At 51.3% G+C, this 68,749-nt stretch overlaps 3 protein-coding genes across 11 annotated transcripts in view; 1 reads left to right on the top strand and 2 right to left on the bottom strand.

The window, feature by feature from the left end:
• Positions 1-26,541: 26,541 nt before the first annotated feature.
• On the top strand, positions 26,542-42,617 carry ROBO3 (roundabout guidance receptor 3). Of its 3 annotated transcripts, XM_041771434.1 has the most exons (28): positions 26,542-26,751; positions 29,809-30,135; positions 30,411-30,568; positions 31,037-31,157; positions 31,254-31,392; positions 31,673-31,800; positions 32,081-32,205; positions 33,410-33,581; positions 33,895-34,103; positions 34,323-34,404; positions 34,546-34,711; positions 34,920-35,086; positions 35,633-35,754; positions 35,937-36,162; positions 36,375-36,496; positions 36,730-36,901; positions 37,010-37,195; positions 37,975-37,998; positions 38,075-38,117; positions 38,313-38,452; positions 38,772-38,966; positions 39,120-39,258; positions 39,429-39,641; positions 40,015-40,166; positions 40,306-40,413; positions 40,630-40,794; positions 41,284-41,468; positions 41,760-42,617. In XM_041771434.1, the coding sequence occupies exons 1-28, from the start codon at positions 26,592-26,594 to the stop codon at positions 41,769-41,771; spliced, it is 4,158 nt and encodes a 1,385-aa protein (XP_041627368.1). In that variant the 5' UTR covers positions 26,542-26,591; the 3' UTR covers positions 41,772-42,617. The 3 variants fall into 3 exon arrangements, with proteins under 3 accessions (XP_041627368.1, XP_041627367.1, XP_041627369.1); XM_041771433.1 differs by lacking the exons at positions 26,542-26,751; positions 29,809-30,135; positions 30,411-30,568; ... (11 more) ...; positions 36,375-36,496; positions 38,772-38,966 and having other exon boundaries at positions 36,678-36,901; positions 41,284-41,480; XM_041771435.1 differs by lacking the exons at positions 26,542-26,751; positions 29,809-30,135; positions 30,411-30,568; ... (13 more) ...; positions 37,010-37,195; positions 38,772-38,966 and having other exon boundaries at positions 37,343-37,998; positions 41,284-41,480.
• Positions 42,618-43,839: 1,222 nt separating this feature from the next.
• On the bottom strand, positions 43,840-57,614 carry ROBO4 (roundabout guidance receptor 4). Of its 2 annotated transcripts, none has more exons than XM_041772158.1 (18): positions 57,448-57,614; positions 56,831-57,160; positions 56,461-56,618; positions 56,159-56,279; positions 55,775-55,902; positions 55,446-55,674; positions 55,075-55,187; positions 54,218-54,386; positions 53,869-54,051; positions 53,714-53,756; positions 51,225-51,361; positions 50,857-51,111; positions 47,104-47,211; positions 46,795-46,948; positions 46,476-46,697; positions 45,977-46,335; positions 44,768-44,974; positions 43,840-44,632 (listed from the first exon to the last, which is right to left on the bottom strand). In XM_041772158.1, the coding sequence occupies exons 1-18, from the start codon at positions 57,515-57,517 to the stop codon at positions 44,622-44,624; spliced, it is 2,997 nt and encodes a 998-aa protein (XP_041628092.1). In that variant the 5' UTR covers positions 57,518-57,614; the 3' UTR covers positions 43,840-44,621. The 2 variants fall into 2 exon arrangements, with proteins under 2 accessions (XP_041628092.1, XP_041628093.1); XM_041772159.1 differs by having other exon boundaries at positions 46,795-46,933.
• An 11,067-nt stretch (positions 57,615-68,681) lies between these two features.
• The window catches only part of HEPACAM (hepatic and glial cell adhesion molecule), a 14,622-nt gene continuing 14,554 nt past the window's right edge, over positions 68,682-68,749 (bottom strand). For all 6 annotated transcript variants that reach the window (XM_041769981.1, XM_041769982.1, XM_041769984.1 and 3 more), the window contains exon 7: positions 68,682-68,749. This exon is cut by the window's right edge and continues 1,407 nt beyond it. The gene's annotated coding sequence lies outside the window, so the exon portion shown is untranslated.

Genomic DNA, 68,749 nt, shown 5'->3' with positions numbered 1-68,749 from the left:
GGTCAGTTACAACATGTAGGCAGCGGATATCTTTATGATCAGTTCTCCTTTAACACCTTTTTTATTTTATTTTTTCATTCATGAGAGACAGAGAGAGAGAGAAAGAGAGAGACAGAGAGAGAGAGAGAAAGAGAGAAAGAGAGAGAGAGAGAGAGAGGCAGAGACACAGGCAGGAGAAGCAGGCCCCATGCAGGGAGCCTGACATGGGACTCGATCCCAGGTCTCCAGGATCAGGCCCTGGGCTGAAGGCAGTGCTAAACCACTGAGCCACCTAGGCTGCCTTCCTTTAGTACCTTTTAGGAAATTGAAGCAACTGAGTCCCTCCAGACTTAGGACTCAGGATTCTCTCCCACCATGTGATTTTCTTCCTTGAGGGGCAGTGAGATTTAGGGGAATATCTAGAAACCGGGGTCTTCTCCAGTTAGAGAACTACATATTCCTTTAGAGCTCATTGTGGTCTCCTCATGCTAATGGCCCTTCCCAACGGATAACATTTGTTACCCTCAGCAAGACCAAAATTGAGTACATAAGGAATCTTTTAGTTCAGAGACTCAAGTGAACCTGTCCAGGGTTGGTGTCCAAGCATCCAACTATGAACATGTGCAGGTTCTCAAGGGCATTGCAAGATGCTAAGTCATGCCTACAAACCAAATGGAAAATGGCAAACATATGACTTGCTGGTTTCAAGAAAAGAAAAACACAGTTGGCTCTCAATAAAATATGCCCAACCTCACTCATCATGTGCAAAATACAAATGAAAACTACAACAAGCTGTCATTTTTACCTGCCAGGTTGGCAGAGAAAATAATTTGGAAAACACATTGTGGTATGAGATCTGGGGAAACCTCATCTGGCATCATATGTTGCTGGTGAGATTCAAAATCTGTATAACCTCTGGGAAGGCTGGCAGTATTTCACAAATATGTATTTGCATTTGACTCAGCAAGTTCACTTTTAGGAATTTATTCTAAAGATGTATCCACATGTTAGTGTAAAGAAGTCTGTTGTAAAGATGTGCCACAATATTTCCCAACTCTTTCTGTTGAGAGATGAGTTTCTTTCCCCATCTCCTTAAATCTGGGATGGCCCTGGGATGGTGGCTTGCTAACAATAAAACGTAGCAGAAGTGATGCTGTTCCAGAGTCTAACCTCAAGAGGCTTGTAACTTCCACTCTCATGCTCCTGGAATTCTGCCCTTGGACCAGTTGGTGGTTAGAGGCTGGAAAAACACCAAAGAGGCTGTTAGCAAAGCCTGGAGGAATGATGGACAAACAGTTGCTAGAGGCTGGGAATGCACTGAGAAAATAGTTATCAGAAGCTGAAGAGAGGGCAACTTGTGTTATGTAGTGATGCAATAATTGGCAAAATGTTGCCTGTGAAAACTTGAAAGATAGAAAATATACCTAATAGCCTTTTTTAAAAAAAATTGTATTTATTTATTCATGAGAGACACACAGAGAGAGGCAGAGACATAGGCAGAGGGAGAAGCAGGCTGATGTGGGACTCGATTCCAGGACCCCAGGATCCCGACCCGAGCCAAAGGCAGATGCTCAACCACTGAGCCACCCAGGCGCCCCTAAATTATGATTAAGGAGATTTTTAAAATATGATTAAGGATATTTCCAGGTAGGATGTTGAAAGAGTCTTTTGGCTTCTTCTAACTACATGATAATGGGCAGGAAGAAAAAGATGAGCAAAAGAAGAAACTTGGAAGAAGAATCTAGAGGATATCTAGAAGCCTGTAGATTCGCTAGTTTGGAAAGTAGAACTCTTAACCCAGTTCTCCCAGCTGGTAAACATTTCTAAAAGCTCAAAGAGTCCAAGGCCAAAAACCAAATCAAGGGTATGGCTGTAAGGACCCTTGCTCAGACCCCCGAGTGATTTAAGGTAATGCCTAAAGGACTGTCTCAACTGGAGCTTCTGAGAACCTTAAGACTATCTCCAAGCCTCAAATTATTGCCCAGAAGACTGTACATATAACACAGAACACCAAGAAGTTCCCCTTTTCTGATAACATTATGTTCATGGGATCACTTGAATATCAGAGGGGAACAAATAAACCCTAAAATGACTCAAGGGTCTACTTTATCAGTGAAGCTTTTAGGAGGCCAGTTGTCTGAAGAATGCCAGAGCATCCACACCAAGTTTGGGGACAAATGTCTTGCTTTTCCTACCACTCTGAGACACAGTACTGGTAGGCCTCTTTAGACCCTGGTGACACCATGTACCACATTTAGGAATACCGCTCTGATCTATGTATAGAGTAACAAGTTTTCAGGGGGGCCCAGAGCGAGAATAGACTCTGCAGCAGGTTCTGATTGCAGTTTAAGTGGCCTTGCTGCTTGGGCCTCGTAGATTCAGGGGTCCTGGTTTTATTTGTAGTGGATGTCTATGCCATACAGTAAGCTCCGTTAGGAAACCTGCAGTATAGACCTTTAAGGCTTCTGCTGTACATTCATTCTTTTTAATGTTCCCAGAAGCAGATCTTAACCAATGCTGGATGGAGAATTGGTAAATAAATATCCTGGGGCACCTGGGGTGGCTCAGTGGTTGAGTATCTGCCTTTGGCTCAGGTTGTCATACAGGAGTCCTGGGATTGGGTCCTGCATTGGGCTCCCCACAGGGAGCCTGCTTTTCCCTCTGCCTATGTCTCTGCCTCTCTTTCTCTGTGTCTCTCATGAATAAATACATAAAATATTTTTAAAAATTAATTTCAAAGACCAAATGTTGGTCTGAATGAGTCTGGACATTTGCCTTGATCAATAGTATCTCAGTAAAAAGTAGGGTTTGGTTTTGTTTTTAGCCTAGTTTCCTGGTATGAGAGTCAAGATGATAGGACATTCTGGAAGTGTTATGGATGGGAACACAATTTCATTTATTGGTGGCCACTAATGGCCTATAACCAGGGCATAACCTTCCAGGTAAACATTTAACTTTGGAGCATTCGTAGAAAATGATTCACTAACTTCTGAAGTTAATCTTCCCTCACATGAACACTATCCCATTAGGTTGGTAGCCTTTAAGTCCATATACTCAGATACAGGTGTGAATAAATTCACATAGATCATTTCACTGTGCCATGGTTTACATAAGACCTTCCTAGTACCAACGAGGCTGTTACCTTTGCATCTCAAATTAGTTCCTGCTAACCAAGCAACTAAAGCAAATTCCTTTGTGAAAAAAAGTTTCCAAGCATGACCTGGTAATTGCTTTAATGGATTTTCAATGAAGGGTGAAGTACCATGCTATGTGCCCTGAAGGCGTTCCATAAATATGTTTTGAGTGACTCCGTTAACCCACATAGAAAAAAAACCCACAACAAATATGTACTATTTAAATAATATTCATTTCATAGTCTCTATCTTTACCACCCATATCTATAAACATTGAAGGTGAACAAGGGAGCTGCCACAGTGGCAGAGAATTGACCAATAAAGTACTCTGGGCTGGGGAGTTTTGCTTAGTTTGAGATTATCCATGTGTACCTGGGACCTGCCCACTCACTCCCAAACAAGGGAGAAGGCCTATAGTTGGTCAACTGAGAGAAGCAATGACCTCTGCAGGCTAACAGGATAATATCCACCTATGTTAGAGAACCTGATACTGGCATATACAATTTCCTCTCTTCTGTGGAAGGAACAGATCTGCTCTGACCTTGGCTTTGGGGTGCACACCACTATATCCTCAGTATCTGTTGTACCCCCACCTGAGATGAGAAAGGTATATAAAACAGAAATCTTCACCTTCCCTTCTCCCAAAACTTTCACTGAGCCCTCCTGTAAGAGATACATGCATATATTCTTCTTGTTGTACGTGTGTAACTCTTGCTTTAGTTATTGTAAGATTTAGGTTTTGTGGAATGTTGAGTATCATCCGAGGGGCACGAGCATTCCGGGGAGTAATAGAGACCATCCAAGTGTCCACTAGATTGCAAGCTGGAATTTAGTAAGAAGGCCCCTGAGCAGACTCTAGAGTTCGAATGAAGCTTTCCTTTTTTTTGTTTGAAAAGAGTTCAATATGAGCAACAGAACAAAGAACTCTTGGATTGTAGGAAATAGAGGAGTGCCGCCTTCCTGACAATGGCCTGGGAGAAAGAAGCCAAACAATGTGCCTAAAAGTGGCTGAGGGCTGCCGCATGTCTTTATGGTACCAAAAACCTCTGGGGTGAAGTTACATTCTTTGTATTTTTCTTAGTTAAGTAACCCATTTTCTTACATCTGCAAGAGGGTGTACCTCTTTTCCAGAAGGAAAAACTAGATCGTGTCATTGATCCTTTTCTGACTAATAAGGAAGCGCTGGAAATCATTCGAATACCTTGGCAGCAGTTACAAAAGTATTTATAAGCAATTGCTCTCCCTGCTTCAATTCTGGTCTTATAAGTCGAGAAACAGTCCTTTCTTTAGTCCTGGCTTTGATTTGAAAAAAGTAGAGTTTAGGTCAGGCTGCAAATGTAGGTTTATTCTCATTCCTGAGGAGAGGTCTGCCACCTGGTGGTAAGAGATAAAATGCCACTTGCTTTTCTCATCCAATCTCCCTCCTTTCCTCCCTCCCTCTCTCCTCCTCTCTCTCAATTCAATTTTTACAGGTTCTTCCTCAGTTTCTGACTTAAGGCTTGCTTGCTAGCCAACCGCCAAAGGCTTCTGACTGGTGACAAAGACAATGACACCTCAAAGAGAACTTTTCGGCAAATATCTGGAATTTGACCATGTTAAACCACCTTTTAATTGTTTTAGAACAGCTGGGAGAAGCGAAGAGAGAAGAGGAGGGGACTTGTAAGTGTTGGGGTTCTCCTAAAGAGAAAAAGAAAAAGCATAACTGGTTTATTCATGCACATTCATTGATTCACTACTGAGTGCCCAAAACCTATGCTAATCAGTTTGCAAACAGAAACATTTATGACAACACCCCTGCCCCTTTAGTGACAAAGAGATAAATGGATGACCAAATTAGGTTGGGAAAATTAATTAGAGTTCCTCTTGTTTCCATTCCTAAGGTGGAGGAAAGCGGAGAATTGTCACAGTCCATTAGGGGGAGTGCTGAGTCTCCGGGAAGGTCAGAGGCACTGGGCTAATTCTGGACGGTGCCCACAATTCCTTGGGGATTTAGCCCATCTATCCCTCACAGAGAAGAGACCCAGGCACCCTTGGGAACGTGAACTGCCAATAACTACTTCCAGTACCCTATATACCGTCCGTCCCTACATACTACTGTTCCTACATATGGTACTTCAGTACTTCAGTCCCTACTTTTGCCTTCCATCGAGGCTAGGCTCAAAGTATGGTCCCAGGCATCAGCATTGTCATCACCTGGGAAACTTTTAGAAACCCAAATTGTCATACCCTACCACAAACCTACTGGATCAGAAGTTGGGACTATTTTAACAAGCCCTCTGGGTCATTTTGATGAAAGTGCAAGTCTGAGAACCACTAGTCTAATAAACCATAGGGGTGTGGACCAGTGAGACTGGTGAGAGTGGAAGGGGAGGGAAGGAGCAATGAATCCTACAAGCCACACAGTGTGAGCACCACAGCGTTAGAGGAGGGGGAGGGACAGCTGCAAGGAGGGACTTGACAGAGTCCTTGCAGAGGTTGTTGGCACCTATGTTGCGGACACTAACCCCCAACTTTACTCTAGGTCAGACTGGCTATGGTACCATGATCTTCATACTAGAAACATGGACTCAACCTTCCATTCATGCTACTCTGGGGAGGGAGCCCAACAGTGTCCAGGCCAGGTAGGATAAACCAGGCCTGCTCCCACCTGTACTCATGCACAGCTCCAACTCTCTCCCGGATCCACGGAAGGCCCATTGTACCCCCCTGGCAGTGTTGTGCGGTGGTAAGCCCCCTCCAACAACAGCCCCCCCGCCCCCCATGAGTGTTTGGGATGCTTGGAACGAATACGAACTCCCCCCAGGCCCTGGTGGCACTCTGCAGGCTGCTCCCGGTGTCGAATGGAGAGAATACTACTTGCTAAAGGAAATGCTGCTTAAATGTAGAGTATTGCGGTGCGAATAGTAGGGCAGGCATTAGGCCTTAGGGAATAATGTGTGTGTGTGTGTGTGTGTTGCTATATTTTCCCACTTTCCTTCCATCACCGCCCCCCCTCCTGTCTGCCTGTGCCTCCCGACCTGGCATTTCTAGCACAAACTGGGCACTTGATAGTTCTTTTTTTTTTAATTTTTATTTATTTATGATAGTCACACACAGAGAGAGAGAGAGGCAGAGACATAGGAAGAGAGAGAAGCAGGCTCCATGCACCAGGAGGGGAGCCTGATGTGGGATTCGATCCCGGCTCTCCAGGATCGCACCCTGGGCCAAAGGCAGGCGCCAAACTGCTGCGCCACCCAGGGATCCCGGGCACTTGTTAAAGAAGAGTGAAAGCACAGCGAAGCACGCTTCTGCTATTTCCCATATTTTCCTCTAGCTGCGGCCCGAAGTGCCAGCTGAGAGCCAGGGCCTCGGACTTTGCCTGTCTCTTCTGGAAAACAAAACTAAACAAAACACCCCCCCCCCCCCCCAAGCATCCTTTTTTAAAGTAGTAAGCGCACTGGGGCGTGTCCCTGACCTCGTCCCTCCTGCCCACCCGTGCGCGCACAAAGGGCAGAGCGCGGTGCGATCGGGGCGCAGGCTCCGCCGTCCCCGGTCCCCTCGGCCCCGGGTGCGTCTAACTCAGCTGCAGACTCGACGACCGGGCCTGGGAGGGGGGCGCGGAGCCCTCCCCCACCCCACCCCCACCCCGGCTGGGTGACTGTCAGGCCGCATCTGCTCCAAATTTATAGCTGCTCCTGGGCCGCCGCCGTCCTCTCCACGGCCTCTTTACCAGGCGCAGCCCCAGCTGAGACCCCTCCCGCGGGGAGGGGGCCGGGGACACGCCCGCGCCGGCCCGGGGCTGGGGGCGGGGAGCAGGTGCGAGGCGGGGGCGGGGGCGGCGGCCGCGCGGTCACCCTCCAGCGCCGCGGAGACCCGGCGTCGCCCGGACCTGCACACAAAGGCGCGGGGCCCGGGGAGCGGCTGCTGGAAGCGGCGGGAGCAGGCGCGGCGGACGCGCCAGGCCCGCAAAGGGGACCCCGGCCCGGGCGCGGCGGGGAGCGACCTTCCGGGTGGCGGAGCCGGGCTCCCGGGCGGGGGCGGGGAGGAGCCAGGGAACAATGAGAGGCCGGCGGGCTGGGAGGACCCGAGGCCGCCCGGGCGCGCGCTCCCGGCGGGCGCCCCCCGCCCCCCGCCCTCCCGCCGCAGCCTCGGGGTCCGCTGATTGCCTATTGTCCGTCTCCCCCGCGCCCGCCTGGCGCCCCGCGTGCCCGGCCCCGCGCCCCGTGCGCTCCGCTCCCGTAATTCATCCTCGCAGCCCGCCTCTGCGCCTCTAAATGAGCAGTTAGCGCCGCAGACACGTGCCGGGGGAAGGGTCTCTACCTCCGCGGAGGGAGGGTGGGGGTGGAGGCGGTGGGGCGACCCGGAGGGACCGCGCGCACACACACGCGCGCACACGAGCTCCTAGCCTGGGTCCAACACTGCCCCTCGCACCTGCCCTTGGATAAGGGGACTTGCACTCGCTCCCCACCCCCACCCCAAATGCTCGGTCACCCCACCTTGACAGCTCTCTTCTCTAACCCCAACCGCTCCGAGGAGATTCCTGCCTTTTCTTTCTTTCTTTCTTTTTTTTCCAGGGCAGTGGATGCCTTTGTCTGGGTTCTGGAACGCGGAGGTAAAAGGTGGGAGGTCTGGCCAGGGGTTGTGTGGACCTTTAAGGTGGGGATAAAAGGGCGGGATGCGGGAAGCGTGGAAGGGCGCACGCAGGCGGGGGTTCTGGAAGGCTGCTAGCTCGTGACAGCTTCTAACTTCCAGCTCCACACGCCCTAATCTTGTGTCTTCTGTCCCCAGAACTGTCCTAGGGTTTATGGCTTTCTCTAATGCTCCTCTCTGCACACCATCTCATGTTCCCTGGGAGATGCGCTCCTCTGGGGAAGGACCTGAAAAGGGACACAGAAAGGTTTGGGAAAATGAGGTCCACTAATAAAGGTTCTCACCACTAATGGTTTGGTTTATGGGCAGTTTAGAGGTGAATGAACCACAACCTGGCTGCCCATGAGCCCAATGGAGGCAACAGACATATTTTGGCCCAGAAAGTTTTTTTTAAAAAACGTTCGATTATGGGTAAGAGCATATTGTGGACAGTAAACATATTCAAAATTCAAGAGAATAATAGAATGAAGCCCCATGTACCCACCCTGAGCACTTATCATTCAAAGGCAATCTCCTGTCATCTATACCCCTACTCTCCACTCATGATTTAGGAGCAAATCTTGGAAATCATATTTGTTCTGTAAATATTTCAATGTAGTTCCAAAAAGTAAGGACTCATTAAATAGTGTAATGACAATAGCATTATCAACCTACAATATGTCATCATATATAATCAATACTCAAACCTCTCCAATTGTCTCAAGTATTTTTCTTCATTCGTATTGTTGTTCAAATTAGAATCCAAATGAGTCTGTACAGTGCAATGACTCTTTTAACCTGATGTTCTCTGCTTAATCTTTTTTCCCCCTTGTAATTTATGTGGTGAAACTAGGTCGTTTGTTCTGTACAATTTTCCACAGTCTGGATTTTGTTGAATGTATCCCCATGGTGTCATTGAACATGTTCTTCTGCCCCTATATTTTCTGTAAATTAGTTGCTAGATATAGAAGCTAGATCAATTAATGCCTGATTTTTTTTTTTTTTTTGCTCAGATACTTCATAGGTAATATTGTGTGTCCTAAGAGTAATGGCTGTTTGTCTGTTTTGCTGTTGTCGTTGTTGTTGTTGTTATATTAGCATCCAGCAATGATCATTGCTTGGATCCATTATTTCATTAGTGAATGCCAAATTGTGACATTCTGTTTTTTTTAAAAGATTTTTATTTATTTATTCATGAAAGAGAGAGAGAGAGAGAAAGGCAGAGACACAGGCAGAGGGAGAAGCAGGCTCCATGCAGGGAGCCCCATGTGGGATTCAATCCCATGACTCCAGGATCACACCCTGAGCTAAAGGCAGGCACTAAACCGCTGAGCCACCCAGGGATCCCCAAATTGTGACAGTCTAATTCTGTGATTCCATCTTCATGTATTAGCTAGAATACTTCTTTAAAGAAAGTTGATTACTTAGTATCTATCCTCTAAAGGTGAGCAATGATTTAAAAAATCATTATGATTTCATGGATTTTGGTACATTTGATGTGGTTCACGCCAAGTATGTTTTTGATTGCATGGTGCTTGGGTATTTTTAAATGAGATATCGTATTAAGAATACTAAGCTCGGGATCCCTGGGTGGCGCAGCGGTTTAGCGCCTGCCTTTGGCCCAGGGCACGATCCTGGAGACCCGGGATTGAATCCCATGTCCGGCTCCCGGTGCATGGAGCCTGCTTCTCCCTCTGCCTGTGTCTCTGCCTCTCTCTCTGTGACTATCATAAATAAATAAAATAAATAAATAAATAAATCTTAAAAAAAAAAAAAGAATACTAAGCTCTGGCTTCTCCTGTAGATGATGTGGCAATCCTAAACCTCTTTCCAGCATGGCTGGAGTAGTCTGTGGTTGAAGGGCACTGCCCTCTTTAGTGGGCATTTGTTCTCGCCCTGATCTGCATAAATCTATCTATCTATCTATCTATCTATCTATCTATCATCTATCTATATTGCTAGGCCCCCACAGGTATGAGTTCAAAAGCCCCATCCAAGCCATGTTTCATCTTATAGATGAGAGTACTGATGAAGTAAATTATGTGGCACTAGAAGATAATCCTTCCATGAAGGGAGAGGTGGCTGGGCTCTGCCTTCCCTCCAGTTTGAGTTGAGTCACACACCTTGGAATAAATATCTCAATACTATCTTCCCCCTGGTTCCCCAAACCATCCTTTGCAGAGGAAATTTGGGAATATTTGACCCCCCCGCCCCACCCATTTCTCCTGCCATACCCAGTCAGTCACCTAGCTTGCTAATTGGCCCCCCTGCCTCCATTCCTGTCCCCTCCAAATCATCTTCCTTGCTGGAAAAGAGGTTTTTCAAAACATGAGTCTCATCTTGTCACCTGCTGGTTTTAGACTCTGTCTGTAGCTCCTCATTACCTTTAGGTTGGATCTAATCAGCCTCCCTTGCATAGCCTAGGAGGCCCCTCTTCACCTGGGTCTTAGCACCCTGCCTCTTTACCTCCTGCTCTCCTCTGGTCAGGACCCTGTCCTCCAGCCAGATCACATCACCCACAGGGCTCTGCACACACAGTGCAGTCTACATTTTGTCCTCTGTATTCGCTATTGGCTTCTTTAGGCACCAGCTAATTCTGACTTTAGGTCCCACTTCAACCTTCTATCCCCTTAGGAAAACCTCTTTTATTTGGCAAACCTGGCAAGTCCAGCTCTGCACCTCTGCAGCATCCTGTGCTTTCTTTAAGAACATCACGTTGCCAGGGCGGCTTTTTGCTTTTTCAAGTTGGGTTTTTTTTTTTTTTTCCCCATTGGTCTCCCTCCTGGCGGGTGTGGGAACTCCCTGAAGCCACTCTGTCTCTGTCTTCCAACACCTAAAACCACAGGACACAGCAGGCAGCTCAGCAAGGGTTGGATAAGTAAATGAAATTAGACTAAAGAGATGAAGATTTGTGGATCTTTCCCAAAAGGGAAGGGACTTCATGCAAATGACACCTCCGGAGTAGACAGACGACAGACGCAGCGGTGTAGACGCTAGAGCTACCTGGAGCTGATGTAGCGTCCCGGGCGTCGCGCCCGGTGCCTGCTGCCCGGGCTGGGTCACCACCCAGGACCCGCCGGGGCTGGCCAGCCGCGGGCAGGTGTGTGCGCGCGCGCACGGGCGGATCGGTGGTGTGCACGGGGCTGGTGTGTGTGTGTGTGTGTGTGTGTGTGTGTGTGTGTGTGCCCGCGTGTGCCCCCGCGCGCTCGCCGCCCACCCCGCCTCCTCCCGCTGGGAGGATAATTAAAGCGCCAAACGGCGGAGCTGGCGGGCAGCGTTCCCGGGGGCGCATTTCATCGGGGCTGATTAATGAGGCCGGGGAGTTAATGAGGAGAAAGCTAAACGGAGGGAGCCGAGGCGCGGAAGCCGCCGCCGAGGCCCTGGAGGGGGCCCTCCGAAGGCATCTCCCGCCCTCCTCTCGGCGGAGGCCTGGCGCAGGCCGCGGGGGCCCGGGGGAGGAGCGCGCGGGGCGCTCGGGGCTGCCTCCGCGAGTGTGCCCAGCCCGGGCGAGTGGAGAAGGAGCCTGCCCTGGCCGCCGCCCACGCCGCAAAGGACCTCGGAAGATCGCCCTTTTCTTTTCACCTCGAGGAGCATCTCGGGCGACGTCGCAGACCACCTGCCCATTTCACCCCCACCCCCCCCATGAAGCAGCAGCTCCGTCCTTGCCAACCTCGTGACCTGAAGCGGAGGCCTAGTCACTGGGGCCTTAGTTGCTGCATCTGCCACCTTGGGTCCTACCCCTACCCCCCCAATCCCCCCAAAAAAAGGCTAACATTGAGACTTGGTATATGCCAGACCTATTCAAAGCGTGTGGCCTGTGTAAGCGCATTTATTGTTCCGGGCAGACCCAGGAAGGAGGCTCTGTTACTATCATCTGTATTGCATAGATAAGGACACTGAGGCAGGAGGTGTGACACAACCTACCCGAGGTCACCCAGCTACCAAGCAGTGGAGCTGGCAAGTTAGTGTGCAGGGTGGCTCGGGAAACTGTGTCCAGAAGCATCAAGTGAGGGTGCCGGCGCACAAGGCGTGTGTAAGGAGCTAATCATATCACACGCGAAAAGGACTTTGCAAACTGTAAAAACGCTAAGCAAGACTGAGAAGAAGCCACTATTATCAGTATCGATATTAATTTTTTTCCTTCCCAGTTATGAACCCAGGGTAGAGGGGAGGCAGTGAGGGATGCAGCCCCTGCACACACAGAGAGAGAGTAGGCAGTATGATGGCCTCCCCAGCAATCTGGCCTTGTGTCCTAACCTATGCTGGTAGAGGAGAGCGGAAAATGACCTCTGCCAACCCCTCAGACCTATCCTGCCATGCACATGCTTCTATGGTCAGACCAGGTGTTCCCTGTGTCCCCACCAAGTGTCCTCTGTGTCCCCACAAATGGCACAGGAGTAGTAGCCTCGATCTTAAAGGTTAGAGCATGGCACAAAGGGATGAGGCTGGACACAGAAGAACCATGTTTCCATGTGAATTTGCCATTGACCAGCTGTATGAAGCTGGGTGAGTTGCTCGAGGATTCCGAGCCTGCCAGTTGGGAGTGATAACAACCCGGCCTAGCTCATGGGGCCCATGCAGGGGGACAGGTGCAAAGCTTTGCACTGAAGAGTGCTTGTAACCTGATGTGCTTTCTATCTGGAAATGGTTGGAAGGAGAGTCCCGGTCACTTCCCCAGGGTGTGTGTGCCAGGGGTTTCTGCCCCAAGCTCCCTAGTGAATACACCTCCCTTGCCCCAGTAATCAGACTTTGGGCTCTAACAACTCCATAGTGATCTGCAGTCAAGAGATCTGATTTGAGACCAGAAGCCAATCAGCTCCAACAAAGTCTTGGTGAGTTTGAAATGAGGCAGTTTCCCCTGGATGAGTTTCTCCTGCGGAATTGGGGAAATTGAGACTGGCCGGGCCAACTAAAACCAAATCAGTCTGCCCCCTCTTGTCAGACACGTCCACCTTCCCCACCACCCACCGGCCTCTCAAGCCCCCAGCCCTCACTAGAGCTCCACAGCCCCCCCCACCCCGCCTCCCCTCACTGTGGGAGCTGGCCAGCGCTGGCAAAAGGGGGAGCATCAGTAATTTTCTCCAAAGGAGCTCCTGTCTAGAGAAACCAATATTTAACATCCCCATTTACATTGAAAGCGTGATTCTGATTATGAGATGGTAATGAGGGGATTAGCCAGAAAGAGCCCCCCTGCCTGCCGCCCCCTCCCATTCTTCTCTTCATCACCCAGCACGTGGGCTTATTCTCCAAGGAAGTGTGGGGGACGGTGTGGGTACTCCCACTGGGAGAGCATGAGAGATGCCAGAGCAGGGCAGGGGTCCTCCAAGACCCCATCTGAGGACCCCTTGTTCATGTCTGGAATCAATTAGCCTTAGAAGGGGTGATGGGTGAGATGTGAGACACCTGACTCTGAGGGTCCTTCCTTTCTTTCCTGGCCACCTACCCCCCCTCTGATTTTGTTTGGTATTTCAGACAGGTAAGCTTCTTATGTCACACTTTCCCTCTGAGGTAGAGGAGTGAAGTACAAAAGTCTGGGGGTAGGGGGTGAACTTTTGCTTTGGCTCCTGGCTTATCTGACTTAATCTGAAACCCATTCTCCTCCCCTAAATTCCCTGCCTCCCTGGAATGGCACCCCCATCCCCCTTGTCCCAGACCCTGCCTTTTAACCAGGCAGCAGTTTATCTCTGGCTCTTCTTGTGGGGCGAGGGGTGGGGGATGGAGAGAACCCAAGGGGGTCACCCATCCTGAGGCCCCGTTTGTTGGTGGACAATTGCGCTCAGACGGGATAATTCAGTGTGTGATTGTGGTCACGCCCCCCCTTTTGTGCCCCTTTCAGAGCCAATCTCCCAGGCCCAGATGGGTTAATCCATAATGCAGACGAGCAAGTAATTGGCTGTCAGCCCGGCCCCCTGCACCCCCTCCCCTATTAGTGCCACTGCCCTAATGAAGCCCAGCTTGGAGAGCCCCCTTCTCAATGAGGCGCCAGCCCCAACCAGGCCAGGCACACATGTGTCTCCGCTGCTCTGCCTGAAGCCTGGCTCCCTTCAGGGACCCCCAGCCCAGCCTCCCCGGGGTGACCCAGCTGCCAGGGCTGCAGCGGCCCGGGGGGAGGCTGTGATGGATGGGAGGGAGTTAGTTAATAGAGCCCAAAACACATGGGCCCTGTCCCCACACCGACCCTCCCCCTGCACACATACACACTTTTACAGCTTCCTCTGACAGCAGCCCTAGCCTTTGGAAATAGCCCCATAGAATATTTCCCACTCCCTTCTCCAACCTAAGCTGTGTCAAAATAGGACCTAAATGGGGGGCATGAAGCTGCTTCTTTGACACTGCCTCAAGTCATTGCTGTCCACGCTAGCCCCAACCTCTGCCAACTTAGGTCTTCTTGTGGGTTTTGGGCAGAGATATCTCAAGGCGGTATTAAAAGGTGAGCTTGACCCTCAGTCTCCAATGTCTCAGCTAATATTAGAACCTTACCAAGAGATTTCTTTTCCTTTACCCTCGGATTCCATCTCTGTTTCTTGATCCTGTATGTCTTCTGAACCACTGCCCAAACAATTGTTTAGCTAGAGCCAGAGCTAGAACTGTGGCAGATAACCACAGATAAGGGCTGTTCTCTTTGTTGGAGCTGCTGCCTCTTGTACTGGGCTTCCACGCCAGGTTTGAGCCCCTTTCTCTGGAAGGATTCAAGCCAAGACTGGATGAGATTTGTTTAAGATGCCATAGAGGGAGTTTTGGGAGAGGGTATTTGCAAAGGGACCTACCACTCTTTGATTCCCTTTATTTCCTGTTCCCACATCCTTGTCCCATCTTTTCCCCCAATGCAAAGAGTGATGGCCTTGCTGATCCTTTTTTCCAAACCAGTGGAAAAAAAGGTGAGACTGGCTGCTGCCTGGGCTTGGGTTGCTCCTGTGTGCTCACTGAAGTGACAACAGTCCTGGACACATAATCTGCCTGCCTCCTTCCTCTACTTAGCACCTTCGAAATGATAATTTTATATTTTCCACTATTAATGAACAAAATATTTTTAAATGGAGAAAAGATGGAAAAATTGTGTATATTCCCTCATACCTAACCACACATTGCTTATATTTTGGCTTATTTTTCTTTCCAATATAGGAAATCATTCAACACAATGAAAATATTTGCTAAATGTCTTCTATGTGCCAAGCATGCTGCTTATAATTTTTCTACATGGATCATAACTCCAGATCCTGGTTCTCCTCTTCTCTAGCCCTACAACAGGCAAAACTTCTCATCATGGAATATTTGAGAATTCTCACATTTAGAGATAGGAGTCTCAGGGCCTATCAAGGTTGGAGCCTATGAGGGGCTCCAAAGTCACAGTGGGCAATCCCTCTATGATTAAGATCATGGAGAGGAAAATAAGGCCTCCATGCTGATAAGTGCAGGGCTCAGGGGGTGGAGGCAAGTGACCCTGAGAAAAGTCTAGTCCCATTTCTGATTAGATGAAAGAGTAACACTGAGCAGTGAAATATCATTCAGAGGTTGCTTCTAGGAAATGTTGAATATTTATGAGCTATGCAATCAAGACCTAGGAGGTAAGGCTTTAGAAATAAACAGGCAGCAGGTTGGGGGGAGGGAAGGATGGAAGGGGAGAGAGAGACAGAGAGACATGGAGAAAGGAGAGGGCCCCATGAAAAGAAGGAAGGAAGGAAGGAAGGAAGGAAGGAAGGAAGGAAGGAAGGAAGGAAGGGAGGGAGGAAGGGCATTCTGACCATGACCATTACTGATCAGAATAGTGACTTCTCTGTTGCTCCTAAAGTCTAGTTGAATTTCTACTCATCATGTAGATGGGGAATGAGGCTGAAGTTTTCTAGGTCAAACTGTGCTTCTTTCATGGGAGCCCACAGAGATCTCCGAGTCATTTTCACTCCAAGGAATTGAGCTCCAAGATATGTCATGAAAAGGAGCCCCTTATGGTATAGAAAATCAAGGATGGGCATAGAACAGTGAAGGGAAGGACTCCAGGGCAGAGGGATCCCCACAAGTAGAGGAGATAGGTCTAGTATTCAGGGTAAATATAAACAAATCTATGAATATACACAGGCAACCAAAGAAACATGGAAAATAAAGACTTAGTAATATAAGGTGGAAAACTGTTCACATGTATATTTAACCCAAAGTATTTCCCTCTGAATGAAAATCATGAGAGGCAAGGGACCAGTCCTCTTTAATTGAAAAATGGAACATCCTCTGTTGGATGCAGGGGGTTTCAAGATCTTAATTAGTCTCTTCCTTTGTGAATTTGATGCTCTGGTACAGATTGAGAGAGATAAAGAACAGAGTCCATTTCTGACTTCCTGAAACTATGAAAGTGTCGGAAATTACAGAAATGAGCAAATACAAAGAGCAGTAGGTTTACTAATGGTAGGTACCAGGGGCTAAGGAATATAGGAACTAAAAACAAAATGGGAGAAAAAGACCTGGACGTCTTAGTGGATTATACTAACAAAGTGATGGTAGAAGTTATTCTGTTACTAGAATTATATATAAGAGTAGAATGTTGGGGGAGGAATGGAGGGAGTCTTCCACCTGCTGGGGGAGGAATGGAGGGAGTCTTCCACCTGCTGTCTTCAGTTGCAGGTCTTTCACAGAGATGTGGTACATGAAGCATACAGGTATAGGTTTAGCCTGAGTTTGAATACTGGATCCTCAATTTACTAACCAAGTAACTTTGGGCAAGTTACTTGACCACTCTGTACCTACGTCTCCCCCTCTGTAAAATGAGGATAATAACAGTAACTGTAGAGTTTTTTTTTGTTGTTGTTCGTAGAGTTTTAAGAGAATTGGGTGAGTAAAGCACTTAGAACAGCCCTGGTGATCATAAGTTTACAATAAATGTTATCTATTGTAATTCGTGTCTTCCTTAACATTAAATGAGCACTGACTATATGCTACGCATTAAGTTAAGACACCAGGGGTACAAAGATAAATAAGATATATTCTGCGGGGAACTTGGAGCTTATGGGGGATGGTAGATGTAAGCAAATCATTAAGACATTGTATGTTAAATTATACAGGAGGGGAATAAAGTACATGGTTTGTGAGGACCCTGCAGTCTATGTGGGAGGGTAGGGGAAGGCTTCATTAATCAGGTGACTAAAGCTGGATTGCCAGGATGAAAGAATACAGCAGGTGGAGAATAGAGGGGAGAGGGCTTTTTGGGGGGGGGAAGTCAGTGGGAAACACCACACCTGACAGAAATAAAGTTGCTTGGTGGTGGGGTATGGATGCCAGAGGGGTGAGGGTAAGTGGTGAGGTTGTGTAGAAGATCGTGAAAGGCAGACAGCATCTGGACTATGGCTATACTTGGGAGCCACTTGTGTGGGGTCGATCTTGTAGGATTTAAGGGGCCATTATAATTCCTAACTGAGGGAGTGACGTGGTCAGATTTGAACATTATGAACATTAGAGCTGAGTACGTAGCTCAGTACTTAGTAGGTGCTTACTAAATGGGGGATGAACAACTCTATGACAATTCCCCAAAGCAGCAGTGTGGAGAATGGATTTTGGGTGGAAGACTGGAGGTAGGAAGTTAGTTTGTAACTGTTAGAATGAAACATGGTAAGGCCTACACTGGAGCTGGGCCAGAGGGGCAGAGCTGATAATACACCTCTCAGAAACTCACTGCAGTGGCATGCTCAGCTCAGAGTTTAAGGCGAATACGGAGAGGTTAGAAGTCCAAAAGAAAGATCCTGTATACATTTGTAACCCAAGAATATTAAAAATTGGAGTAAACAAATACGGGGTGTTGAAGATCTATATGATGAAAACCTTAAAATTATTAAAGGGCATAAACATGAGGCAGTCCTATCACCTTGTTCCTTGCGGCGGGTTTTAGTTCCCAGTTAGCTGTCTTCCACCAACTCTTCCCCTGCTCTAATTCTTGATGGTTTTAATGACCACTTAGATGATCCATCCAATATCCTTGCTGCTTAGTGTCTTGACCTCTCCTACCACAATCTTGTCAGCTCTACCCTAGCCATTAGTGCCTGTGGTCATACCCTGGCCGACATTGTCATAACCAATAACTGAATGACTTCATGATCTTAATTTCAAGCATTTTCATTTCCAATCATCATCTTCTATTTTTTTTTCCTGTTCACCTCTTCTGGTATTCCAATTCCCACAAACTTTACACCCCATCAGGACAGTCCTTTGATCAATTCTTTCCATTGATCTCAACTCCTTTTCACTGTCACTTTTTTCAGTTTATCAACTCATAGCTCTACTTCCGTTTTTACTCAACCATCAGAATCAGTTTTTTTGCGCACGTTCTCAACTTCCCTACCTCTCACTTCTTTAAGCTTGTCTGGCTCACCCACAAAGATGGGAAAATCCAACTCTCTACCTCTTCTGCACTTGCAAAAGCTGGTATGGACATGGAAAAAATGCAAAACCATGTCTCACTTTTATTTTTATTTTATTCTTTGAGAGAGAGCATGCATGGGGGAGGGGCAGAAGGAGAGGGGGAGAGAGAGAGAATCTCTCCCCCAATGCAGCCCACAGCCTGGCTCAATCTCACAACCCTGAGGTCATGACCTGAGCTGAAATCAAGTCCGATGCTTAACCAACTGAGCCACTCAGGCGTAGCAGTTGTCCTACGCCATCTTCAACTTCCTAAATTCTAAATGTTAGAGTTCCCAGAGGCCCAGTTCTTGGGCCTGTCCATTTTATTCTATCTCCCTTGATGATCTCATCTACTTCTGTGGCTTTACACTCTTAATTCATGGTTGCTAACTTCAAGAAGTCCTCTCATCTGCCTAGCAATTACATTGTATTTTTTCAGGTGTTAAATCTTCTGCTCCCCCACACAACTGTTACACACTCTCCTCTCTTCTCAGACCGTCAACACTCTATCTTCATTCTTAGCTGATAACTTTGCTTCCTATTTCATGGGGAATCGAGAAACAATCAGAAGAGTACTCCCACTGGCTCCCGCCACATCTTATCACCTATTTGTATGTGTCCAGACATCCTACCCTTTGTCTGTTACTGTGGATGAGCCATGTTCCTAAGTGAACCTGTTCATCTATGGAACATGGATGGAATGTTCCATAGATGAATCATCTCTCCTATATGGAATAATCTCTCCTATATAAAGGACATTACTGCAGCAACTGTCCCCTTCTCTTCTTTGTATCATGGATTTCCTTTCTCTATTAGATAATTTCGGTCAGCACATAAACATAAGTTTGCTTCTCCCATAGGGATATAAATGTATTCTGATCCCACTTTTTTCAGCTATCTCCCTACACATCTTCCCGTTTTGGCAAAATCAAGTCATTTCTTTCCATTTACTCTTGAATCCACTCCAATCAGATTTTGCCTCTACCAGATCCACCAAAACTACTTCTCACATGGCCAACAGCAGCATCCACATTACTAAATCCAGCGGTTAATCTTTGTTTTCATCCTAGTTGATCTTATTCCACTTACCATGGATCCCTCCTCCATCACTTGGGTTCTCCTTTCTTAATTTGGGTTCCAGGACATCATGGTCTCCCAGATTCTCTCTTATCTCTCTGGCTCCTTCTTAGTTTTCTTTTTGCTTCATCTTCAACTTCCTAAATTCTAAATGTTAAAGTTCCCAGAGGCCCAGTTCTTGAGCCTGTCCATTTTATTCTATCTCCCTTGATGATCTCATCTACTTCTGTGGCTTTACATACCACTTATATGATGAAGACTCTCAAATATCTATCTCTAGTCTAGACTGCTCTTCTGAGCTTCAAGACTAGTTCATCCAACTGCCCATGTGATGACACTACCAAGGTTCTTATCATCTCAAACTTAACATGCGACAAACAGAATTTCCTAATATTATCCATTGAATCTAGGCTTCCCCGTCTCAGTAAAATCTTGTAGCTCTAATTTAAAAATATATTCAGAATCTGGCTATCACTCATCACTACTGGTACCATGCTGGTCCCGTCACCATCACCACTTGTCTGTGTTACTGCAAAAGCTTTCCAACTTAAAAAAAAAAAAAAAAAAAAAAAAAAAAAAAAAAGCTTTCCAACTGTTTTCCCTTCTCGACCCTTGCCTTATTGTCTGTCTGTTCCCATCACAGCAGCCAGAGAAATCCTATTAAAAAGAAGTCAGACTATGTCAGTCCTCTGCTCAAAAGTCTTGCTGTGTGATTTTGGGGAGTTTACTTAGGTAAAATTACTTCACTTACTATCCTTTCTTAGGCCCACTTTTCTCATCTGAAAAATGGAGATAATAGTACCTACCTCATAAGGTTCCTGTAAGAAGTACACAAGAATATGTCTTCAACATGCTCAGACCAAATCCCTTGTCTATTTTTCTCACACAGGTTGCTCCTACCTGCAGAACTGTGTCTGGAATGTAGTTGGTACCTGGTAAACATCTGCTGGGGGGCTGAAAGAATAGAACCTCTCAATAAACATTAACTGTTCTCAGCTATTATTTACCTCTACAATTTCACTTCTAAGAATTTATCCTAGAGTTATGCATGTGTGCAAAGATATATGTATGTTTATTTGCAGCATTGCTTATTTAAAAATAAAAGATACGGGGATCCCTGGGTGGCTCAGCAGTTTAACGCCTGCCTTCAGCCCGGGGGGTGGTCTTGGAGTCCTGGGATCGAGTCCCACGTTGGGCTCCCTGCATAGAGCTTGCTTCTCCCTCTGCCTGTGTCTCTGCCTCTCTCTCTCTTCTCTCTCTCTCATGAATAAATAAAATCTTTTCAAAAATAAAAATAAATAAAAATAAAAATAAAGGTACAATCCAGATTTCCATAAATGGGAGACTGATTACAAATGTATGATAAATCCATACAAAGGAATATTAGGCAGTCACCAAAGTAAAAAGGATGGAAATACATATACTGATATGAAACAATGCCCTAAAAATATTGATAAGTTAAAAAAATCAAGGTGCCAAACAGTACATACAACATGATTATATTTGTGTTTTTAAAAGGATAGAGAGATATATGCTTTTTAAAGTCTGGAAGGATATACAGGAAACCCCATCAGTAGACCCCAGACAAATGTGTCTATAGGATGAAGGACTTAAGAATGGTGAGGACTTTTGGAGCACCTGGGTGGCTCAGTTGGTTGAGTCTATCCAACTCTTTTTTTTTTTAAATTTATTTATTTATGATAGTCACACAGAGAGAGAGAGAGAGGCAGAGACACAGGCAGAGGGAGAAGCAGGCTCCATGCACCGGGAGCCTGACGTGGGATTCGATCCCGGGTCTCCAGGATCGCGCCCTGGGCCAAAGGCAGGCGCCAAACCGCTGCGCCACCCAGGGATCCCTTTTTTTTTTTTTTTTTAATGATAGGAGTCTATCCAACTCTTGATTTTGGTTCAGGTTATGATCTCAGGGTCATGATATCAAGCCTGGCATCAAGCTCCATACTTGGCACAGAGTCTGCTTGAGATTCTCTCTCTCCCTCTCCCTATGCCCCTCCCCCTGCCTGTGTGCTCTATAAATAAATAAAAAGTAAAATCTTAAAAATAAGAGAATGTGTGGGGACTATTCATCTTATACTCTCTTATTCTGCTTGGGTATTTTTGCATATGCATGTATTATGCCTATAATAACAAAACTATTTTCTTTTTTTTAAAAAAGATTTTATTAAAAAATAAATAAATAAAAAAGATTTTATTTATTTGAGAGAGAGAGAGATGGATCATGAACAGAGAAGAAGGGCAGAGGGAGAAGCAGATTCCCCACGGGGCAGGGAGCTGGATATGGGACTAGATCCCAGGACCCCGGGATCACAACCTGAGCCAAAGGCAGACGCTTAACCGACTGGGCCACCCAGACATCTCCAAAACTATTTTCAAAACTAGCAAACTAGGGCCCCCAGGAGAGCATCAGGAATAAGAGCAGGGGGAAGTGGGCAAGAAAAACAAGAAAAGAAGGCCTTTGGGTTGAATTGTATCCCCCCAAACTCATATGCACCTGCAACTTCAGAATGTGACCTGATTTGGAAATAGGATGTTAGGAAAATTAGTTAAGAAGAGATCACACTGTGTTGGTGTGGGCCCTAACCCAAGGACCACTGTCCTTATAAGACACACAGACACACACACACACACACACACACACACACACACACACACGGAAGAATGCCATGTGAAGACAGAGGCAGGGACTGGAGTGATGCAAGCCGAGGAATGCCAGCACCCATGAGAGGCAGAGGTGGGAAGAGGCGAGGAAGGATTTCCCCTAAGACTTCAGACAGTGCGTAGCCCTGCCAACACACTGGCTTCAGAATTCTAGCCTCCAGAACTGTGAGGGAATACATTTCTGCTGTGTGAGGCTAACTAGTTTGTGGTGCTTTGTAACAGCAGCCCTAGGAAATGAATATAAGGAGGGCAGGGGGTAGGCAGAGAGGCTAGTGGGCTCTGAGGGGCCAGCTGTGAGGACTAACCAGATGTATTCAGTAAACCAATATTTATGGAGTGCTTGCTCTGTACTAAGTTTTACAAAAGGAACCAGGAAAGCTCTTTCTCCCCCACCCCTTGTTCCATCTGTACTGGGGTGTGGGTATTTCTACACAGGTGCCTCCAGATTTCCGGACTTGGTAGAGTGTGTTGTAAAGTGTCTCCCCGCAGGCTCCCCCACTGGAACCCTGTGGGGAAAGGGGTACTCTTGGGCAGGGGACCCTGGCTTATTATCTCAGCAGCTACAGGGGTTGAGCCAACAAACCCTGGCTCCTGCCGGGGCAGGCTCCTGCTGTCTGCTTTCCAGCCGGGTATCTGCTCTTTGCTCTCTGAACCCCCCTCCTGTTTGGCCCTCTGGCCCCTGCCGACAGGGTCACTGCCCCCTGGCATCCTCACTCTGAAGTCAGCAACCCTGCTGGGCCATTCACCAGCATAGCCTAGTGGGGGTGGGGGACAGATGTTCGTATCTTGCCTCCCCCCCTTCCAAAACACACACATATGGTCAGAGTGAACCAGTGCCCTGGGAAGGGGTCCAGGCAGAGAGAGTAATGGGCGGCCACAGGCTCTAGGGGGATGTAAATGGACTGGGCGGTATGTCTGGGTGTGTGTGTGTGGGGGGTGGGGGTGTGCGTGTGCACGCACTGGGGAGACAGTGACAGTAATCAGTGTGAGATGGGGGTTTGTCCTCAGACTGCCCTCCTGGGCAATTACATGCCAGCAGCTCCATCCACTACCAGCTGGCATGCAGGCCTGGGACCACCAAGAAGCCTCCTGCACAGCCCCCAGCTTGGTCACTGAAAATTCCCAGCCACATTCTCTGGCCTGTGTGCTGGCACTAGGCCAAGGGAGTTGGCTGGGGGTAACTATTCTCTCCCTCAACACACACACACACACACACACACACACACACACACACACACTTCTTCCCCCTAGATGCCATAACCCTATCAGAACAAACTTTTCCCCATTCTCCCTGCCTGCTGCTACTCTCTCTTCCTTCTGCCAACTTCCAAATCTCCTTTTCTCTTCCTCACTCTTTTAAAAATGCAGACTGTATTATTGATAAGACTCTGGAAATGATGTAGTCTCCTGAGGCAGTAGAAGAGAGGGGCCCTGAACTCAACTCTGATTCTTTTCTTCAGCCTAAGGTGGAAACTTATAAATCAACAGAACGGACCCCCAGACAAGGGCTCCCCAATTTCAGCACATACACAGAGTGTTTTAGGTGCTGCACGAGCATGTACAGTCTACAGGTAAGGAAATGGAGGTAGATGTAGGGAGTGATTTACTCTACGCAAGAAGTAGAAGCCAGAGTTGTGTTGGTATTCTATGGGAGGGGAGGCACGGCTAGTGAGGAGACAAATAGGAGGCAAACTGCTTCTAGAATGGTCTATGGGAACAGCCCAGAGAGATGCTGGACTTGAAAATGTACAGGGCCAATTTCCAGGCTGCTCATCTGATTTTACTATTTTTTTTTAAAGACTTATTTATTTATTCATGAGAGGTACGGAGAGAGGCAGAAACATAGGCAGAGGGAGAAGCAGGCTCTCTGTGGGGAACTGATGTGGGTCTCAATCCCAGGACCCCAGGATCACGTCCTGAGCCATAGGCAGATGCTCAACCACTGAGCCACCCAGGTGTCCCTGCCCATCTGACTTTCAATAAAGGAAAGAAGGGGAAGCCACGGCTTCTGAAGAACCGCAAGGTGTAACCCCTGCTGGGCCTTCTCTGTCTTGTCTCTGTCCCACTGTCTCCCAGGCCCAGCGCTCTAGGAGCCCTAGGCCAGGGGAAGGGAACTTGGGAGGTGTTTATTCTCCAGAATAGCTCTAGTTGAGTACTCGTCTTCTTTTTACATTAGGTCTGAGTTGGTTTAAAGGGAGAGTATTCTAGAGAAACGGCATATCTAGAGATATTCTTCTGTTCCAAGAAGGAACAGAGAAACAGGAAGAGAGGTGGGGTAGGAAAAAGAACATACCAAGGGGTGAGGTATAGAGGAGATTCAGGCCAGGGGAGTCCCAGGAAGGAGAATGGCCCCATTATTTGTCCAGCCTCCAAACCAGGATGACTGGTATTAGGAAGCAGCCTCGCCCATGGGCTGAATTGCAGCCTCCGCTCAGGGAACCCTGAGCAAATACGCCCTGATCCTCACATAAAGGGCCAATTAACTGCGTTGTCTCTGGGAACAAATCCGCTAACAGGGTGACAAGCCCCTAGACGCTGGCAGGCCCTGTGTTTGCTGAGAGGCCGACCGGGAGCAAATCAGGGGATTAGGATGGGGCAGGAGCCACATGGTGGGATGCAGTTTACTGTCTGCCGCAGCCCTCCTAGCCAGCAGGGGCCAGGTGCCAGGACCCTGGGTTTCTGTCCTGGCTTAGCCTCTGGTGTGATGGAAGCTGGGTGACGGTCAGCGGGAGACAAAGCAGAGGGCCCCAGACCCAGAAATCTGAAGGAAATTTAAGTCCAGAGTGGTGATGTCTTGGAACGCCTTCTGGGCTGGTCATTCATTCCTGAATGCATTGATTTCTGGTGAGGGAAACCTATCCCGTGCAGGCTCTCTGACCTGAAGGCAGTGTGGCCCTGGAGCAAGGGACAGCGTCAAATCCCATCTTTTAGAATCCTGACTTGTCAGAGAGGATGTTCGCCCCTCGTGGTCTACCCGAACTTATGTCAGCCTCAAGGTCTGCTCGGATTGAAGCCCTTTGTGGGGCGTCAGACCCCAAGTTCAGCCCGGCAGACCAGGTGCTGAAAGAACAGCTCCCAGGGCGCTGCCCCCGCGGGGCTGTCTCTGCACCCCACACTCCTTCCAGCCTTACAAAGTCCAACGCAGAGCTGACTCGAGGTTGGGGGATGAGGAGTGGGTAGGGAGTTGCCTAAACACGTTAGTTAGTTTGAGGCCCCAGGGGCCCACATGTGGATTGAGGGTGGAGTTTTGGGACCAGCCATCCAGCCTTTGTGACAAAGTGTCCATCTAGTTCCCTTGAGCGCTCCCTGCCTGAATACTTCAGCTCCTGAATGTGCTAACCGTGGGCTCTATGACCACGTAGCCTCCGCCTATCTGGATCTCCTCGACCTGTTCACCTAGCCGCTCCCAGGTCAGAAGCAGCCACCCCACCGAGGTGGTCTCATCATGCAGAGCCCAATGACTGGGCTAGAACCCCACCACTCAGCCATCAACACGGTCTTACCCCCAGATAGGTAGGCCCAGGTCTTTCTCTCCCTTGAGCCCCCAGTGCTATCTCCAGCCTAGGAGAGTGAACAAGTGAGTGTAGTGTGCACACACACGCGCAGGTGGACAGGTGAGTAAGTGGCAGGGGACCCCGAAATCTTCAGGTAAAAAGAGAAAACTCAGGAGCAGGCTGGATGGAGGAGAGGGGGTCATGGTTTCTCCCCAACGCTCCCCATTGGAAGGACAACCTTTATCATTTGAAGATTTGCAGGAGTTTTGCCTCAACTCCTTCCCTTCTCTTGCACTTGCCTTTACAGAAACTAATATTGCTCTCCTTGTCTTTGTCCCGGAGTCTGCTTTCGGTCTCCTCAAGAAAGTAAAAACAATTTAATAAACCGTGTCATGGCAGGGCGACGCAAAAGTCCGCAGATAGATGCCAGAGGCATGCATATGGATGCCAATGCCGGGGTTCCTTGGGCCTTCCGCTCCCGCGGTACCCCTGCTCGGAGCTCCCGCAGGTACTGCTAGACTGGAGCGTCTGGAGCGGGACTCCCAGTCAAGGCGCAGCACCTGGTCCCATGGTCTCTCTGCTGCAAAACGGGCGACTAAAGGGGTGGACGCGCCCTGCAGTGATTCCCCACCCACCCCAGCTCCCGCTCCAAACCACCCCAGCCTCTGCACTCCGCAGCTAAGCCCCGGGACTTGGGAAGACATGCAAGCCCGGGCTTTGAGAGCTAGAGGCGCGGTCTCGGTCTTAGCCTAAGGGCGCGGAAAAGAGAGACGGGATTCCTGTTTTGAAGTCAGTCTGAAGGGCAGAGTCCGACAGAGCCTCCCATCCCTCCTCTTGGCTGCTTTGAGAAAGGAGGGAAACTCTGTCCGGACACCGGGCGCGGGGCGGGGACTGCAACTCGCGCGCTGCGCGACTCGTCTCTGGCCCTGCTAGTGGCCATCGGGGTGGGGACGGGAGGGTGGAGGGAGGCGGATTAATCCCTTAATTACGCCGTGATCGGCGTGGCACCTGCTTTCCGTCCGCCCAGCTCCCAGGGGACCCCGGCACTGGGGGGTGGAGAGAAGGACGGGGAAGGAGGAGGGCGCGCGGAGGCACGCACCGTACCCAGGCGCGCCGGCCGGAGAGCGGCACCGTGGCTGGGGCAGCGCGCAGAGGCTGCGGAGGGGCGTCCGGCTCCCGGCCCGCGGGTCCCAGACCCAGGGGCTGGGCCCCGAGCCCCCCGCCCCGGTCCCGGCTGGGTCGCGCCATGCTGCGCTACCTGCTGAAGACACTGCTGCAGATGAACTTGTTCGCGGACTCCCTGGCGGGGGACATCTCCAACTCCAGCGACCTGCTCTTCGGCTTCAACTCCTCGGTGGCGGCGCTCAACCACAGCCTGCTGCCCCCCGGCGATCCCTCTTTCAACGGTAAGACCCTGCCCCGTGGGGACGTCGGATCCAGGGATGGGGTAAGGTGGGAGGGCGGCGTGGAGGGGGAGGCCGAAGCGCTCGCGCCTCGAGATCGGGACCAAGGGGCGCCTCCCTGTGCCTCCTGGGGAGGGCGGGGACCGACCAAGGGATAACCTGGGGCTTCGAGCGCCCGAGGGGGGGTATCGGCGGAAGATCTGCCCAGCCGACCCCCACGGCCACCCCCAGCGGGGAGACCGGGCGGGTGATGGGCGAGCCCCGAGCCGAGGGAGGCGGGGCCCCCGGCCCGGGCGCGGCGGAGGGAACGCGGTCGCCGGCCGGCCCGGGCCAAGCCGCGCCACTCGTGACCCGGCCGGCCTGCAGGTTTTCCTTCGGGACCCCGCGTTTCCCAAGAACTCACTTCGGACTAGAGTGAGGAGGCTAGAGCGTGGGATGCGTTTGCGACAGGGGGCGACAGAAGCGGAGCCCGTTTTAGGGAAACTTAGAAGTTTGCCCCGCAGAGGCGGAGCTCACAGCCGGCCCACGCGGCAGAAGTGCGGCGGCGAGGTCGTTACCGCTAATTACGGTGATTAATAAATGACTGGGACAGCGCGCGGTCCCCCAGCTCCGCAGTCCCTCCCCGGTGCGCGGAGAGGCCCGATCGCGCCCCCTGCCGGCCGCGCCGGGAATCCCGCTCCCCCGGACCCCTCTGCCCGCGTCCCCTCTGCTTCCTCCCGTCCCCATCCCTTAACATCCACCCACTCGATCTAGGGACAGCACGGGCCTGGAAACTCAAAGATGACCAAAAAGGAAACCTAGGCCATGTGCACGTGTGAGGGGTAGTCCAGGTGCTGGGGAGGAGCCCCAGAGCTTCATTAGCATGATCATTAGCTATTCATTAGCTGCTGTCTGAGCATCTCCTGAGACCGGGAATGACAGGGAAGAAATTCCAGGGAAAGGGCGCCTGCAGCTGTGTCTACAGGAATTAGGGGGACCAGAAGGGTGTGGTATGTATGAGGGGGCAGGGACGGAAGAGGTGGCAAACGAGCTGGGTGTCTCCAAATTCCTGGCCCTCCTTTGGGTTCCCAGGAGATTAAGCACAGAGCCCTCCTCATCCACCGGGCAGACACACCTCTGCTCCCCCAGCGCTCAGTTTTCACCATTCACTGTCTCATTTACGCCTGAAAACGTTAAGGAGGTATTAGGGATGGCATTGATGGCCACATTTTGCAACCGAGGAGACAAATTTAGAGAATATGAAAAGTACTCCAGTGGTCACAAAGGCAACACAGAGCTTAGCAATAATGAATCCATTTCCATCACATCCTAAGGTTATGCAATGGGGGAGAAAGGGATACTGGGGCCTGATAGAATCTGATAAGGTCAGGTGGGCTAGGGAGGAAGAGGCCCTAAGTAATCAGGGAATTACCATATTTATTGAGCCTTCCCCCAAGTGCTTTACATATATTATGGTCTTGCGACAACCTTCACTGCTCCCATATTTAAAACAAACTGAGACTCAGACGAGCTCCATAATTTGCCCAAGTTCGTACAGCCAGGAAGTGTCAGATCTGAGATTCCCAGCCCTACCCGGTTCCAAGACAATCTCTGAGTTCTCAGTTGCTCTAGCGTCGGCTCTGCCTCAACTGGGACTGGGATGGGATTCAGGAGTGGAGACAGGGTGACAAGCAGAGATTTCCATTGGTATGGAAGGAAATTGAGAAAAATCACTCCCCTCCCTAAGTGGGAGGGAAACTGATCCTGTCCCAGCCAGTTAAATAAACTCTCCCCAAGACAATGTCAGCATGGGGCACCCCTTCCAGCTTTGTCTCCATAGGAGCTTCTAAGAGTAGGGATGGGGGAATGAAGCCCAATCCCACACCGAGGCCAGGAGCTAGAGGTCCCGGAGGATTTTGGAACAGATCCAGAGGGGCGCGGGCGGGGGAAGGGTAAGGCGGAGAACAGAAGCGGGGGTAGTTCTGGTTAGTGCAGGACGCCAAATTATGCGAGGCAGCAGCGGCGCCTACTGGCCGCCACCGGTTACAGACCCACTTCGGACGAAGTTGGGAGTGTCTGAGCCTAAAGGGCTCCGGGATCCCAAAGCAACTGCAGTAGATGAAGCCGGCAGGAGTCTGTAGGCCAAGTGAGAGGCAGGAACAGAACACTCAGGTGAACGCATCCGATGAAACAAAGGAAGGAGAGGAACCCTCTTCCTAGTTAGTGATTCTTAGTCTTTCTCGGCTAAGACAACCCGCAGGAAATCTGTGGACAGCTCTGCACCTCTTAGAAAAGGAGCATCACTCACATTTCCATTACCATTTTCATTAATTGCTGTGACTTCACGGGTTCTTCCAGCATGATTGTCTGCGGAGTCAGTAAGAGGGCCACCTGGCTGGCTCAGTCCACAGAGCATGAGACTCTTGATCTCTGGGTCGTGAGTTTGAGCCCAATGTTGAGCATAAAGATTATTTAATTTAAAAAATGAGATAAAAAAATAAATTAAAAACAACAACAACAACAACAACAACAACAGAAGGCTGTGTGTCCATTCATGGACTCCAGGTTGAGAACCTCTCCTGGTCCCACATTCCAGTCGGATCACTCTCACCTTACTTTTCCTAAGAGACTCCAGGCTGGCCCACGCTCTCCATTTTGCTGGCCCAGCACCATGCAGAGGCCAAGGACCAAGTGTTGGCTCTGGTGCACCGCTTCAGGCAGCAAGGACAATCTGCAAACCAGCCAGTGTGGAGACTGAATACCAAGGCCTAGAGGGGTGGTCTACTTGCCCAGACAAGGCCCAGTCACTCTCCACTTAACCTTGGCCAGAGAGAAGGCTGGTGTCTCTAGGCAGCCTAGAAAGCCGGCCTAGGAGCTCGTCCTGATTCCTCTCCGGATCTGTCAATCTGGAGGCATAACCTTTCCAGCCTAAGAAGGGGGAGAGGGCATCTGCCCAGAGAGAGAATGGACCCTACAGAGGGAAAGGGGTCAGGGCGGGCAGGTAGGGTTGTGTTTCTCTCTGGAGCCTCCCCTCTAACCTCCCGTGGTCTAAATGCTCTGTGCCAACCCCGCTACCCTCAGCGTCAAGGGTCGAGCCGGAGGACGCGATGCCGCGCATCGTGGAGCAGCCGCCAGATCTGCTGGTGTCCCGGGGCGAGCCGGCCACGCTGCCCTGCCGCGCCGAGGGCCGGCCCCGGCCCAACATCGAGTGGTACAAGAACGGGGCGCGGGTGGCCACTGCGCGCGAGGACCCGCGCGCGCACCGCCTGCTGCTGCCCAGCGGAGCCCTCTTCTTCCCCCGCATCGTGCACGGGCGCCGCGCGCGCCCCGACGAGGGTGTCTACACTTGCGTGGCCCGCAACTACCTGGGGGCAGCGGCCAGCAGAAATGCCTCGCTGGAAGTGGCGGGTGAGAGTCACGTTGTCCTCTGGTTGGAGGGCACCAGGTAACCCGATCTAGAACCAGCCCCCATCTTCTTTTGGGACGGTGACCTTTGGTGTCTAAGGTCGCAGGAGGAAGCGGGCCTGGTATTTTTGCACCTGGGGAAGACTTCGGGTCTGTGATGATACACCCCTTCCCAAAAACTTTCCTGGTGTCCTAACCCAGTTATTCGTTTAGTCTCCTGGTCATTCATCCTCATTCTCTGTGTCTTTGTCTCTGTCCCTGTTTATCTGTCTCTCCAGTCCTCCGTGATGATTTCCGGCAGTCTCCTGGAAACGTGGTGGTGGCAGTGGGCGAGCCAGCGGTGATGGAATGCGTGCCCCCCCGTGGCCACCCGGAGCCTTCCGTGTCCTGGAAGAAGGACAGTGCAAGACTCAGAGAGGAGGAGGGAAGGATCACGGTCAGGAGTGGTGCCATAGCTGGGAATCTAACCCCGCCAGAGCCATCATTAGGGGGCGGGGCCATAGGGTAGGGGGTTAGGCATGTCTCAAAGGAGGAAGGAGTGAATCTAAGGGTCTTGGAGGGTCAGGAAATAATGTCTTGGATGTGATAAGGCAGGAGATTTAAGGTCAGTGCATTAGCTCATCAGAGACTGAGAGTCAGCTCTCTAGTGAGGGAAAAGGATGGATAGGATGGAACTGGTATAAAATAGGTGGGGAGCAAGGTGCCCCGGGAACTCGTGGCAGGTGGGTTGGGCTGTGGGAACAAAATGTAGACCCGAGTCCCCACCTTGGGCAGATCACTTAAGGATTCTTTATCTGATAAGTGGGTCAACGTCACTAGGCTTCATTGGCTTCCTGGGAGGATCAAATAAATGAATATGCTTTGATGGTTACAACAGACCAAAGTTACCATTATTACCCTGCAGATTCGTGGAGGGAAGCTGATGATGTCACATACGCTCAAGAGTGATGCGGGGATGTATGTGTGCGTGGCCTCCAACATGGCAGGAGAACGGGAGAGTGGGGCAGCTGAACTTGTGGTACTGGGTAGGCACAGGGAGCTTGGGGGTTTTGGGGGTGTGCAGCCCAGGTAGTGAGAAGCCATGCAGATCCCCTGATGGTTCACTCACTCCCGCTCCATAGAGCGACCCTCATTCCTGCGTAGACCAGTCAACCAGGTGGTCCTGGCAGATGCCCCCGTGGATTTCCCATGTGAGGTGCAGGGAGATCCCCCACCCCGTCTACGATGGCGCAAGGAGGATGGGGAACTGCCCACCGGCAGGTGAGAATCCCCTTCCTCCTGCCTGTAAGGAGACCCAACCAGCTCAAGAGCATACCCTGCCCTCTAAAACTGGAAGGCAGACACCCTCTCACTTGACAACACAGGGAAATCCAGACCCTACCTAGCCTCCATCTCCTTTCACGGGTCGGTGGATACCAGCTTCTGTTGCTGTTGAGGCCTGCCTTGTTTTTATGTGTCCCAATCCTGGTGTCCATCCTGGGGGAGAGAGAAGGGGTCTGTAGCTGTGGCCAACCCAGCCTGGGGGTGGGGAGTGGAGCAGGTATGAGATCCGGAGTGACCACAGCCTTTGGATCGGCCGCGTGACTGCCGCCGACGAGGGGACCTACACCTGTGTGGCTGAGAACAGCGTGGGCCGCGCCGAAGCATCTGGCTCCCTCAGTGTTCACGGTGAGCCCCCCCCTCCGGGGACTGCCAGACCAGGAATGAGCTGAGGGCATGGAGGGTGGGTGGGGTGAAGAGGAGAACGAGGGAGAAAGGACAGAGTGGGAGGTATGGGTGGGTCGCTCGAGGCTTTTAGGAGAGAAAGGAGGAGAAAGCTGAGCAGGCTTGAACAGGAGTTGGATATCTGCTCCTCCTTAAGCCAAGCTTGGGCTTCTCTCTCCTGTTCCCTCAGTCTCCCTCCTGAGTGCCCTGACTCCCTGTCCCTTTATCGCCTCCCCCTTCCCAGTCCCGCCCCAGCTGGTGACCCAGCCGCAGGACCAGATGGCAGCTCCTGGAGAGAGCGTGGCTTTCCAATGCGAGACCAAAGGAAACCCCCCACCTGCCATCTTCTGGCAGAAGGAGGGAAGTCAGGTAGGTGGCCAGCTCCGTGGGCCTTCCCACGAGCTTCCCCTCTGGGTCTTAGCCTCCCTCCTTCTACATTCTGCAGACTTCTCTCCGAGGTCTCGTCTCGGTACCTTTGGTCCTCCCAGAAACTGCTGCAGGTTATTTGGGAGGCTTAAATAAGATAACGAGTGTAAAAGGCCTGGGACATATTGAACACTTGGAAAGGAAATGATGCTAATAGGTTTAGGTGGAAGGAAACAGTCCTGTATGGGAATTCCCTGGAGACTCCTTCTATTTTAGGCAAGACTGTCCTGAAGATGTAGCGAATCCAGTTGGACGCCTCCTCTCCCAGACACCCGGGGCTTGGGCTTTAATATGCTGCTCTGCAAAGTGTGTACTGACTGTACCAAAGCGGCTCAGGGTACAGCGAGTTGCTCATCTACTTACAAGGGACTCCCACCAGGGGGAGCGCACAGTCACCCCCTTGGCAAAAAAGTCCTGAATACCCACGTGAACAGTAATGAGGTTCCAAGAACAGTACCTCCTCCTACGGGAAGGGTGGGAATTTCACCACTAGGAAACAGGGTCAGTATAATAAAAATAAGTCTGACTGACCCTACCCCACTGGAAAACCAGTTCTCCCACTACCTCATTCCAAATCCACAGCCACAATTTTCCAATCTTCTCCAGCATCTGGGATTGCTGTATCTCAACTAGATTCTCAAATGAATAAAAATGCTGATGATAGTAAAGGATGGGAGTAGGTATGCATCAGGGGATCAGCCAGGTGCCCTTTACCTGTAACCCAAACCCCTTTCCCCACCTCCTATGTGTCTATGTAACATAAAACCAGAAAGAAGGAGGGAAATTTGAATGCACACAATGCATTAAAGGATTTTCACGATTACTCATTTAATCCTCATAACTGTCCACTAAGAGTCAAATTTGGAGGGATTTGGGCCCAAGAAGGTTAAAGAGCTTGCTCAGAGTTGCCCAACTCGTAAGTCACAAAGCTGGGAAGTGAACCCACAAATCATCTAAGAGAATGTCCATATTTTTATGAGTAGATCTAACTGGTTTACCCAAGGTCAGATAACTGGCAGTTGTGGGGACAGAGTAGGAACTAGAGCCTTAGGAATTCTCTGAATTCTGGGGTTGATGGGAACAGGGACCTTTCTCTCTGCCAAATTCCTGCTCATTCTCTACCTTTGGTTCCTTGCTCTGTCCCCAGGTTCTACTTTTCCCCAGCCAGCCGCTTCAGCCCAAGGGGCGCTTCTCTGTGTCTCCCAGAGGCCAGCTCAACATTACGGATGTGCAGAGCGGGGATGCCGGCTACTACGTGTGTCAGGCCGTTAGTGTGGCTGGGAGCGTCCTGGCTAAGGCCCTGCTGGAGGTAAAAAGAGGTAAGTGCTCATGGAGGTGCCCGGACCCATGGCCTGGAAGGACATAATGGCTTGAAGATATCTGCTTCTCTTGGATTCTATATACGATGTCTGCAAGGGGAGGAGTGTGTTCCTGAGACATGGCCTTGAAGTTTGGAACTCGGCTACAGAAGCCACTAGTAGATGGCTGGTCCCGGGCAGAGACTACAGATGGTTATCGAGGCCCCTCCAGTCTCTGGGGGAGGAGGAGTGACGGATCAGAGAAGGAAGACAAGGGGCTGGTTGCCTGGACCCAGGATCCCCTCCTGAGGTGCTGAACTTCTTCCTCTCCCAGCCTCCTCCTTGGATGGGCTGCCTCCTATCATCCTCCAGGGACCAGCTAATCAGACGCTGGCACTTGGCTCCCCTGTGTGGTTGCCATGCAGAGTGACTGGGAACCCTCAACCGAGTGTCCGATGGAAGAAGGATGGGCAGTGGCTGCAGGGGGACGACCTCCAGCTCAACCTAATGGCCAATGGTACGCTGTACATCGCCAGCGTGCAGGTGAGCCTCACCCCTGGGGCCTGAGTATCTGAGAGGGGCCACGCAGTCCACATGCCCAACTCGTGGGCATACCCGCTGGGACTGATTCCGTTTCTACTCTGTTCTCTTAGACCACCTAAAGTGTGCCAGGCCTTCCCCATCCTTCTGAATACCCACCTCCACCCCCTCCCCCTACCTTGCTCCCCTCCCAGTTTGCCAGTCCTCTACCCTCTCCTGTAGGAGATGGACCTGGGTTTCTACAGCTGTGTGGCCAAGAGTTCCATGGGGGAGGCCACATGGAGCAGCTGGCTTAGGAGGCGGGGTGAGTAGGGGTTAGTGAACTACGTCCCCATCTTCACCATCACCACTGTCACAGCTCCATGGCTTCTCCGGGAAGGAGGCAGGTTACATGGGGGCCATCCTTTTCCCGTCCGTCTACTTAAAGATTATCTCCTCACTGCAGAAGATTGGGGAGTATCACCAGAGCCCCCTACAGAACCCAGTACCCCTCCAGGGCCTCCCTCTCAGCCAGTGGTCACTGAGATCACCAAGAACAGCATTACCCTGACCTGGAAGCCCAACCCGCAGGCGGGGGCCGCAGTCACCTCTTATGTGATAGAGGCCTTCAGGTATGGAGAAAGTTTTAAATGCAAACCTGGAAAGTCAAAAGAAGGGAATCTTATGTCCTTAGGGTCTTTGCTGTGGTGGGGAGAGTTTTGTCAATTCCCTCTCCCAAGGTGAGGAGATAGTAGGGGGCCATAGAGAATGGAGGAGAGGGAGTAGACAGGTTGCGGGATCCCTGGCTCAGACAACTCTGTCACCCCATGCCTATTGCAGCCAAGCAGCTGGCAACACGTGGCGGACAGTGGCAGATGGTGTGCAGCTGGAGACACACACGGTCAGTGGTCTGCAGCCCAACACCATCTATCTGTTTCTGGTGCGAGCTGTGGGAGCCTGGGGCCTCAGTGAGCCCAGCCCCGTCTCTGAGCCCATCCGCACCCAGGGTGAGTAAGGTCAGAGTCCCTGGCTCATGGATATGACACGAAACACGGCAGAGCACCCCTCCCCCCAAACTATGGCAGCATGGCCCCTCCTTTCTGCTATTATGGGTCTCTTCTGGTAGCCCAGCCTAGAATAGGTCATGCCTCCCCTCACTGGGAGGACAAGAAAAGAGGGGAGAGAGGGAAATTCAGTCATCTCAGTAAGCCCCCCACTTCTGAGCCTATTACCCACAGATAATGTAGCTTATTAGGACTACAAGGGACCTTGGAGGTTCATCTTCATGTTAGAGATGAGGAACTGAGGTCTCTAAAGCGTATATATGTAGTTATGCAGGAAGTGGATTCATATTAGCTGGACACCCAGGCCCACCTCTGGAAGCTATTCCCCTGAGCAGCCCCCTGCTGATCCTGGGGTGGGCTCTGGGCTACTAAGTAGTACAATCTGCGGGGGGGGGGCAGCAGAGGTAGGATACAAGCACACTTAGCACACTTGTGGTCTAACTCCCTGTCACTGGTGGCCCCTGCTGAGTGGGCTTCTTGGTCCAATAGACAGCAACCCATCCAGGCCAGTGGAGGACCCATGGAGAGGCCAGCGGGGGCTGGCTGAAGTGGCTGTGCATGTACAGGAGCCCGTAGTCCTTGGGCCCCGGACCTTGCAGGTGTCCTGGACTGTGAGTGGGGCATAGGAACGAGGTTAAGGGCAGGGATGATGATAGGGGCCATAGGGACCCTCCAGGAATGGGTACGGGAGAGTGGGAGGTGAGAGGCTGGGGAGGACAGGGAGAGTGGTGGAGGGCCGGGACCTGGAGGTCCCTGTCTCTCCTTCTGGTATGTTTTGTCCTGTCTGCTATAGGTAGATGGCCCAGTTCAGCTGGTGCAAGGTTTCCGGGTGTCTTGGAGGGTAGCAGGTCCTGATGGCGGAAGCTGGACAGTACTGGACCTACAGTCCCCAAGCCAGCAAAGTACTGTGCTAAGAGGACTCCCCCCAGGGACCCAAATTCAGATCAAAGTGCAAGCCCAAGGCCAGGAGGGGCTGGGGCCTGAAAGTCCCTTTGTGATCAGGAGCATTCCGGAGGAAGGTAAGGGAAGTGATGCAATTGCTGATGAGGAAACAACGGGAAAGAGGGAGTGGGGGAGGATAGAAGTTTGCATGGGAAGAGCAAGGGGGGGTTGTGGGAGGAAGGGATGCCTGATACCTCAGTTCTCTAAGGTGATACCTGGGAGGGGGAAGGTTGGGGCAGGAGGGGTAGCTGGCAATGACTGTCTCACCATGCTCCACCGCCGGGCCCAGCCCCCAGTGGCCCCCCCCAGGGAGTGACAGTGGCCTTGGGGGGTGAAGGCAACAGCAGTGTCACGGTGTCCTGGGAACCTCCCCTCCCCTCCCAGCAAAATGGGGTGATCAAGGAATACCAGGTACAGGGGTTGAGAAGGGACCGGAGAAGGGACGGGAGGAGGGAGGTCCTAGGGGCTAGGGTCAGGGAGGAGGGAACCTAGAACTGGCTTTGGGGCTGGAGACGAGGTTGGGGGAGAGGAGAGACGTTTCAGCCTGTTCCCTCCAGGCTGAATGATGCCTGCCTCAGCCCCCTCGACCGTTCAGAGCCGGGACCCCTTTCAGCCTCTCTAAGCCCAGGTCTCGGCCTCCCCAGATCTGGTGCCTGGGCAATGAGAGCCGCTTCCACCTCAACCGGTCTGCGGCAGGCTGGGCACGCTCCGCCGTGCTCCGGGGACTGCTGCCCGGCCTTCTCTACCGGACCCGGGTCGCGGCGGCCACCAGCGCCGGCGTGGGGGTGGCCAGCGTCCCGGTGGCGGTGCAGCTGCGTGAGTCCCGAGCTGGGAGAGGGCGGGCCGGGCCGGGGCACTGGGGGTCTGGGGGCGCCTGGTCCCGGGCCCACGGCCCCGGCCCGCTCACCTCTCTGGCCCCCACAGCCTCCTCGCCGGAGTCGGAGCCCGGGCTCGGGGTGCGCCCGGGGCTGGCGGAGCGCCTGGCCAGGGTGCTGCGGGCACCTGCCTTCCTGGCGGGCAGCGGGGCCGCCTGCGGGGCGCTGCTGCTCGCGCTCTGCGCCGTCCTCTACCGGCGCCGGAGGCAGCGCAAGGAGCTCAGTCACTACACGGGTGAGCCGGGCCGCGGGGGCGCCCTGGGCGCGGGGACCCCGAGAGGAGGGCCGTGGGGTGGGGGGGCGGGGCCTGGAGATCCCGCCCCCCGGGAGGGAGGGGCCCGGGCGCGCGGAGAGCCGGACGGGGGGCGCCCCGCGGGGCCTGGGGGCGGGGTCAGAGACGGGTCGGCCCCGCCACCCCCCTCCCCCGAGGGACGCGCGGTGGGCATCCTCCCGCAGGGGGCGACGGGCCGGGGGGACTGGCGGGGGGACCTGAGTCAGGGCAGAGGGGCAGACTCGTCCCCTGAGATGCCCCGAGAGGCCAGCGGGCCTTGCAGTGCGTCTCAGTATAGAAGGGGCCCGGGGGCTCCGCGGTTTAGCGCCGCCTTCAGTCCAGGGTGTGATCCTGGAGACCTGAGATCGAGTCCCACGAAGGGGCCGGGCCAGGATCGGGGCGTTACACCGTGAGGCGGGTGTGCCTGGGAAGGCTGGAGGGTGGGGGCTGAAAAGGGGCGACTGGATTTCTTTTACTCTCCGGTAAGGGGCGTGTCTGGAGAGATTCTGAGGTCTCTTGGGTCAGGGGTTCCCCACCTGGACCACGCACAGGAATCGCTTGGGGAACTTTTAGAAAAACACTGATGCTTGAGTCCCGCTCCTAGCAACTCTGATGAACTTGGTCCAGGGTACAGGCTGAGGGGTGGAATTGGGCCTGGGGCCAAGAAGGGGACAAGAATGGGGGTATTTCTGACCTTCTCTTCATTTACCCTCCTCTTCCGCCCATGGATTCCTTTTCGGAAGCCTCCTTTGCCTACACACCGGCAGGTAAGCTATCTCCTCTCCAGTAGGGTTCAGACCCCGAGGACGGGTCCTTCTCTCAGTCTCCCCCTCATATTCGCAGTGTCCTTCCCACACTCAGAGGGCCTCTCTGGAGCCAGTTCCAGGTAATCCTCGTAATTCATCTGCCGAGGATGACTCCCCTCCATTAAGAGATCATTCTCCTTCCTCCCCAGGCCTCACTGCCCGTCTCCCACCTGCCACCCTCAAATTCCCCATTCCTGTTCTACAACTCCCAGTAGCCTTAAATGCGCTGGCCCGTTCAGGCTCTGGGTCCCCAGCGTTCCGGTGCTTTCCCTCAGGCCACCCATGGGCCTCGGCCCCGCCCCCTACCCTTGGCTAGCCGACTCGTGGCCCCACCCATCTCGAAGCCCCTCAGCCCCGGAGCCCAGGGGGAGCTGCTGCCCCAGCAATCCTGACCCAGACGACAGATATTACAATGGTGAGGAGTTCTAATTCCCTCAGGGGCTCACCTGGCCCCCCCACCACCCTTCTCTCCACCTCCTGGGGCAAACGGAAGGGAGCCGAGGATTGCCAGTCTTCCTGAGGTTGGTCAGTCCTTGGGGAGGATATGAGTTGGGGGAGCTTCTCTCATGCCTACCTTTACCCTGGCTTGGGAAGTAAGGTTTGGGGAGGAGGGGGGAAGAAGCTGGTCCGGTGGGATCTCCTTTGGCCCTCCATCCTCCTGTTGTCCGCTATTTCTCTGTCTCTGCCCTCTGCCCCTTGCCTCCCCCCCTGGCCTCCCTCTCTCTCCTCCTCAGAAGCAGGGATCTCCCTGTACCTGGCTCAGACGGCCCGGGGCACTGCCGCCCCTACCGAGGGTCCTGTCTACAGCACCATTGACCCAGCTGGGGAGGAGCTGCAGACCTTCCACGGGGGGTTCCCCTCAAATCCCTCAGGGGACCCAGGCGCCTGGAGCCAATATGCTCCTCCAGAATGGAGCCAGGGGGACAGTGGTAGGACTCTAGTCCCTAACACCCCCATTTTAGTTCTGAGCAGAGTATTCCCAAAGAATATCCTCTAGCCTTCTCCTCTGAGACTCAGCCCAACACTTCTGACATTTCTCATCTACCTCTTATCTCGGGGTGTCCCCATCCTACCCTTCTCAGGAGCCAGGGGAGGCAAAGTAAAGCTTCTGGGAAAAGCTGTGCAGATGCCCTCTCTCAACTGGCCGGAAGCCCTGCCACCACCTCCCCCTTCCTGTGAACTGAGCTGCCTAGAGGGGCCTGAGGAAGATCTGGAAGGCAGGTAAGGATGTGCCCTGCTGTAGGTGCCCTGAACGGATGGCACCACCCGAGGGTCTCCTGCAGGGGGAGGGCAGAGGTGCTGGGAGAGGAGGGGAAGAGGGCAACAGGAGGCCAAGGGGAAGGTATGGAAGCTACTCACTCATTGCTACTCTCCTTCCTCTTTGTCCCCAGCTCAGAGCCAGAAGAGTGGTGCCCACCAATGTCTGAGAGGAGCCATCTGACAGAGCCCAGCTCCACTGGAGGGTGTTTGGTCCCTCCATCCCAAGGGGAAGCCCCCTCTCCCACATCTTCCTATGGACAGCAGTCCACAGCTACTCTTACCCCCTCACCTCCTGACCCTCCCCAGCCCCCCACTGACATCCCCCATCTCCACCAGATGCCCAGGTAGGGAGGCACATTATTGGCCCTAGGTGCATATCTCTTCCATGGGGGATTGGATAGATAGATGAATGGACGGATGGATGAATCTGGGGTCCAGAGGTCTCATGGCCGTGTCAGAGTGGAAGTGTGACTTGGGAAGGAACGTGAAGGCTGACAGGGTCTCTCACTCCCTTCAGGCTGTCTCTCCATGGGAGCGGCTCTGCAAGCTTCTTGGGGCATTTCAAAGACATGGCTCTCCTCATACTTCACTAGCTTTGGAGCCTTGTGGGGGACACCCTGTGCCTTATTCATCGACGTGTCTAGCACAGTGCCTGGAACGTAGTGGGCACTTAGAGTTCGTAGAGTGAACAAATGCTGAGGCCTCATGTCATTGCAGGAGGGTGCCCTTGGGGCCAAGTTCCCCTCTCAGTGTATCCCAGCCCACTCTGAGTAGCCACGAAGGGAGGCCTGCTGGCCTGGGTGCTGGCCCCACAGCCTCCCATCACCTCAACCCCAGCCCTGTCCCTAGTACAGCCAGCAGTGCCCCAGGTGAGTCTGTGGAACACTTAACCTGTCCCTCCCTCCCCCTACTGCCCTTCCTCCCCACCAAGCTTCATCCTCAAGCCCCTTTCCTGATCCTCTCTCTTACCTGCTCTGCTCCCCATCCCCTAATCCCCTAATGCTACAGGGAGAACCCGGCAGGTGCCTGGGGAGATGACCCCTCCGCTTCAAGGGCCCCGTGCCCGAATCCGGAAGCCCAAGGCTGTTCCCTACCGGCGGGAGCACAGTCCTGCCGGTGAGGGTGCCTTGGGCCTGAGAGTTGGTGACAGTAGAGGGAACAGGAAGGAAGCCAAGGATGAGCTCTGGGGGCTGGAGGAGGGAGCAGATGAACCCAAATCTTGGGCTGTTCAGTCACAGCCTCCCCACCCCTTCAATGCTGGGGAGTAGGAGTGGGAGAAAGATAGGTATCAGGAGAAGTGAGAGACTCTGCTGAAAACAGGTCTCTCCCCAGATTTGCCCCCACCACCCTTGCCGCCACCAGAGGAAGAGACGAGCTGGGCCTTAGGGCTGAGAGCAGCAGGCAGCATGTCCTCCCTGGAACGAGAGAGGGAGCGCAGTGGGGAGAGAATGGTGCAGGCTGGGCTCCTGGGGGCCCAGCGGGGTCCCCACCTGGATGGTAAGGAGGGCCAGGGCAGGCCAGATGGCCACTGCTACACAAGAAGTTGGGAGTGGAGGCCAATAGCATAGTAGAGACCTGAAACTTTCGACCCAGCCCCCGCCCCCATCAGCTGGGTTCATGCATCTGATCAAAACCTCCACCTGTCTCTGTAGTTCTCCGTGGGAAGAATCCCCTGACGTTCCCAAGTTGTGTAATTTCCCAGGACTGAAGCCCAGATGAGAGAAGAGTGGGGCTGGGTGTTCTGACTCTCCTTGCCCGAGGCTTTCTGGGTCCCCCATGGGTTTCTGAGCCTGTGTTATGTCAAGGTCCCGTGCTGGCAAGGTCACAGGCATTCTGTCTCTCCTGAGCACCCAGGGTAGCCTGAGCCCCATGCCCATAATCTCTTCCACCAGAGCTGGGGCTGAGGTCAGGGTGGGCAGACAGTGGCCAGGCAGTGATGTCCTGCTCTCTGCCTGGGCCCTGTGGCCCTTCTCTCTTGGGCTGCAGAAGAGGCCTGGCTCCCTTACAGCCGACCGAGCTTCCTGTCCCGGGGCCAGGGGCCCAACACCTGTTCCACAGCCGGCAGCAACTCTTCGAGAGGCTCCGGCAGCTCTCGAGGCTCCCGGGGACCTGGACGGAGCCGGAGCCGGAGCCGGAGCCAGAGCCAGAGGCCAGGACAGAAATGTGGAGAGGTGCGGGCTAGGGTATGCGAGCAACGGGGAGAAGGCTGGGCAGGCGAGCCGAGGAGTGGGTGCCTGGGAACAGGAAGGGCTTTCTGAGCAGGTGTCAAAAGGAGGGGACCCAGTGAGTGAGGGGGAACAGGTGACACCTGGAGAACAGGTGACAAAGAGTGAAGACAAGGTAATACTGGGAGCCTGGGCTCCCCAGAGGAGAGTGAGGTCAGGAGAGAAGAGGCCTGTCCCCTCCCATAGCCTGTTTGCCTTGGCTTCTGGCCTTGCAAACCAGCCTCTTGCTCTCTCTAGGAACCAAGATGACCCTGGATAAGGATACCTGGAATTCCACGGGGAAGGGCTTGGCCCTGGGCCAGGAACCTTGGATGGGAGCCCTTCCCCCTGGCAAATGGGGGTGAGCAGAGAGGAGCAGGGGGGAGGGTCTCTTCCCTCCTGCAATGATGCTTAGAAGCCAGAGAGCCAGCTCTTCCCTTTCCATCTCTTTCTACCTGAACCATGTTTGTAAAAGAGACAATAAAAGGAGTCTGATCAGAGCCCTGGAGCCCGCTTGTCTGGTTTTGTGCAGGACGCGGGGAAGAAAGGAGCTTCAAGAGAGTGTAGATCAAGGTACACAGAGTAGCTTCCACTTCCTCTTGACCCTCTATTAAAAGCACTAGATGAGGACAGGAGCCAAGGGATCCCGGCCTGTCCTGCCTCCTGAGGGAGCTGAAGCCCACCCTATCCCAGTGAAAACCAGAGGGACTTTTGGGGCGCCTGGGTGCCTCAGTGGTTGAGCATCTGCCTTCGACTCAGGGTGTGATCCCAGCACCATGGGGTCGAGTCCCACATCAGGGTCCCCACAGGGAGCCTGCTTCTCCCTCTGCCTATGTCTCTGCCTCTCTCTGTGTGTCTCTCATGAATGAATAAATAAAATCTTAAAAAAAAAAAAAAAAGACAGAAGGACTTTCCAAATAACCAACAACGAGAAACCTGTCCCACCTTCAGACATCCAAGCCAGGCCCTCCCTTGGTGTCCTCAGGGTCTGTCTACCCTCCTATAAGCAAATCGGCCCCTCACAATAATCATAATTGTTTTAAAACTTAAAGAGCGGCTCTTGGGGGGGCTCAGGCTATTAAGCACCTGACTCTTGATTCTGGCTCAGGTCACGATCTCGGGGTGCTGAGACAGAGTCCCACACCGGGCTCCCTCCCTGCTCAGTGGGGCGTCCTCTTGTCTGCCTCTCCCTCTGCTCCTCCCTCATCTCTCAAATAAATTTTAAAAAATCTGCAAAAGGAATTTTTAAAATAAATAAATGAAGCAAAACTCAAAGAAAGGAGTTGATGGGGGAAACCCCAGCCAAGAAGGAAAAACAGGCTTTTTTTTTTTTAGACCCCCCCCGCCCCCGGCCCCCTCGTGCACATGGACACCTCTCAGCCAGGTAGACCCAGATGTGATTGGTTTGCTGGCATACTGTTTTTTAAAAATTTGGCCCTGGATGCCATCGCACCCACTGCTCCCTCATCCACAGCTTGTGACACTCACTGGTTTCCTGGGGCTCATTTCTTTCCCACGGCTTCAACCCCAGGTGCAGTAACTGCCCTGGGCTCTCAGGAGGGGACGTCCACTGTCACCTCCCCCAAGCCCTGGCTGCTGTGGCCCCTCCGGCGCTGCGACCTAAGTGTGCACACATCCTTTTCTCTCCATCCGTCTGGCAAATGGGCTTGGAATGTTTTCAAAAGGAATTTTACCAGGAAGCCAAAAGAAAAACAAAATCCAAAAAAGGAAAAGCAGATAGAGAGGCAGGGATCTGAGTCCAGAGCACTGATTTGTCATCCTGAAATGAAGACGCTCCGGCCGGAAGGGCCTGATGACGGCAATTCAGGCAGTGCTGTGACCCCCAGCGCCTCTGGGCCTTGGTCCCTCGGGCCAGCCCATTGTGAGTTCAAAGTGACCCCAGCTGGAGCTGCTTAGGTTTGGGGGATTATCATCCCCTGTCACCTCCTGCTTCCTAGTCGGCCCTCCCGAAAGCTGTCCTCCTGCAGCTCTGGTCCCATGCAGGAGCATGGTCCCCTCTAGACTTGCGTGGCCTGCCCCTGTCTCTCCCAGCAGGTCAGAAAGACGGGGACCCCACCTGCCCTCCCAGAGCTTTCTGGGGCTCCGGCCCTGGCCGCCCTGCTCCATTCCTCGGTTCTCTTGTTTCGTCTGAAGGGTGTTCCCTTGCCAACCATCTCAGGTGGTTCTACCTTTTCTGGAATTTAGCTACTTTGTCTATTTTAAGAAACCATCTGGTCTTAACCATCTGGGCTGGTCTCTGGGAAGGGGGGTGCTGGGCTGACTGAAAGCGGGTCTTGTCTTCCCCGGACCGGTTGCTAAGACCAGCAGACCAGGAAAATCTGGTGGATGCGTGTAATTCTTCCCTCAGTGACAGAGCAGAAATAAGTGATGCTCCCCGAGCGCCAGTGAATGCCTGACCCCCTTCTGACTCAGAGTTCTTCCCGCATCTCCGGGGCCCCCCCAGCCTGGTGCTCTGGGGAATGATCCCACAGTACTCAAGTCATCACACGTTTATGGTATCAGTTTCTTAAGCTCACAGAGTCCACGTATGAGGAGGGTGTTTAGTCCCACCTTTTCTCGGATGGATCCTGGCCCCTTGGCCTGGGTACCAAGGTGGGGGGGGGCCTGGCGCTCCAGTGCTGTCCCTCCTTCCCTCCTTTCAAGGGTGTGGCTGGGGGGAGGGGAGCCTGCCCCTGTGGGAAGGAACGTCCCCTCCTGAGAGGGGTGGCTCTGTAAAGCTCCTTCTCTGGCCTGCCTGTCCCCAGGCTGCTGTTGTCCTCTGGGAAGACCTCTGGCTCCCCCTGGTTCCCATGATCCAAAGGGGGGTGGGACGATCTGGAAATAAGGCTACTTCTCAGGCCGAAGGACCTGGTGGTGGGATGGATGGAAGGAGGAGAAAGCCAGGACGAGGAGGCAGGCCGTGATGACTTCGCTCCCTGAGGGCCCTGGGTCTGCTTTGTGCTTATTTTGTTTTGCTTTCATTTGTTTTCACAATCCTGGACAGAGAACTTCCCTGGACACCCGGCAAGGGGTCCCCCAGATGCAGAGAAGCAGAGGCCAAGGCTGAGGCTCCACAGGAGGGGTGGTCTTGATTCTCTTCTAGGCAGTCCCAGGCATACTTCATGAGGAGTCTGTAGGGGAAGTTGAAGGGGAGTGGATTACCCCGCAGGTCCATATCTCCTGCCCAACCCCAGGGCTCCCCCTTAGCTCCTCCCCAGAGTCCCTCAATCAAGGTCACCATGTTGGCTGGGCAGACAGACACTTACTGGCGGCCTTGGGCTCAGGACGGCCCAGCTGACTCCTTCTGGAAGAGCGCCGGGAATCGGGGGGCCAGGGAGGCAGCCCCCTTCCCAGCCGCTGGCTACGATTGTTCTCCATGTCCTCCAGCCAGTCTGACCTCCACTCCCACAGGGGCAGGGAGAGGGTGGAGGTCAGGAAGAGGTCATCGCGGGGGGAAGGAGGAGAGGAGGCATCTGTCAGGGAGGGTAGATTTGTGTGTAGAGCATTGGCCATCACTCTGAGGGACCAGTTTAGGGCAGGACGCTTAGGGCACACACCCAACCCGCAAGATAACGTAGCTCCAACTCTGCTCATCAATTCCGGAGGCCATTGGAACGAATCCACTGGTTTCTTTAGAGAGAATAATTTGAACATTTCCTCCTAGCCCAGCTCTGGCCTTCTATCCATAGTCTCACCCTTCACCTCTCCTCTCCCTGGGCACCCTTCTTCCCCCCTGTTACAGGTACCTCCGTCCTGGATAATCCTTGCTTTCCCATTTACCACAAGATTGCTTTTTTTGGGGGGGGGGGAAGGGTAGAGTTAGGGTTCCTAAGATGGGTATAGGGGATCTGAGAGAGGGTACGAGGCAGGGGCACAGGGAACTCCGAGCTACTATCTCTCCAACACGGAGATAGCGGTCCCACCCCGCTGGACACGTGGAGAGGTGAGCCAGCTTCTCCTCACCCCAGCCACAGTCGGGGCAAGAGGAAGGACTTGTAAGAGAGAGAACAGAAGCTCCCCTGGTGAGGAGAATCCGAAACAGTGGGTTGGAGTAAGTAGAAGAGGTGAAGCACAACCTGTCCTGGAGACCTCTGTCTGGGTTCAGGGGAGGGACCTGGAGGCAGGGCAAAGGGCCATACAACTGGCTGCCCCTGGGCTTTAGACTTGAACATTTTGTCCTGGTTCTTGCGGGTGACCTTGGGCAAGTTAGACAACCTGTTGGATTCATAGTTCCCTCATTTGGAAAAGAAAGATAAAGAATATTCCTCATAGAGTCATTCATATTGGGTGTATATAAGGCACTTAGCAGAGGGCCGGGGACCTAGTAATCATTCAGTAAAAGCTAGCTGTTTGAAGCATAACCACCAAGACAATGATTAGGAAGCCTTGCTCCTTGGTTGGGGAGGAGTTCTTACAGGAGCTGTGTCTACTCCAAGGGGCGGGGGTGAGAAGCGAGGCAGGGGCATCTCACGTACCCATGAAGACGCAGTCCATGTCCCTGGGCTCCAGACCAAAGCCAAAGCTGTCCACAGCCATCGCCAGGGCCCGCGCGAAGTGAGCATCAGCAAGGAAGGAGCCATCGGAGGAGCTGACAAGGCTGGCTCGGGCACTGGGGGCATTGTCCTCGGAGGCTGAACCCCAGCCGTTGGCCAGGGAGCCCTCGCTGGGGGTAGGGGTGGGGCAGGGCCGGGGCGGGCACAGCAAGCCCCTCACTTCGGATCCCACCCCTCCTCCGGCCCTGCCCATGTCTGCCAGCTCTGAGGCAGCCGGGATGCTGATGTAGCCGTAGGTGACAGGGGGTGAAGGAGCCCTTGGCATAGGAGAGGCACTATTCCTAGAAAGGAGGCAAAAGGGAAGACAGGTAGGTAGGCTGGCACAGCTCCCAGTTGAGGAGGGACAGGGGCTGGGTAGAGATAAGCATACTCCTGTCCTGTGCTTACCCCTAGTCCTTTGGTCATCCCTCAGGCCACTCACCTGGGGGTCTCCTCACCCTCGCTGAGCTCCAGGCACAGGGCCACCTCCTCAGGAGTCAGCACGCTGTCCTGATCCTCCTCCAAGGATGACAGTGAAGAGCTGGACAGACGACTGGACTCTGGGCTGGGCCCAGAGAGGGAAGAGGCCGGCGGGCTGGAGGGAATCAGGATGGGGGCTGCTGGCAGTGGGTGGGAGGATGGAGCTTGGGGCTCTGCAGAGTGCCTGATTGGGGTAAGAGTGATGACAGGGTGGTTAGTGCAGCCCCTGGCCACCCTCTCCCAGCCCCCCAGCCCTGCTTCCTGACCCTGTGCCCTCTTACTGGGTCTGCTGATTCTGAGTAGGGGCTCCACGCGGAGCGAGGGGTGCTGGGGGGAGAGGGCGTGAAACCATCTCATTGGAGGAGCCGAGGAGCTGCGGTCCCAGGGCCCTCCAGGCCACCAGAGCCTGGGGCACAGCTCCTGGGGAGCAAAAGCCTGGGGGTGAGAATGGTGGAACCCCCGTCAGCCCCAGACCCTGCCCTGCCCCCCAGCTTCTTGTCCCCACAGCCCACCCACCCATCTTCCTCAGGGGCTATGGACCCCTCCACCCTACCTCACCCCTTCACTTCCCTTTTTGGGCCTCCTCTCACCTGGGCTTTGGGAAAGGTTCTTGGAGCCTCTGTTCCCCAACTCCCAGGCCCAGAGCTCCATAGGCCGGCTGGCCCGGAGGGGCGGGGAGCTATTGGCTTGTTGCAGCTCTGCAAAGGCAAGAGTCAGTGGGTGGAGGGCAAGTCGGGTGGGCCTGCAGACTCCAACCACAGCTTCTATCTTCAGCCTGTCATTCAGTTAAGCTTTAGGACCCCTGAACCCCAAGAAGGGAGGGGAAAACCTCCCTCTGTCCTCTCCACCCTCACCTTCGTGCAGGCAGCTATGATAGGGAGGAAGGTAGCACTGGGCTTGGGGTCAAAACACCTGCACTCATAGCCCAGCTCAGTTACATAGTTACTGCGTGACCACAGGTAAATCCACCAGCTTTCCTGAGCTTTTGTTTTCTTTGGGAACACCCAGTCAAGTGATAGTTTTACCAGTTTTAATTTATTTATAAAAATGGATTGGAGCGTGCCTGGGTGGTTCAGCTGATTAAGCGTCCGCCTTTGGCTCAGGTCATGATCTCAGGGTCCTGGGATCCAGCCCTGAGTTGGGCTCCCTGCTCAGTGGGGAGCCTGCTTCTCCCTCTCCCTTTGCCCCTGCTTGTGGTCTCTCTCTCTCTGTCAAATAAATAAAATCTAAAAAAACAAAAACTAAAGCCAGATTGGAAAGTTCCTGGTGCCTAAAAGATGCATTGATTATTTTCTTTTCCTTACTGTATACACTCCAATCTTCCATTTCTCACATGACAAATATCTGACATGGTTCTGGATAACCTTGCCCTGAAAAACCCGAGTATCTCTCACTTGGGAAGAAGGGTTAGACTGTCAAGTTGAGCCGAGTGGGTAAGATAACCCCACACCACGCTGGGTGTAACAGGAGAGAGTCAGCTGAGAAGAAGAGGCCCTCTAGAATAGGAGGATGTGTTGGTCTCACTCAGGGAGGCAATGCCCGGCCCACAGATATTAGATGACATTGATTGAATGAATGAGCAAATGGATGGATAATAGCAGAGATGTAGACGTAATTATGAGATGAGAAGAATCACAAGAGGGTGGCCACCATCTGGCTCACATGGCTGCTTAAGAGACAACGTTCTGAGTGAACTCTGACAATGGAGAACCTGAGACAACTGAAGCAACAGACCCAGCTGTGAGCAGTGACCCAAGAGCATGCTTCTTGCTCAGGCCAAAACCCAAATTGATCTAAGTTTAAACCAGAAGGGGATCAGGAAGGTAATAGAAGGAAGAGATTTCCCTAAGACCAGGAACCAGGAAAATATCAAGTAAAGGAAAAAAGAAGCAGCCTTCATTTTAGTGTCACATGATTAGAAACCGAGTTAGGAAAGGGCAAACCAGAGACCAGAGAGGACCGTTGAGTCTGATCTCAAGGATTTGGAGGCCACCACGGGCAGGTTCAGAGCAGGGATGAGATCAAGGCTACTGCATTCACCAGGACTATCTCGGCCCTGGCTATCCATGTACAGTGGCCAGAACTTCTGAGCTACCGGGATGAAAACCCACACAATGGCTAGACTTCCTCCACCAAAATTTCCTTTTGTTCGTAGGCTGCTTTGTTTTTTAATTTATTTCCTTTATTTGTTGTATGACCTAGGGAGACCTGGAGGCCAACTTCAGGTGCTCCAGCTCTGCTATCAGCAGCTTTGTCTCATCTAGTGCCCGGCTTCCTGAGTAAGCTCAGAAATGGGGACATATGTTGGTCGGTTGGTTTGTGTGGACAAGGAAGAGGAAAGGCCAGTCCTAGAAAAGGCCACGTTTGTCCCAGCCCGTTTTATTTCCTCTGAGGGACTCTAGTAACAAAAGCCTCCTTTCAACACACTTAAAATTACTTGGATTTTAGTTTCAGTGTTATTTGAGCAAATGGCACAATAAAAATGTTATCAAGGTTAGGTCAAATCTCACTGGACTTATCTGAATGGCAATAAATATTTGTTTGAATTAATTAAGTAATTAGGATATTCAATGTATGTATCTGGCAGAGGGGAACTAAGAACAATAAGAAAAAAGAATAAGCAGCTTAAGGGGAGTAGGGGGCACTGAAAGAGCTTGCCAATGACAGAAGACAAAGAATCCTCAGTCTTTTGGACCAAGTGACAGCAGTAGAGCCAACTCTATGGCTCTGGACAAGACCATAGCACGATCTTGCTGCTGCTGAGGGCTCTGGACTGGAGGTGGGCCATCGAGTGTCACTTGTGCAGGGGAGCCACTGTGGTTGGCCAGTGGGGCTTGGGCGAGGAGACACAGGGGAGAGTGGGGACCTAAGCCTTCTCTCAGAAGTGGAACCTGTCTTAAGAATTGACAGTAGATGGGCAGCCCCAGTGGCCCAGTGGTTTAGCGCCACCTTCAGCCCAGGGTGTGATCCTGGAGACCCAGGATCGAGTCCCATGTCAGGCTCCCTGCATGGAGCCTGCTTCTCCCTCTGCCTGTGTCTCTGCCTCTCTCTCTCTCTGTGTGTGTGTGTGTCTCTCATGAATAAATAAGTAAAATCTTAAAAAAAAAAAAAAAAGAATTGACTGTAAACTACTCACTCCCCCCCCCCCCAGTAGTATTAATGTTCTAAGATGGGCTTTACATCATACCCAAGTCAAAGTAGTTCTCCATGTGAAGACTTGTTTTTAAATGGGATGTTTTCAACACCTTTTTAGCTGCTCTTTCATTACCACCGAGGATTCCAAATGTTATAGTTCCGAGGCGAAGCTGGAAATAATGCCAGCTTGGCTAATATTTAGGGTCATAAAATTCTGGATATTGGACAAGCTCTTAATTACTCTGAATCCATCTTTGTCCTAATGAAAGCTGGATTATATCCACTTTAAAAAAAAAAAGAATTGGCTGTAGGACGTTTGTAAGGCTTACTAATCAGCACAGAAGGCTCATGAAGACAGCAGGTGGAGTGCAGGCCAGTGTTCAGAAACAAGAGAAAATAGTCGGTGGTAGAGTAAAGTCTCTCAGGGGAGCTCCCAGAGGGTGGCCTTTGGAAGCAGACCACTCTGACTTCAAATCTGAGTTCGGCCGCTTACTGACTTGGGGGAATTTTGAACAAGTTACTCATTTCTGATCTTCTCTCCCCATCTGCAAAATTAGAGAAAGAATACCTATCTAATAGGTAGGAGAGGGGTATTTTTAAATGAAATAATAAATAAGCAAGGCACCTAACATATAGTAGTTGCTAAAGAAACAGACTTTATAGTTGTTTCTCTTGGGGAAGGCAAAGCAGGTAGTAGGAAGTTAGGAGAGAAATCTGGGCAGAAAGGAATTACTCATTTTCCTCTGGGAAATGGGAACTGGTAGTCAGTGCCTGGGGAGGCCCGTGCATAGTGCACCCGGAGATGAGGCTGCGCCCTAGCACTGGTCACATGCTGCCGGGTTCTAGAGTTACTCATACGCTGATCAGGCGCTCTCACTAGACTCTGAGCCCTCAGATGGCAAGAGCTGTCCCTCATGTCCCCCTGGCTGGCATACAATGGTGCTTATGAAATGTTGGCCAAATTCAACTGAATACGGAAATCGGGCCTGCTAGTGGTGTGGCAAGTAGCAGTAACAGCACGTCAGGAAAAGCAGAGGCCAGCACTCCCCTCTCTGAGTGCTTTGCTGATAGTGGGGAGTCCCTGTGTCTCCCCGGACAGGGAACTGGAAGCCAAGTCATCAGGCTTCCAAGTCCCAGGCCACGTCCTGCCACACTTCCAGTCCAGTTCCATCCTGCCACCTGCTTCCACCCCACCTCCCCATCCTTACCCTGCTTCTTTTTGGCCTTCCAAGCCTCTGTGGGGGCCAGAGGAGAAGCGAGGCCCCTGCGGCTGCCGAGGCTGTCGGGACTGGGCCAGGGGCTGGAGAGCCGGGCCAGCTGGGGTGGGAGACGCCTGACAGCTGGGGTCTTGGGGCTTGGCCGGGCCGGGGGGCCGGCAGGCAGCTCAGCGATGAGGGAGCCATAAAAAGTGCTGGTGTCGGGAAGCAGGGGCACACCAGGGCTTCGGGGATCCCAGGAGATCACTGTGGCAAGAACGACAGGAAGAATTACGGTGAGTGCATCCCACCCCACAATCCCCCCACCTCCAGGATCCCAGCTTCACTGGCAGGGCCCTGGCCCCACTGGGCATGCTTACGGGAGCGGCGACAGTCTAGTGGGTCCCGGGGGTCCACTCCCAGCCTGCTGTTGAGGCTGCTGCTGCTGCTCAGGTCCCGAGAGCCGGAGGTGGAACGCCAGGTGTCTGCCAGCCAAGGGGAGTCACTGTGATCCATCCTGGGGCAATGGAGGGTGGGGGTGGGGCAGGAGAAACCGGGTGAAGCCAGAACATAATTGGCCAGGACCTCCAGCTCAGAGGGTAGCAGAAGGGTTTGAGTGGATGGTGGCAGCAGCATTATTCTCCCTGCCTGCTAGCCCTGCGCAGACTCCTCAAGATCTCTGACCCTAACTCAGTGCTCCTTTCTTATCCTGGGACCAGGGGAAGTCCAAGTGGAGTGGAACTAGGAGGTATTCAAGAGAGACAGCCCGACAGCCCTGTGCCGAGACAAAGAGAGCAGACCTGGGGGCAGACTGACCCCATCTGCCGCAGGTCGTCTAGCCTCTGGAAGCCCTGCTTCTTTATCTGTAAAAGGAGGACATAAAAGCCTTCCATATAAGGCTGATGTTGTGAGCCCAAAGGAGGAAATGTGAGCTCACTGAGCTGGTGGGGCAGGAGTTGGCTCTGCGGATGCGACTTTCTCTGCCTCTAGCCTGGCTCCCTTTGAACTCAGGCTGGCTGCCTGAGTAATCTTTCAGGAACAGGGATGGGACCAGAGCAATTCTCTGCCCCAAACCTTCAGTGCTCCTTGTTTACCAAGATAGAGCCCAGCTGCCTAGCATAGCTAACGGGGCCTCTGGTGTCTGGCTTCCAGCTCCCTAATCTTATCCTTTACGCTCACCTGTCTTGCCCCCTATGTCCCAGCCAGACCAAATGGCTTATCTTTTCCCATGAACATAGCAGGCTACTTCTTGCTGCCCCTTTTGCCCTTCTCCTTCTTACCATCAGGGTAAACGTGGACTCTCCCACCTATATTTCCCCACTCCACTCATTCCACATACCTTGTATAAGTTTCTGCACTGTTTTAAAACAAGATTTATTTACTTATTTTAGAGAGAGAGAGTATGTGAGTGGGCCAAGGGGCAGAGGGAGAGGGAGAGATGGAGACTCCTCAAGCAGAATCCCTGCTGAGCACTCAAAACCATGACCTGAACGTAAATCAAGAGTTGGCCACTTAATGGACTGAGCCACCCAGGCACCCCATGTCCCGGCACTTCTAACACTGGATTGCACTCATATGCTAGCAAGGCTTTCTCTGCCTAGATTGAGAGTCCCTGGGGCGTAGAGCCTGTGCTAAAGAAATGAATGAAGAAAATAATCAGAATGGAATACCCCTGGGGTGCCTGGGTGGCACAGTTGGTTAAGTGTTTGACTCTTGGTTTCCTCTGAGGTGTGACCCCAAGGTCGTGAGGTGGAGCCCTTCATGGGGTTCTGCACTCAGTGTGGAGTTGGCTTAAGACTCTCTCTCTCCCTCTCCTCCTTCCCCCCATCTCTCTTTCTCTCTCTCTCTATAAATAAATCTTTAAAAAGGAGAATGGAATCCCCCCTCAAAGACAAGGGATAAAGTCCCAGGGGATCCAGAGGATGTTCAGGACAGAACAAAGCCCAGGAAGCAACTAGAAAAAAAAGGCCAGTGAGCACAGAATAACTCAGGAGCATGGCCCCAGACAGCTTGGAACCTGGCTCTGGGCTGAGACACTGGCAGCAAAATGGTGACTCAAGGGTTGGATGTGTCTGGCACAGAGTCGGTGCTTGATAATCTTTTGTTGAAAGATGCAGACTTGGAATGTAAAGCATTTCAGAGGAAATCCACTGAGATAAAGATCAGGAGCAGGTGGGCAGAGAGTGGAAATGGTTATTTAGTGTAAAACTCAGCCAAGAAGACAAAAAAAGGATGTTTTCTTTCTTAGCATCTTGTCTCATAACCACAGACTCACTTTGGCAGCCCAAGACTTGAGCAGGTGTACCTGCCAGCTGACCCTGGTACTGAGACCGGGGAGAGAGGATCGCGAAGGTAGGGGCCGAGCGCCCTCTGCTGGAGCTGCGGGTGATGGTTGTGAAGGAGACACCCCTCAATAAGGGGGGTGCTCTCCTGAATGCAAAGGCCCTGCTAGGTGGACCCGGGGTTTATATAGAGAAAACTAGAAATCAGACCGCCCCTCCCATGCTAGTTATTCCCCACCTAGCAGAACGAGTCAGCAGGAGAGTGTAGTGTTAGTGAGAGGGGGATGCCAAGCACACTGGATTAGGAGCTCCTAAAGCACCCCAGCTACTAGCAAGCAGTGTGGCTTTGGGCAAAATCACGTAAGTCATGAGTCTCAGTTCACTCAACTGTCAAATGGTGTCATAGGAACATTAACAAATGAGAAATTAATTCTCACTTGGAGTTCAGGAGAGATTTGAGTGGTAGGATCCCAAAGTGCCTGGCAGTAGGAGAGACAGGATTCCATCCTCCTCTCTGTCCAGGCCCCACTGTCCCTCAGCCCCTCTGCCCCTCCCTCACCTCAAGCCCCTCCCCTTTCACCTCTCACCTGTGCTTTAGGATGGCGTCCTCACTGGTGTACCTGTACAGACCTGCGAGAGGGCAAAAGGAAGGCTGAATCCAGAGTGTCCAGCATGTGGCCAGAGATCTAAGCCCCTGTATCATTCTGCCTCGAACCCCCAGGAGTCCACTTCGGCCTCTCACCTGGGCCCAGGTGCACCCCAGCTCGGCGCCTGCGGTGGACACACACGGCGGTGCCCAGCAGCACCAGCCAGAGCAGGACACCCCCACCAGCAATCACTTCTGGCCGCCTCAGGGTGGCCCTCAGCTGTTCCAGAGTCCAGGGACCATCACTGAGCTCTTGGGTGGCTCGCTCCATGGTCCGCTCTGTGAGGGAATTTGAGCTCAGCGGGAGGGGCAGGTGGGTGATGTGGGGGTGGGGGCAGACCATGAACTGGAAGTGGGAGTGAGGTGGGAGGAGGGAGAGAGGGAGGAGGGAGGTGGGAAGGGGGGCTCAAGGGGCATGCAGGGGGCTGGTGGGCACTGCCCTCACCTAAAAGGAGGCAGACAGGGCTACTGGGAGGCCCAGTCCCGGCGCCAGTGACTGCAGCCACTTGTACGCAGTAGGAACCTGGCATTCGGGTGGCGATCTCCAGCTGGGTCTGCTCACCGGCCACGGTCCAGTTGGCTGGGGGCAGCGAGGTGTTGCCCAGGCTCCAGATCTGAGGCAGGAGTGGAGGTGAGCGCCCATTCCCCCTGCACCAGTCCAGCAGCTGAGCCCTTCGTCTCTGGGCATGCAATCATCCTGCCCTGCTTGGGGCACCTTGGGGACATTCCCCCCACCCCATGAAGCTGTACTTCCTATGCCCTTCTCCCTATGGAGTGAGAGAGATTTCTCTCTCGAGACTGACAGAAGGGGAGCAAAAGCAATCTGCTCCAAGAGATGTAAGACGATGGTTCTCAAACCTCACTGTGCTTTAGGGTCACAGGGAGGGTTTAAAAAGCCAGGCTGCAAGGCCCATCCCTGAGTTTCTGATTCATGTGCGTTTCTAACAAGTTGTCAAGGGGCAGCTGGTCCAAGAATCACATTCTGATGCCGCAGCCTTAGAGATTGGGAGTCAGACACAGCCCGGTTTGATTCTTGTTCTGTTTCCTGCACCTGTGACCTTGGCCTCACTTGCCATGTCTGTAAAGTAGGGATAATAACCCGGGACGGACTGTAAGAAAAAATGAGATCATGTAGGAAAGCACTTGGCAGCGTCTAGCAAACCCTGGCTTAGCAACAGTGAGTTTCCCTTGTTTCTCGGCCCAGGGGCTGTTTCTCAGTGTCCAGAGCAAGGGCATGCAGGGTGCCAGGGAAGAGGGATGTCCTGGCACCACTAGGAAGGGGCGTGCAGGCTGTGGGAGTACCTGGTAGCCACGGATGATGCCATTGTGGTTTTCAGCAGGTGGTGGGACCCAGCTTACAAGGACACTGCCATTGCCAGGTTTTAAGGCCACCTCCTGGGGAGGGGCACTGGGCACTGCAGGGGAGGAGGAGAGGCTTTTAGGGGTGCTGAAGGGGGGGACACTAGGAAACAGAGCTGGTCTGGGGATGTGGTCACAGATTGCACTGATAAGAACCAGAGTTTCTTACAGCTCTGCTTGCCTGGCCATGGCAGGAGGGAGTCCAGGACTAGGACCCACCGTTCCCGCGGCCTGGAGTGGGCCAGTTGAGGGGCCCCCAGACAAGAAGGCGCCAGAGAGTATATTGCTGAGCCCTGAGGGCACCTGTCCCTGACCTTGCTCAGGCAGCCTCAGGAGCAGCACGTTGCTGTCAGGGCCTTGAGCCCGGCCAGAGGATGGTCTCACTTTGAACTCGTAGTCTTGGCCCCAAAGGAGGCCTCCAAGCTCCGCGCTTTGCCAGCCAGCCAGCAGGGCCTCCGCCCATGGAGCTCCCGGGCCTCCTGAGGCCGTCTGGACCCTGAAGAGAGCTGTGTAGGACTGAGCAGGTGCTGCAGGGCCGCTCACCTAGGAAAGAGTCCAGAGGGGGGTGGGGGGTCAAGGTGTTTTAAGACCAGCTCTTCCTTGAGCTCTGGACTGGCACCCACCCCTGGGTCCAGGGCCTCACCTTCCAGCTGAGCCACACAGCAGGCTCAGGCTTGGAGCTCTTTGCAGGGTCTGGGTTCAGCAAGGTCACATTTTCCAGCTGAATGTGCACAGCCAGCAGCTCCAGAGGCTTCTTGTAGTCCTGGGGCTCTGTGGGGAGCATAGGGCTGGTCTGGGGCCTCTAGGCCAGAGGATGAGATTGAGGAGTGAGATATCCCCCAGGCTTGGAGCAACCCAAAGTGCTAGATTTCCCAGTCTAGGGCACTCCTATTTCTATTCTAGGATGGGGGGGACCTCCCTTTAAATGGGGTCCTTGTCACTCTGATTCTGATCCCAGGTTGATGCCCACATACCCTAGCCCCAGCCCAAACCAGGCCCTAACTTTTGCTGACCACCCTCGCCTTACCCTGGACAGATACCCTGGCTGCCCGGCTCTCCCGTTGTCCTGCGCTGTTGGTGGCCACGCACATATAGGTCCCTGCATCGCTCTTCTCTGCTCTTGCCATCTGCAGGGAGCCCCTGGAGACCTGTCAGGGCCAGGTGCTTTGTGAAGTCTCCCGTGTGGGGAGAGGCTCTGATTCAGGCCTCCCTGCCTTCCCTTCCTTAAACTCTGCAGGAGACATAGGGCTGGGGGGCGGGTCACTCCCTCCGGGTGTGCCTAGTTCTGCTCTGGGCCAGAGGAGGTATGGGGAAGGGGGCTACACTCACCGAGTGCCGCCCTGGCCGTAGGGCCAGGGGTTTGCCATCTTTCCACCACGAGACTGTGGGCTCTGGGTGGCCCCAGGGCGGCCCACACTCCAGAATCACCTGCTCACCCACAGTGGCCACTGTATCCTGAGGCTGGGTCTGGAAGTCCTCCCGAAGGACTACAGAGACGAGGGCGGGTCAGCAGGGACGAGTGTCCAGTGCTCCCTTCCACAAGGCCCTGCCTCAGTGCCTCCGACCACCCTCACCCCATTCGGCTTTACCCACCTCTTCATCACCTATGTTCACTCTTCAGAGCCCCCCTCCTCAGTTCTCCCAGCCCAGAGGTCCCCCCAGGTGTCCCCCACCTGGGGCCTCCCCTCCCAGGCCTTACCAGCCACAGACAGCCGAGCTCCTCGGCTGACTGCTGTGCCCAGCCTGTTGCTGGCCTCACATGTGTAGATGCCCAGGTCTGTGGATGGGGCCTGGTCGTCGTGGGCACGTCCCCGCGCAGGGGGCCGCAGCAGCAGGAGCGTCCCATCAGGAAGGAGGTGGTGGACGTCTGGGGGCACCATGCTCAGGGGTTGCCCATTCAGCAGCCAGCGGATGGTGGGGGGTGGCTGGCCCGAGGCTCGGCAGCTCATTTTGGCGGGGCCAGGGCCCTGAAGCAGCTGGTCCTGGGGGTGGACTAGGATCTGGGGTGGGGAGTCCTGAGCCGTGCCTCCTGGAAGGGAAAGAGGGACAGAGCCCAGTCTCACTACCAACAGGATCCCCCAAATCCCTGAATATCTTTTCTGCCTTTTCTTGCCTGAACATGACTTCCAATAACAGCCTAGCCGGGAGGGGAGGCTGTCTCTGGCTCCCACATACATCACCATCACCATCATCATCACCATCAACACCATCATCTCTACCGCAAAAGGGAAGCAAAGGAGCAAGAGGGCCCTTCACCCCTTGGCCAGGCCTTGGATCAAGCGAGCAGGGGCTAGGAGAGGGGAGGGCTGCACTCACCCGTGACAAGCAGAAGCAGGAGAGGCAGGGGCCCCAGGGGCCCAAGGAGGCCTGCTCCTCCAGAGCCCATGGCTGCTCTTGGGCCTCTATCCTTGTCCCAGGCACTTTGTCCTGCTGCTCTGAGCTCACAGCGGAGGGAAGGAGGGGCGGGGTGGGGTGGTGGTGGTTGTTTGTGACTGAGACTCTGCCCCAGGAGGGAAGCAGCTTTGAGGAAACCCATGCTTCCTGCCTGGCCCTCCGTGCCTTGGAGAACTGGGAGGGGACCAGCAGAGACTTGACCCTTTAGTCATGACCCCTGACTCCAGCTCCAGCCCTAAGGTTTACCTTGTGGTCCAGTCTGGGATTTTCTAAAGGTGATCTGGACACTGATGTGATTCCAAATGCAGCCCTCAGCCTCTGTTTAAACCTTGATGCTAGTTCTGGTCGCTTGGCTCTAAGCACTTTCCTGCTAGAGTGGAATGGAGACCCGCGGTGGAGTGTCAGGGCCCGGCATTAAGAAGCTGAGGGTAGAGAAAAGTGAGCCAAGGCGGCCAGGGGGAGGGAAGCAGGGACATGTTGTCATCCCACAGCCCGTCTCCCCAGGGATGGGGAGTGGGGGGGGGGGCGGGGGGGTGAGCAAGACAGAAGCTGGGGAGGCTTTAGGGGCTCTGGGACAAGCTGGGAGGTGCCCACAGTCAGCTTGGAGACAAATGAAATAAGCTGTGTGAGACCTTGGCCGAGTTCCTTCATCCTTGCAAATTGGTTTCCTTATCTGTAAAGTAGGACTAATAGTAATAATCCCCACCTTGAGGGCTGGAGTCAGAATGAGATGTGTTTGTGCCTGAAATCGCTTTGAACAGTGCCTATTGCACTATAAGTGATTGGCAAGGGTTGGCCAAGGTTGTTATTGATTTGTTTTTATGCTCATGCCATCACCCGAACTATTTGAGCATCCTCGGCAGGGATAGTCTTCAGGCTCCAGAAAGATGGTCTTTCCAAGCCCTGGAAGCTTGTGTCTACAGCAGCTTCTGAACCTGCTCACCCTGCCGCTCCTCCCCACCCCCTCCCCCAGAGAGAGGCTGCTCTCCCCTCTCAGAGCCCAGCTCCTGTTTACAGGTCTCTTCCTCCCAAATCTGGAATCTCAGCCATTTCCTGGAGCTGTTCCCGGAAGGCCAAGGCCAGGCGCTGGGGCTCAGCGGAAGAGTGTCCAGCCTTTGTTCCACATTGTGCCTGGCCAGCTCCTCTGTGGGGCCCCTAAGGCAGCTGACTCCCTCCCTCCCTCCCCCCCCCCCCTTCCCCGCCTGGCCTCAGTGCCAGCCCCAGCCGCAGTCCTAGGCCTCCCTCACTCCAAGACTGATAAAGACCATCACGGGGAGAGAACACCCTAGTCTCTGCAAGCGGGGCCCTTCCAGTGGGTGAAGAATAGACAGAGTGAGAGTAACACAGTGATAGAGCTGGAAAGGATAGGGGTTGGAGTTAGAGAGCAGAGTCCGGTCGGTATTTGAGAAGTGGAGGAGCTAAGGGCAAAATCCGAGGCAGGAGCATGGGCATATGTGTGCCCAGCAGAGGGGAGTAGAATTTATGGGGCCAAGGATCTGGGAGGCCAGAGTGACGAAGGGGGGTGTTCATGGGGACACCTAAGTCATCCAAGGACAAGACAAGGAAGGATGTTGTGGGATGGATAGACTTACTGTACCTACTGCCAACTGGGGATTTTCCCGGGTCCAGAGCCTCCAAGCCCATCTGACCCCCGACCGCCTGCTATCAGTAGTCTTTTTTTTTTTTTTTAATGATTTTATTTATTTTTTTGACAAAGAGAGAGAGAGAGTATGCACAAGCAGGGGGAGCAGTAGGCAGAGGGAGAAGCAGGCTTCCCACCAAACGGGGAGCCTAAAGTGGGAACTTGCAGCTGGCCCTGTCCTCAGCTGAGTGGGGATGGGCAGGTCCACAGTGAGGAGAGGTGCCAGTGCTGAACTGCAGGAACAGAGCCCCTGAGGGAGGCTGCAGCAGCCTAAGGAGCTGTCCCTACCCCATAGCCACATGCCTCACCTCTGGAATTGCCTTCAGCACGCCTGCCTCCCTTCCCAGACCCTGGAGAGCCAGGTGCTAAGAACTGGGCTGTTCCTGGGGGACATTAGGACTCTCCCCCTTCAGCCCAAGTGTCCAGGGCACTCAGGGATCCATGGGGTGATGGCCAAGGCGACTTCCCAACCGTAAGGTGTGTCTGGATGTCTCCTAGAGATCACAGTGCTCATTTCCAGCACTGGCCTCACAGCATCCGTATTGTCTCATTTCCACACGTTTAAGGAAAAGCCGACTGCATGAGTCATGCGGATGAGGTTAGTCAATGGGAGCTGTCTCCAGTTATTTCGAGGAAGCTCTGCTCCAGGGCCAGTGGCCAGTTTACATAGCATCTTCCCTTATCTCCCAATTTTAGAATTGTGTGTTTTTGTGAGTAATTTTTTAGTTGCTTGTAAAAGGGGAGAGAGAGAAGAGGAATTCCCCCCTCCAGGGGACAAGATTTTTCACTTCTGGCTCCTGGCTCCTGGCTCCTCTGGCTTCTTAGTCTATGTTTTCTGAAAACGCAGCCAGGGGTCCCTGCTGGGTAAGCTGGTAGGGCAAAATATATGAACTCAGGTAGGATTTGAAGTCAGTTACACTTAAGCGTAGATCCTAATTTCACCGGCAGAGATACCTTGAATAAGTCAGTCACATAACCTCTCTGACTCTACTTTCCTAATCTGTAAAATGTTTGTGTGAGGTTTATGGATCGAGGATGTGGAAGTACTTAAAAGATACTAGGTGTGGGGCAGCCCGGGTGGCTCAGCGGTTTAGTGCCACCTTTGGCCTGAGGTGTGATCCTGGAGACCCCAGATGGAGTCCCACGTAGGGCTCCCTGCATGGGGCCTGCTTCTCCCTCTGCCTGTGTCTGTGCCTCTCTCTCTCTGTGTCTCTCATGAATAAATAAGTAAAATCTTAAAAAAAAATACTAGGTGTCTATTAATTATCTCTTGAGTGCTCTGGGAATGCCATACCCCTGCCCTGACCAACACAGCCCCAGCTAGCCCCAGCTACACATAGGCCACTCTTTGGGTCTTGAGATCCCGCCCTTTTTGGCTTTCTTGTTTTGCTTTATTTTCTCCTCTTTGCTTAAGTCCGTTTGGTCCCAATCTCCAAATTCTCATTTTTGTTGCTGGACGCCAATGGCTGGAGGGAAACAGAGTCAGGAGAGGAGACAGTAATGGTCTCCTCTAAGCTGAATGGAAAAGTTGCTCTGATACTACCTCACTTGCATAGCATCTGTTCCCTAGTTCTGGTCCTATCGACGTCATGGGCGATTTCAAGGTCCATGGGGGAATCACGTTTAAAACACTCAACCCTATAGTTTCTTGACCTTTTCAACACCAATCAATATGGGTCATCCCAGATCAAGCATTGGAAGTTGTACCAAATGGAAATTTCAAGGCTGCTAGCATCAACATTTAACCGTCTGCTCACATGTCCAAGAAGAAGATCAGTTACTGTACTTTGTGTTCAACCTGTCAGTGCCTTCCAGCCAAAGACCACCCGGAGCATACTTGTTATTGAATGTAAGGAATTTATTACTCCTTGCAGCTAAGGAGCGTGCACACCATGGGGAGCCGTACGGTGTCTCAGTAAGAGACACTTAACTCAGTAAAAAAACTCACTAGGGTGTTAGAAAGAACCTATTATAGGATTTGGGCTTTCACTGGGTGATTTTGGGAGGGTTCTAGGAAGTAGAGCTTTGCTCTAAATTGGGTGCTGTCAGGAATCATGGACAATTCTATGATTCTTTGCAGAAGAGTGTCTTTGATAATTTCTGTGCTACGTAGAAGATCAAGTGGTTCTTCTTCTTCTTCTATTATGAACAGTGCTGCCCCTAATGTTCATTTCATATGTCTCCCAGTATAACTATAAGTGTTTAAGAGTTTCTCTAGGGAATAAATAAACCTAGTAGTAGAATTTCTGGGTCTTGGGCCATACTAATATTCAACTTTAGATGGTAATGATTGTTTTCCACATCAGCTGGTTGTATCAATGTCCTTGAGCCACATCTGCAGAACAGTTGGTAAACCTCTTAATTTTTGACAATCTAGCATGGAAAATAAGATTTTATTATTGTCTTAATTTGCATTTGCCTGATTGAATAATAAAGCTGAACACCTTTTCAAGTGTTTACCCATCATTTGCATTTTCTCTTTTGGGAAGTATTTGTCTCTATCTTTTGCTGATTTTTTTTTTTTTTAGTGTCTTTTTCTCAATAACTTTCAGAAGCTTTACATATTCTGGATAATAATTCTCTGTGGACTAGAGATGTTGCAAAAACAAGCTTGGCCTTATATTTGCTCTTTTTTAATGGTGTAACAGATGTTCTTAATTTTACTATCGGTATATCCACTTTATGTTTACCGTATTCTTTCTATTTTTGTAGAAAACCTCTTTTACATGAAAGCCAAAAAGATATTCTCCTGTATTTTATTCTGAAAATTCAAAAATCTCAAATTTAAGTCTTCAATCTATCATTAATTGATTATTTTATATGGCTTCTGTGTATATATATTTTTTCAGGTAGTCAACAATAATCCCAGCACTACCTATCTAGTGATCTTGTTATACGTCAAATGTCTATATAGGTGTATCTTGTTTCATTTGTTTCAAATAGGCCTGTTTGTCTATTCCTATGTGAACATCCCATTGTCCCAATTACTAGAGCTATCTAGTAAATTTTGATATCTGGTAGGGTGAGACCCCTCACTTCTTTTTCAGAAGTGTTTTGGCTCAGGGGCACCTGGATGGCTCAGTTGGTTAAGCATCTGCCTTCAGCTCAGATCATAATTCCTGGATCCTGGGATTGAGCCCCACACTGGTCTCTCTGCTCAGCAGGGGCCAGAGGGTGGGTGTCTGCTTCTCCGTCTCCCTCCCCACCCCCAGCTTATGCTGTTTCTGTCTGTTTTTCAAATAAATAAATAAATAAATAAATAAATAAATAAATAAATAATCTTTCAAAAAACTAAAACTAAAAAAATTTTAAAAAGAAGTGTCTTGGCTCTACTTGGGGCTTTAGCTCGCCAAGTGCCTTGAAAACCTCCCTGGAACTGATTGAACATGTAGGAAGAAGCAACATTTTATAACATCAAGTCTTCCTATTCATGAATGTATATACCTCTCCCTTTATTTTTTACTCTTTCTTACTGTCTTTCAACAAAGTCTTAAATTTTGCTCTGTATAGATGTTACCTATATTTTAACTTCATTTTTAGTTGACTTGTTAAGCAAAGATAGTTACAGTAATTCCTATCATCCTGTATACTTGTCCCTTTGCAATGCTTGTCACCCCTCCCACAAAAAAAGTGGAATCTTTCCCCCAACCCCTTCAAGCTCTGCTGGCCTTGTGAATCGCTTTGACCAACAGAACAGTGGAAGTGATGTGATGTGTGGAACTTCCAAGTCTAAGCTTCTAGAGGGCTTGCGGCTTCTGCTCTTGACCTTTGGAAACCCCGCTCTGAGACTGCCAGGTGAAGAAGCTCGCTTTAGCCACATACAGTAGAGATGAGCTATTCTAGCTGAGGAGTCCTAAACCTACTGGCCAACAACCAGTATCAACCATCAGACATGTGGGTGAGGCCATCTTAGGCACCTAGATCCAGTTCAAGATAGCAGATGATGTGGTCACATAAGTGACCTCACAAGCAGCAGCAAGTGAGTCACCCTGCAAGTCCAGTGCAAACTGCTGACATAAAGAATTCCAATTGGATAGAATAGCTGCTCTTTTAAGTTGCTCAGTTTGGGGTGGCTCATTACAAAGCAATAAAGAATGGAGATACCTTGATATCATGTCTTATAGTTTAAAGGTTCTTTTGAATTGTCTATGTAGGAAATCATATAATCCAAATACGGCATTTTTCGCTTTATATTTCCCATCTTTAACCCGTTTTGTTTTTTTCTTGTGTTGCCAGGACCATGGTGACTACAGAGAGTGAGTGTGGATATCTTTGTCTCCTTCATTTTATTTTATATTTATTTTATATATGTATTCATGAGAGACACAGAAAGAGAGGCAGAGACACAGGCAGAGAGAAGCAGGCTCCCTGTGGGGATCCCGATGAGGGACTCGATCCCAGGACCCCAGGATCACAACCTGAGTCGAAGGCAGATGCTCAACCACTGAGCCACCCAGGCACTCCTGTCTCCTTCATTTTAAAAGGAACTCTTTGAATGTTTCACCATTAACATTGAGAGTCGCTATCAGTTTTTGTAGATACTATTTATCAGGTCTCAAAGTGGTTTTTTTTTTTTTAAGTGTTCTTTTATTTTTAGTTTGTTTATAGCTTTTGATCATGATTAAGTATTAAATTCTAAAGGTTTTTTTTTTTTGCATCTCTTGAGGTAGTTTGTCTCTTTTAATCCATTAATGTGGTGAATACATCTTTGAATTTTCTGCTTTTTTAAAGATTTATTTATTTATTTGAGAGAGAGTACAGAAGGAGAGGGAGAGGGGAAGCCAACTCCCTGCTGAGTGCAGAGCCCTTCATGGGGCTTAATCTCAGGACCCTGGGATCATGACCATGACTAGAGCCAAAAGCAAGAGTTGGATGCTTAACCAACTGAGCCACCCAAGCACCCATGACTTTTCTATTTTTAAATTATTCTTGCATTCTTAGTATTTAGCCAAAGGACCTGAAAACTTATGTCCACACAAAAATCTGCACATAGATGTTTACAGCAGCTTTATTTGTAATTGTCAAAATTTGGAAGTAACCCAGATGTCCTTCGTAGGTAAATGGATAAACTGGTTTATCAGAGAAGCACACATCAAAACCACAATAACACACCACCTCACATCAGTTAGAATAGCTATCATCAAAAAGACAAAGGGTGGTGAGGGTATGGAGAAAAGGTAACCCCAGTGCCCTCCTGGTGGGAATGCAAATTTGTGCAGACACTATGGAAAACAGTATGAAGCTTCTTTAAAAAATTTTTTTTATTTATTTATTCATGAGAGAGAGAGAAAGAGGCAGAGACACAGGCAGAGGAAGAAGCAGGCTCCATGCAGGGAGCCTGATGTGGGACTCGATACTGAATCGAGGAATTGAAATCCATAAATCATAAAGACACCTGCAGTCTCATGTTCATTGCAGTATTATTCACAATAGCCAAGATACAGAAACAACCTGTTTCCATATTCATTCATCAATGGGTGGATGGAAAAGAAGATGCAGGATATTGTGTGTGTATGTGTATGTGTTTCATATATTTTGAAGTTAATTAATTAGATACCCAATTCAATTTTAATTTTTTTGGTGAAATAAATCTTTTAATATTATGTGGTTACCCTCTGCAGCAGACACTATTGAGGCTTCATTTACAATTCTTCAGAATTTACCTCTATGCTGAAGGCCGCTTTCTGTTTGGGGACCATATCTGGACACACATCAGTGCAAGTTGAAAGCACCAGGAGCTAAGACCCTAAAAGAAGTCCTAAACTAAGGATGCATGGGGATTTGGTGGATCAGTACCCCAGTTGCCTTGCCTCTCAGTTAGGATTATCCTGGAATCTGTTGATCTAAAATCTGATCTCAATACTGTTCTTCCAGGGTCCCAGATAGCATTGGGCTCTGGTTTTCCCAAGTATTAACTGGTTTGATCACATGTCCTTTACTAACTTTGATTGCTTTCCTGATCCATTTCCTTACTATTCTATTGATCTATTTATTTCCTGAAATAAATAAATTATTTGGACTCAAATTCAAGGCACCTCACTTAGTCCTAATATTAAAGGAGGCCATCTATCTAACTGGGATACTTTTGGGAGTCAGAGGGCATACTAGTTGCTAGGGTAATCTGAGTAAGCCAGGGCTGTTTTAGGCAAACAGGGTGTAAGGTCATCCCACTAATTAGGGTTTTTGTCCCAAAGTCCATTTGTCTTCTGTTAATAGCTATGCCAGTTTCCTCTTGCTTGCTATTTGCCTGGTATATCTTTTTCCACTACTTTTTTTTTCTTTTTCCATTACTTTATTTTCAGTTTTTGCAAATCTTTGTTTTGAGTGTATTTCATTTAAACAGCATATAGCTAAATTATTAAAAACATTATCTAGGGGTGCCTGGGTGGCTCAGTTGGTTAAGCAACTGCTTTTAGCTCAGATCATGACTCCAGGGTCTGTCAAATAAACAAATAAAATCCTATATATTCCAACAGATTGCATTTTAACTGATGAATTTAGGCCATTTACAATTTATTTACAATTTAGCCTTGTTTCTACCATCTTATTTTTGGCTTTCTATTGTCTCACTTTTTCTGTTTTTTCTTTTTTCTTGGTTTAGATCGTGTTTGTTTGGTTCTTTATTCTATTTTCCCTTTTATTGGTTTGGAACTTTACCAATTCTCTCAATCATTTTAGTGGTGACCCTGATAAGGTTGCCTTGAATATGTAATAAAATCTGAAGTTACTACCTTACCTATCTTCCCCTCCCCTGAGAATTCAAGGGCCTTACAAAAGTTTCATTCTGATAATGCCACCTCCCAATTTTTTAAAAAGATTTTTAAATTTACTTATTTATTCATGAGAGACCCAGAGAGACAGAGAGAGAGAGGCAGAGACACATGCAGAGGGAGAAGCAGGCTCCATGCAGGGAGCCCGATGTGGGACTCGATCCCGGGTCTCCAGGATCGCGCCCTGGGCTGAAGGCAGCGCTAAATCACTGAGCCACCAGGGCTGCCCTCCAACCTTCCAATTTACATGCTATCATTTTCCTGTATTTTATCTGTCAAGTTTTGAAAAGTATAAATTAGATACTATTACTCATTTAATAAGACACTATTTAGATTTGCTAACCTATTTACCCACTATTCTCTCTTGTATCTCAAATCTTGCTTTTCCCCCTTCCCAAAATGTGTCTTTTAGGAGTTCTTATCATGTTGATGGAAAACTGTAGCTTTGTTCATCTGATAATATCTTTATTTTACCCTCATATTTGAGAGATTTCTTTAAGGTACAATATTCTGGGTTAATAGTTATTTGTGCTCATAATTTTGAACCACTTTCTAATGATTTCTATTATTGTTGTCTAAACATATAAGATCTATCTTTCCCTCTCTGGATGCTTTTCATAATATTTTTTCTTTGTCTCTGGTATGCTCTGGTTTTACTTTTGTGTTAAGTATGGAAATTTTAAAATTTATCTTCTGTTAATAACCTTCCTATATCCATATATTTATGTTTATAACGAGGTCTACAAAAACTTCAGTCATTACTCTTAAAATACTGTCTCTCATTTATCTTTCTATTCTTCTTTTTGAGTTCTTGACAAAATATGTGTTAGTTCTTTTCTTTGTGCGTGCCATATCCCTTACTCTCTTTCTCATCTTCTTCATCTCCTTGTTGGTCTGTGCTTTACCCTGAAACATTTCTTCAGATATATCTTGCAATTGAATTAACTCTTTCCAGCTCTGCTTAATGTGCTGTTTAATTTTCTCATTTACAATTTTTATTTCAATAAGTCCTATTTTTTATTTACAAAAGTTCTATTTTGTTCCTATTCAACTTAATCACAAAGTTTGACAGTCTCTTGTTGCTTGTTCATTTCTATAATTTTGTTTTTCATTTGTTCAAACATTTCATAGTTATTTTATATTCTATATCTGATCGTTTTAATATTTGAAGGACTTACTGGTCTAAATCTACCATTTCTGTCTTCTGACTCTCACTTATGGTGATTTGTTTCCTTTTGTGCTTAATGGCCTTTTATGGTCAAGTTGTTGATCTTAATCTTTGAAAATTTTAGGAGATGCTTTTCTCCAGAGAGGATGTGCACTTTTATTTTGGGAGCTTGGGACTCCTTTCTAGGATGCCAACTCAATCCAGGAGTCTCAGGCTCTGCTCCCCCATCCTGCCGACTGGCCCAAGTCTAGTCTTCCATTACGAGGCTAAAATAAACATTTGCTCCCGGATAATCCAGATTTTTGCAGTGCTAAATAGTCTGGACTCACCTTATACTTCCAAGTTTCTGTACGTGCGGCTCCTGCTCCCTGGAATAGGTGTCCTTTCATCCTTTTTTTTTTTTCACCTGATTAATCTGTCTAAGACTAAATTCAGATTTGTTTTCCTCCAAGATACTTTTGCTGACAACCCCTAATCTAGGTTAGATGATGCTCTTACATGCTCTGTCAGAACATGCTGTAGCTACTTCTGTCATGGCATTTTTCACACTGTGTTGTGATAACCTGCTTACTCATCTGTCCTCCTTCGTGGGGCTGTCATCTGGGTAGGGGTCATGGCATAGTCACACTGTTTCCTCGGTGTCTTGCACAGGACCAAGTCCATGGTATATTAACATGTGTTTGTTGAATAAATGAAAGCATTGCAATGAATGCATGAATGAATGAATGGGTGAGTGAGTGATGATTTTGGAGTGGACAATATGGGATTTGCACAGAGGGTGACGGATGATGAAGGAAGATGAGAAGAAAAGGGAAAAGGGAAATGCCTGGCATTTTTAAGCTGCTTGTTGTGTTTTCCTTGCTGAAGTACAATAAAATTGTCATTTCATTTCATCAAAAGTTTATTGAGCATCCAGTATGTGCTAAGCACTCTGCTAGATGCTGGTAATACAAAGATGAAGATCAAAACAAACCAAAAACCAAAAGCAAAACCACTTCCTTACTTTTACCGCCTCCCCCCCCCCTCCCTGGATTTAAGGCAGATTTGGCTTGAGCCTGGGAAGCTGGCCCCTCAGGGATTCAGCACCAAGGCATGAAGTGTGGCATGCTCTCACTTCCTCCTCACTTCAATGCTGTCTCCCAAGGCTGAGTAGCTTGTACCCCTCCCCCAAGTCCCACACCTCACACCTGCCTGAGCAACTGTCCCCTGCAGGCATGATCTCATTCTGGATGAGGCACCTGGGAAAGTTAAGGGAACAGTTCTGGCTAGCTAAGGGAAGCTGCGAAGGCACACCTACTCAAAGGAGCCTGGAGAAGTGGATAGGGACAGGGAGCCAGGAGGGGCATGCTGTCGAGGTAATTGGCCCCTGACAGGGGGGGGGGAGGGGCAATTAGAAATGTTGTTGTCCTTGGGGCTGGAACAAAACCTGCCCCATGTGGAGCGGTGGGGAACACAGGGATTTCTCTGTGGGATGGTGGAGAGTCAGGGCTGTAGCATAGGAGGTTGGGGAGGGGCCAGGGATGCAAGGGACTTGGATGGGCATCAGGGAAGAGAAGTTAGAACACAGAGGCCCTCCTTCTCTTTCAGCTTTTTAATTGCCATCACTCCTCACACAGTAGCTTATTGTCTCTCCTGCAATCTGTT

The sequence above is a fragment of the Vulpes lagopus genome, chromosome 10 (genome assembly GCF_018345385.1).
Source record: "Vulpes lagopus strain Blue_001 chromosome 10, ASM1834538v1, whole genome shotgun sequence".
NCBI classification, from domain to species: domain Eukaryota; kingdom Metazoa; phylum Chordata; class Mammalia; order Carnivora; family Canidae; genus Vulpes; species Vulpes lagopus.
The sequence above is the reverse complement of the archived record's forward strand: the minus strand, read 5'-3'. Positions and strand labels throughout refer to the sequence as shown.

Bases quoted from the DNA above. Each gene is read 5' to 3' on its own strand.
- ROBO3 (XM_041771434.1), top strand. From the start codon at position 26,592: ATGCTGCGCTACCTGCTGAAGACACTGCTGCAGATGAACTTGTTCGCG. The intron at 36,163-36,374 runs GTAAGGGAAGTG...CGCCGGGCCCAG, and splicing joins CAGGAGCATTCCGGAGGAAG to CCCCCAGTGGCCCCCCCCAG. The intron at 38,453-38,771 runs GTGAGGAGTTCT...TCTCCTCCTCAG, and splicing joins AGACGACAGATATTACAATG to AAGCAGGGATCTCCCTGTAC.
- ROBO4 (XM_041772158.1), bottom strand. From the start codon at position 57,517: ATGGGCTCTGGAGGAGCAGGCCTCCTTGGGCCCCTGGGGCCCCTGCCT. The intron at 56,280-56,460 runs GTGAGTGTAGCC...TGGCCCTGACAG, and splicing joins TACGGCCAGGGCGGCACTCG to GTCTCCAGGGGCTCCCTGCA. The intron at 47,212-50,856 runs GTAAGGATGGGG...TTGCCTTTGCAG, and splicing joins GAAGGCCAAAAAGAAGCAGG to AGCTGCAACAAGCCAATAGC.